Source organism: Acinonyx jubatus, chromosome A2 (genome assembly GCF_027475565.1).
Source record: "Acinonyx jubatus isolate Ajub_Pintada_27869175 chromosome A2, VMU_Ajub_asm_v1.0, whole genome shotgun sequence".
NCBI classification, from domain to species: Eukaryota; Metazoa; Chordata; class Mammalia; order Carnivora; family Felidae; genus Acinonyx; species Acinonyx jubatus.
In genome coordinates, this window is record NC_069383.1 from 95,873,557 (window position 1) to 95,945,645 (window position 72,089).

At 42.4% G+C, this 72,089-nt stretch overlaps 1 pseudogene; it reads right to left on the bottom strand.

Annotated features, from left to right (window-relative positions):
• Positions 1-3,219: 3,219 nt before the first annotated feature.
• Positions 3,220-31,397, bottom strand: LOC106977750 (40S ribosomal protein S6-like; annotated as a pseudogene).
• Between the last annotated feature and the right edge of the window lie 40,692 nt (positions 31,398-72,089).

Genomic DNA, 72,089 nt, shown 5'->3' on the forward strand with positions numbered 1-72,089 from the left:
CAAAAATGAAAACATGTCAGCATGAACTGCATTCCCTAATAGTGGCATTAAAGGCTAAATTCAAAAACAGGTTCGTGATAATAACTAATACAATGTGCTTGTCATGCATTGGGCATTGTTCTAAGAGCCTTGCATGTATTTGATAATATAATCTTCCCTCTGATACAGGTGCTATCATTGTTATCCCTTTATTGATGATGCACTGAGGCCCAAAAAGTTTGAAAAATTAGCCCCAGGTCATAGTTCCTGAGTGTTAGAGCCAGGATAGAATTCACACAGTCTGGCTGCAGAATCAGTGCTCTTAACCTGTGAACCATATAGTCTACACAGCCTACTGTATGCCAGCCTCTCATTTTGAGAGAAGTAACCAATAATGCTCACTTCATCTTTATCAGAAGAAGGCTGAATGAAGAGCTACACATGGAAGTTTCTGAGCTCAGAACATACAGTGACACATGTTTACATCATTCCATGAGAATTGTGTGGATATCCGGGGTGTGACTGCACTAAATAGAAAAATCATCAGACAAAGATTATGTTAGGTTAGGAATTTCCTAAATTTGTGAGCAGCTGTTTTCTCTTATGAAATATGAAACCGTACGAAAAGAAATACTACTCTCAGTTAAAGGCTTCAAAGGTTGAATCCTGTTCTGCACATTACAATGGAAACATAAAATTTGGTATTGCTATCTTACTACAAAATGTGTCCTATTTGTCAGGCTGAAATCAGCATCCCCAAGTGAGAAAAATTTGTAAAATAAAGTTGTTCTGATTTCTCAATTTATATTTTTTCTACTTGAAATTTAAAATGTAATCTTTAGTATTACAAATGTTTACATTGCTCGTTGAAACCAAAATTCAATACAATAAAAAATTTGTACTGCCTTCCTCACAATTTATTTTCTTTCATCCATTTTCATTAGGTGAAAACGCTGCATGCATTTGAACTGTGACCCCAGTTATAGATCAACATGGGTTTATTGATTAACTGGCAATCTTACTAAACTCTCTATAGTTCTAATATTTTTTTTTCAATAAGTTTTTGGGGATTCCAGAGCAAATATGGTAAGAGCTAACAAATACAATATTACTTCTTTCCTTCGAATATTTATAATCCCGATTTCATTTACAACTTATTTTAATACTAGTATTTCCAGATCAATGTTCAATAACAGTATAATAAAAGATGATGGTAATGGATGTCCTGTCATTCCCAGGTATTCTGTTTACACAGTGGGATGTACAGATCTCATGTGTACAGGTCAACAATTTTGACAAATATATATATATCCCATGTGAACCACATTTCAATCAAGATATAGGACATCAAGAGCATTTTATGTTCTTCTGCGGCCTGTCCCATTTAACTGGAGGAAATTGGCAAGTCCTATCTCTGTAGGGTACCCCACATGGGTAGGGAAGTATCAACTTCATAAAAGCTCTGCAGAGATGAGTCAACTAGATGAGGCAACGAGTCCAGGCCTTTGACATCCGGCCCTCCCCGTTCCCCTCCCAAATCCTAGAGCTGGTGGATTTCTGTTTCTTTGGATGAATTTGTAGATGGCTTTGCAGTCCAAGAGTTGACTGGTGGAGTAGCAGTGAAGAGATGAACAGTGGAGCTCTTAGGTTCATCCCCTTGCCTCCCCTAAACTGTTTAGTAGGATGAGAACTGGAGTGTGTGTTTTGACCTTTCCTGTATGCACGTTACAGGATAAGGTAGCTGCTGTTCCCAGGGAGACTTAAAGTCGCAGGCCAAAAGGACACATAAGAGAAGAACATAACTATTTAAAAAAATATCAATGAGTACAAAGAAAACATACTGCAAAAAGAAGAATCTTTAGATCAGATGAACAGTGAATTGAAAGGAAGCATAACAATACCTCCAGGGCATCTGGGAAGGGGGATATTATTAATCTGAATCAGGAAAAAGTCATCAAAAAGAACCAGATGAAATGTAAAATATAAAAAATGTAGGAGTTGATATAACACGATTCAATTCAATCCCGGTCAAAATTCTGGTTTGGCAGTTTTATAACGAACCTGATTTGTTCTAAATGTCTGTTGAAGGATAAGGTCTATGAATAACTAAGTTAACTTTGAGAAAGGGAATTTGCTCTCCTTTCAATGAATGCCTACCACCAGGCCACAGTAATGGCAACAGTATAAGATTGACCTGAAAACAAATAGAATAGAACTGGGAATTTAGATCCATGCATAAATGTAAATTAATGCATAATGAAGATGAAAATTATTTCAAGGAGCAAGGAAGGGGGTCAGTAGCCCAAGAAAAATAAAACTGGATCCTTACCTAAAATGGTATGCACGTGTAGGCTCCAGATAGGTGACAGACCTATAGGTAAAAGATAAAGCTAAACTGTTAATAGAAGTTGTTATAAGAAAATATCTTCAGGGCGCCTGGGTGGCTCAGTCGGTTAAGCCTGCGACTTCAGCTCAGGTCACGATCTCACGGTCCGTGTTCGAGCCCTGCGTCGGGCTCTGGGCTGATGGCTCAGAGCCTGGAGCCTGCTTCCGATTCTGTGTCTCCCTCTCTCTCTGCCCCTCCCCCATTCATGCTCTGTCTCTCTCTGTCTCAAAAATAAATAAACGTTAAAAAAATTTTTTTAAAAATTACATGTGTTCTCAAAAAAAAGAAAAAAAAATATCTTCATGATCTAGGGGAAAAAAAGAGTTTTCCTTTCATACCATGAATTAGCACTTTACTTAAAGTTATCATCAGTAGCCACAATTTTGGGATAGGATCAAGTTTTTTTTTTCTTTTTCTTTCATTGTGTATGCTTCTGCTGAATGGAATTCTATGTGCTTTCCTGATTGTCGTGACTAGGACTTCCAGTACTGTGTTGAATAAAAGTTTTGAGAGTGACATCTTTGTTCTGTTCCTGATCTTAAGGGGTATGTCTCAGTTTTTCACCTGCTTATTCACATTCTTAATGACATCTTTGAATAAACAAAAGTTCATGATTACACTAAAGTCAGAACAATTGTCTTTTCTTTTATGTTTAGTTTTTGTGGGATTCTGTTTATGATATCTTTGTTACTCCCAAAGTCATGAAGATACTATTCTATATTTTCTTTGGGAAGATCTCGATCTACGAGCCACCACGAATTAAGTTTTTAGTATGCTGTGAGGTAGGGAATTAAGGATCATTGTCTTTCTTTTTTTTATGTCTGATCTTATTTATCTGTTACTCTTAGAAAATCTCATTTTTGACTGGACTCAGACTTAAAGGCAGAAGCTTTCAGAGAGGACAGCCTCTGTCTCCTGGCAATCTTTTCCTTGCATGTTATTTTGACCTCTTTCATTCTCTTGGCCAAAACTTTAGTATACTCTGAAGCCTCTTCCTTATTTTCGTTAGTACACTGTTTTTTCAGAGCCACACCCCAATGTTTGTGTTGCAGGACACGTGCAGTAACCAGATGTTGAATCTTGGGGACTTTGGTTCTAGGTTTCTTACCATCTTTGTTTAGGGGCTTTCTCACAACATACTGCTGGACATCATCTTCTCTAGAGAGATCGAAAAGTTTGCACAGATTCTCCTAGCTCTTTTGGGTCCCAGGTGATGAGGCACAGTAGTATCAATGAGTCCAGGAATTTCCTTCTCTTCTTCTTTTTTTTTTTTTTTTTTTACAATGACCAAGTTGAGAACGCTGAGATTGGCATGCAAAATGCAACTCCGAACAGATTTACGCTTTCTTTCTCCAGTCCTCCTTGGTCGGTAGCAGGAATGTCCCTTACTCAGCAGCAGGCAGACACTTCCATGATCAAAACCCCCTGCTTCATGAGGAAGCCTTGTTTGTCATTGCCACCACTGATTGAGGCCATGTAACCTTTCCACTCTTTACCCACAGCATCGGCAGCAACTTCTGGGGCCATACACTTCCCATAAAAGGTGAAAAGTTCGCATTTATTGTCCATTTCAATGAGTTTCTGGCAGCCAGTAGCTGGGAAAGAGATTTCAGCTTCATCCTAAAGCAGCCTACTGCCTCTGAAGCACCATTGAAAGAACAGGATCAATTTCTTCTTTATGTGGACCTACAGTTTCTCCAGCACTACTTTTTGAGAACAGAGTCCTTTTCCTAGAGAATTGTGGTGGTGCCTTTATTATAAATCAAATGATAGTGTGTGTGTGAGTCTATTTCTGGACTAATTTATTCTGTTCCATTGGCATATTTGTCTATCTTTGTGCTAATATCATTTTATCTAAATTACTGTAGGTTTACAGTAAATCCTGCAATCTGGTAGTGAAAATCTCCTAACATTTTTCCTTCAAGATTGCCTTGACTCTGCTAGAAACTGCATTTCTCTATTATTTTAGAATTTTAGGGGTGCCTGGGGGACTCAGTCAGTTGAGCGCCAACTTCAGCTCAGGTCACGATCTTGCAGTCTGTGAGTTCAAGCCCCACACTGGGCTCTGTGCTGACAGTTCAGAGCCTGGAGCCTGCTTCGGATCCTGTCTCTCTCTCTCTCTCTCTCTCTCTCTCTCTCTCTCTCAGTCTCTCTCTCTCTCTGGCCCTCTCCCACTCGCGTTCTGTTTCTCTCTCTCAAAAATAAAATAAACATAAAAAATTAAAAAAAAAGAATTTTAAGATCAGAAATCCGTCAACGTACAAGAAAAACTTTCTGCTGGAATTTTGATTGTTATGATCTGAATGTATAGGTCAATTTTGGCACAATTGCCTATATTAACACTATTGAGTCTTTCAATCCATGGACATAATACATCACCACCGTGATTCTCATGATCCCACATCCTGGGCTTTATTCTTTTCTATAACCTCCTTGTTTTGAGTGTGGCTTGGGACCTAGAATTTACTTCTAACCAAGAGAATATGACACTGGTGACGGGATGTCACTGCTGTGATTACATTATGTTATACAAGAGTCCACCTTGCTATCAAATTTACTATTGTTCTCCTGCTGCCCTTGAAGAAGCAAACTACCACCTTCTAAACTTCCTGCAAAGGGCCACATGGCAAGGACCTGCAGGCAGCTTCTAGGAACTGAGCATCTAGCAGACGGCCAACAAAGAAGCTCACACTTCTACAGCCACAAGGAAATGAATTCTGCCAACAAAATGAGTTAGTCTGGGAGTAGATTCTTCCCCAGTCAAAATCTCCACGTGAGAATCCTGTCCATCAGAACCTTGACTCCAATGTGGTGAGATCTGGAGCTAGAGAACCTAGCTAAGTGTGTCTGAACTTCTGATCCACAGAAACTGAAAGAAGAAATGTTTTAAGTAAAAATGTGTGGTAATATTGGACACAGAAATAGCTAACTATTACACCATTTGTTTAGGTTTTCTTTACCTTTTCAACACTGGTCTGTAGTGATCAGTGTAGAGGTCTTACATACCTTTCAGTAAATTTGTTTCTGGATATTTTATATTTTTCATACTCTTAGACATGCCATTTATTTTCTAATTGCTTGTTACTATTGTTTATAACATATAGAATTAATATCGTTTTCTGCTGATCTTGGATTCAGAAATTCTGAATAAATTCTGAAAATTTCTGAATAAATTCAGAAATTCTGTTAAATTCACTTATTGATTGTAATAGTCAGTTTGTGACTACTTTGGGTTCTCTATGCAGTCATGTTATCCAAGACCAAAGGCTGTTGTAGTACTTCCCAATTTTTATATATTTTGTTTTTTCTTTATTTATTGAACGGAGTAGAATTTCTAATACAATGTTGAATGTGGGAGGTTATATTGGACATCCTTGTTCCATTCCTGAAATCAAGGAGAAAGTGTTCAATCTTTCACCGTTGACTATATCATTATCTTTAACTTTTATATATTTTCTGTATCAAAATTAGGAAATTACTTTTTTAACGTTTATCTATCTAGTTTTTAAAAGTGAGGGGAAGGGCAGAGAGAGAGAGAGAGGGAGACAGAGAATCGCAAGCAAGCTCCACACTGTCAGTACAGACCCTGATTCAGGGCTTGATCAAAGGAACTGTGAGATCACGACCTGAGCAGAAATCAAGAGTCAGACGCTTAACCCATTGAGCCACCCAGGCACCCCTAGAGAGTTATTGTCTGTTCCTAGTTTGCTGAGAGTTTTATGATAATCAATGTTGAATTTTATGAGCTGCTTGGGCTCCATTTTCCTGTGCCATGGTTTGGAAAATGTACTGGAAGAGAAAGCTGAGTTTGGGTGAAGCTCATCTCATATGCTCTCATTTCTTGAGGATTATAGTCCTGTGATGGTTGTTGTCCAACCCTTGTGAATAGTTGTTTTATTTTTTACAGTTTCTGCAGTGTTTGATAGCAGTTCACTCAAGATTTCTGGACTAGGCCTTCTTAGAATGCCAGAAGACTAAACAATAGGGAAAATGCGATATATTTTATCTAAAATTTAAGGATTTATACTTTAGAAAAAGGATGCCTAGAGAGTAAGAATGGTGGCGGGGAAGGAAAGGGGCACGGATACATAAAGGAGTAAAACAAGAGAGGACAGCCAGGTGAGTGTGCCACGAACTCACCCCTCCACATCCACTGTCCGACAACATGTGGAGGGCGATCTCTGCTGCGATGTGGAAAGATGACTGTAAGAGACGAGGTGGCAGTAATAGTGGCCTTTGGCTTCCTTCACAAAGTGGTTCTTGAGCGTTAGCAAGGAATGGTTGCCTGTGGTTTGGTTGAATCTTTCCCTATGTCTTCAAATAAGTAAATAAAGACAAGAGAGATGGAGAAAGAAACAGTAGAGGAGACAGAATGCTGGTCAACTCCCAAATCACCATCTTGGAGGTGGAAGAATGATGATACCATTTCCTTTTTCAGACAAAGCCCTGGGGGTTTGCTTCCTGGGATACTTGGTGAAGGAGATACAAAACGTCCCCTCTCTTTGCTTAGGTGGTTTGGTTTCCTTCAGTAAAACCAAGATATTCCATAAGATAAGCCTTGTCTTTTTTTTTTTTTTTTTTTCAATCTTGTGTCGTCTGCCATATAATTGGTGTCAGTTGCTGTCAGGATCTAACATTAGGTCAACTGCCCATGTCAGTTTTCAGTTTCATTTTGTTTTTAACCTTTCCTGTGTCTTTCTGGATGTTTTGGGGAGACATCAAGGGAGAATACACTGGAAGCTGCTTGTCAGTTGCCCTGTTCTAACAGATACCTCATTGAAATCATTTATTACGTTTTCAAAGGATTACATTTTTGACATCTTTCCAAACTCTTGAGTCATGTTTCCTTCCAAGCCTCATGGCACAGAATTATGTATAACTTTTTCTTTAAAATTTCTCTGAAATGTAAAGCATAATTAAGCAAACTTTTAAAAATGGGTGGATTTGAGTCACTAACCAGTAAATATAAAATATGTAAAAATAGCTCTAGTGAGAGGTATAAAGAAAACTAAATAAGAACATGAGGCTTGAATACAGACTTGTCTAAATAAATTAGCCTTTTCCCTAAAATCAAAAGATGTTGATGATCTGTGTATTAGTGTAAATGATCTGAGTGATACCATTCTAAAATGTTATTTTAAAATTCATCTGAATTAGCACAGTAGAATTTCCTATATCTTTCTTTTTAAAAAGATGAAATGGGAGAGGAAAAACTTACCTTACCAAATTTGAAATAATCAAAATTTTTATAAAAATAGCTGGCTCGCCAGATTACAATGGGTCATGGATAGGCTTTAAATATACTTAAGGATTTTGAATATAATTAAAATGTTATTACAAATTAGTGGGGACAGGAAAAAAATGATTCAATTTAAAAATAGACAATCACTATGAATAGACACTTCATAGAAGACCAAAACCCAAATAATACATCCAATAGACGTGAAAATATTCTCCACCTCCCTCACAGTCAGAGAAATGACAAAGGTAGGTAACAACCAGGTATCATTTATAACCATCAGATTGATAACAATCAATAAGTGATAAATGTGCAGCTGCAAATGCACATTGTTTCAGCACATTTTCAAAAAAGCAATTTATTGAAATCACTTAAAGTTGAAAATAGACATACTCTTGATTCAGATTTGACTGCTGGAAATATATCCCATAGAAATGTAAGCATAAGTATTGAAAACAATAGGAGACAAGTATGCTGATTACAGATCTGTTTATAATGACAAAAATCTTGCAAATAGTATGAACTAATAAAGGGAAGGGCTGAATAAACTTTGGAATGCCACTAAAACAGAATGTTATACAACCAACCAAAGAATAAGTTAGAGCTTCATTAGTTTGCTGGAAGGAGCTGGATGGGGGTGGGAATGGGCAGATAATTCTCTCTCCAAACGGAGAGGCACTGAAAAGTTGCAAATAGAAAAAGTATAGCAAAAAGGGATGGGAATCTATTCCATAATAAACTGTTTATGTATTTACCATGCTTGAGATTGGGGTGGTAATTTAGAACAAGGGAGAAAACAAAGAAGAGATGATTTCAATTTCAATACATTGATTAATATTAACTCAAAACAGGGTTTGGGTGGGAAACTACAGCAGGAACTGACTCATTTGGTGTTGTAAGCATGTTCATTTCTGTGGGGCCAAAGTTGGATCTGGCTGGGAATTTGCTGCTCAAGCAAGTGGTGAGGGGAGAGGGTGTGTAGGGAGAAGCACAGGTGTGAAATGCAGGGAAATCAACGTGTTGATATTTTGCATTTTCTTTACATAGCTTTGAGCTGAGTCTGGTCTTGAAAACTTCACAAGCATACAGAGCACTGGGGATCAGATATCTTTACAACATAGAGATGCTTTGGGGGCACCTGGGTGGCTCAGCGTGTTGAGGATCTGACTTCAGCTCAGGTCATGATCTAGGGTTCATGAATTCCACCCCCCCACCTTGGGCTCAATGAGCGCAGAGCCCACTTAGACTCCTTTGTCTCCCCACCCCCCCACCCCTCCCCTGCTCAGTTCTCTCAAAAATAAATAAACATTAAAAAAACAACAACATAGAGATGCTTTTGTTTTGGGGTCTCAAGAAAGAAAATTCTTAAATGCTTCCCACTCCCACTCCAACCTCACCAGAAAGCCTGAGCCATTGCCACAAAGAGGGTCATTTAATCCATTCAGCTCCCGGCCTCACTGTTGACTGCCATCGCCCACAGCACTTGGGCTCAGATACAAATGTGACTAGTAATTAAAATATCTGTCTCAGGGGCACCTGGGTGGCTCAGTTGGTTAAGTGTCTGACTTTAGCTCATGTCACCATCTCGCAGTCCACGAGTTCAAGTCCCACGTAGGGCTCTGTGCTGACAGCTCAGAGCCTAGAGCCTGCTTTGGATTCTGTGTCTCCCTCTCTCTCTCCCCCTCCCTTGCTTGAGCTCTGTCTGTCTCTCTCTCAAAAATAAATAAAGATTAAAAAAAATGTAAATCTCTTTTTCAGGCAAGGGTCTCCATGTCATTGTTGTTATTACTGTATCTGTGTATTTATTTCAGCAGCAACAGCACCATAAAACAAGGAGCATATGGGTCTGTGTGATAGGTCAATGTCTTTTACCCTGTGTAAGGAGGTTAACCCTAAGGGATTGGTCTAAAGATAAAATGAAATCGTTCATCTGAAACCATGCAAAGACCAATCAAATAGAAGGTGTTGGTATTAAACATTATTCATTTCAACCTTAAAGAAATGTCAGGTCAGTGAGAGGAAAAAGAAAATCAAAGAATGAATCCATCTTTAAATACCAGATTATTACGAGTTTTGGGAGATTTCCAACTGAACCTATTTACTAAGTATATTTTGGATAAATAATGACCCTTAGTTCAAAGTGAGCAGAAGACACTTAGAAAATACTACACATATGTGAATATTACACTTGTGGAAGTGAACATTTGCTCATTTAATCTGCAGCCCCTGGGCAGGTGTTGCCTTCTTTCCCCTACATTCCAAAGCAAAGGGCTGATCATCTAAGCATAACCTTAGGGAAGGGAGGTGGCCAGTGACTAATTTTGTGACGCTTAGCTCAACGTCGTTCTGATGTTTGTATAAGTTTGAGGTTGGAAATTCCAGAGTAGGTTTCTGTACAGAGAGTCCCTTAAGGATGCTGTGATTTCTGGTCCCTCCATGGAGAGAGGTGTTTCCCTTAACCCCATGCCTCGTGAGAGAAGCTGCAAGAAACCCCTCTGGGGAGAATGCAGGGCTGCCTCCAGCAGCATAGGACAGTCGAGGGCTGTGGTTGAGAAATAACTGAGCCATATCTACCAAAAGCACAAGTTTCTTGTAACTAGATGCAGGCCAACCCTGCAAGGGAAAGAGCCAAGCTGGTGCCTGTTTAAAGGGCTGACCCCATCTCTGGAGAGTGACGGGACTTCAAAAGAGAAGGTTGAGTGGGTATGGGCAGTGGAGAGCCTAGAGCCCAAGAGCAGGAGCGGTAGGCCATCACCACATCAGTGACCTGCAGCCCTGAAGAGCTCATGGAAGTTGCCATGTGTCATCTCTGAGAGACAAGAGCCAATTTCAACGTGTAGCGTGGCCAGAAGCCAACACCAAGATGGTGCCACTGAAATACAGCTGAGACATCTCATAGGATCTTGGGTAGGAGGTGCAGAAGGGCCATGGAGGATTACATTCAGGGGCCAAAGAGCCATAGGTAACCTAGGAGCTCAGGCAAGCCTCTCCCTCTCCCCACTCCCTTGCCCTCTGTTTGTCCCTTGCCCCCTTTCTACCTTCTAAGATACTTTCAAATATACTTGAATCTCTGCTTCGTCTTTTCTTCTCTCCAATTTCCACTGGTAATGGTGCAAAGATTCAAATAGCTCTGGCTTATAGGTTTTCTTACATCTAGAAAGAACCCCAAACTGACAGTACAAATAAGGTGCAAATTCCAAGTCCCGGGGAGAGAGATTTTCATCAGCCCAGACTTTGATTTCTACCCTTAATTCCCTCAACTAGGGTCGGTGCTGTACGGTCGTATTGTACAAGTATGGCGGCCAAGGGCTTACCCATCTGGAAGTAGGAGCATTCTCTGGTCAGTAATCATGGCCTGAGAAGATATCCCAATAGTTGTCTGTCAAGTATACTCTCAAAACACTGAATACATAAATGCAAACAAAATATAATCCATATAGAAAAATACTGAAAAAGGAAACCAAAATTCAAAGAGAGAGAGAAAAAAAAGACTACACTTATCAACTGGGTCACTCAATATACATGGTCTGTATTACCCACTAAAAGGCAAAAGCTCTTTGATGAATTTACGGAGAAATAAGAGAAAATCTAACTATGCTGTTTACAGATGTCATTAATGGCTTGAACCATGTTAAGTAGGTGAAACTATGTGATTTCAAATGATATTAACAAAGTCACTTTGGAAGTTTCTAGAGCACCACTCATTATTCTGAATAACTGGTAAATAAAGGATTAACTATCAATCTTTTTTTCAGGGTGTACATTACGTTTCAGAGAGACATTTTAGTAGAATATCAGCTGGTAAAAGAAGTATTGGTAGAATTAGGTAATCATTTTTCAGCCCCTCATGAGAAATTGCCCTTTGGCGACCATTAAAAACTACATGCTAAAACCCTTAGGTGAAGGTGGGTAGGGAACTCTGTAATGGCTGGATGATGCTGGCCACCTGGAACCCAAGACCCAGCCCTGTCATCTAATGTCACTTACAATAGGACACCTAGGATGTATTCTTAGGCAAAAAATTGAACTGGCATCCAATCGAACCTCTTCATCAACTTATCAGCTTAAAGGAAATACAGGGAGTAGAGGAACATGCTAAATGACACCACACAGAAGCAACGAACCGAATCTAGAATATAGGAATGGCAACAGGAGAAATGACCTGTTTATTTTAACAAGCACATTGCATAGAAAGAAAATGGGGAGACTGCAGACTGTTAGAGATGAAGATAAGCCTAAGGACTCATCAGCCAACTGCAGTACATGGAATTTATTTGGATCCAGATTTAAATAAACTAACCATATGATGTTATTTTTCAGACAATCAGGGGAATGTAAACCCAAACTGAGCATTAGATGATTAGAAGAAGAATTGTTCGGTTTGTTAAGTGAATCATTGTAATATGGTTATCTTTTTAAAAACCTTAAATGACACAAAACATTTATGGTCAAAATGATATGAAATATGAGATTTGCTTTAACACCCCAAATTATCCTTCCAAAAAAGCATGTGGGTGGAAGATAAAACAAGATTGTTAAAATACAGGTGATTGTTTAACCTAGTCGATTATGGTTTGTGTGTTTATGTGTTTATTCTTTCTACTTTTGAATATGTCTTGAAAATCTCTAAAATACGTCCAAAATTTTTAAGGCATTGTGTAAGCAAAAGTAAACGCTAACTGTATTAAATCCATTCATTTAATTTCCCTTCCAGTAGGGGAGGTATCTTGACTCCCTCTTTTCTCTCTGAGAACGGCTTTAGATTTCTGGACTTGTCCTTTTGGATGCCTTGACTTCTTCCCCAATGAATATATAAGACACTTTAGTTTTAAACCACCCTCCGAACACCCAACCAGAACATCTACAGTCACATCCTTAAAACTGGCTCACGGATAAAGCTAACAGGAAAATTAGGGATGAAGTCCAATAACAATGAAAGCATTTCTCTGTTCACTGCAATGGCTTCAATGACTCTGAATTCCATTTCTGGAAATGACATCAGTAAGAGCACTAGAGCCAAGGACATAAAAGCAGGGGCACTAGATCCAGAGAGACCGTCTCTCGCCCTGGCTCTGTCACTGACAAAGAAGTTACTGAAATTTCTGACTCACTGTATAAAGGGTAGAAAATCATAGTGCCTGAGGCACAGGGTGATTGTGAAAGCATATTTAGCTTAGATATTGACACAGAATAAGAGAGCAATGCATTACGACACATGCTAATATAATATAAGTAACATAATATTTATATTTTATTAGTGGTGTAATATTTACTAATTTATAGTGTTTCTCAATTCATTTTTTACACTGCTTCCAGACTCATGCCTTCCTTTGTGATCAAATGATTTTGCTGTTTGGAAGTCAAGTTTCTAAATAAAGTTAATTTCTTCGTAACAGAAAACTACCGGCTTAAACTAATTCATCCCCCAATACTTTCAACTCAAGAAGACATAATGGAAGCACACTCATTAATGAATTTAAAATCAAACTTGTATTTTGCATAATGTTAGATTTACAGAAAAATTGCAAAGATAGTATGAAGAATTCCCACATACCTCTCAGCAACTTGTGTTTTTTTATTTATTTTTAATTTATTTTTAGCAGTGAGTTTAAAAAAATTTTTTTTAATTTTTTTTTCAACGTTTTTTATTTATTTTTGGGACAGAGAGAGACAGAGCATGAACGGGGGAGGGGCAGAGAGAGAGGGAGACACAGCATGGGAAACAGGCTCCAGGCCCCGAGCCATCAGCCCAGAGCCTGACGCGGGGCTCGAACTCCCAGACCGCGAGATCGTGACCTGGCTGAAGTCGGACGCTTAACCGACTGCGCCACCCAGGCGCCCCTAAAAATTTTTTTTAATATGAAATTTATTGCCAAATTGGTTTCCATACAACACCCAGCGCTCATCCCAACAGGTGCCCTCCTCCATGCCCATCACCCATCCCCCCTCCCTCCCACCCCCCATCAACCCTCAGTGTGTTCTCAGTTTTTAAGAGTCTCTTATGGTTTGCCTCCTTCCCTCTCTGTAACTTTTTCTTCCCCTCCCCCTCCCCCATGGTCTTCTGTTAAGTTTCTCAGGATCCACATAAAAGTGAAAACATATGGTATCTGTCTTTCTCTGTATGGCTTATTTCACTTACCATAACACTCTCCAGTTCCACCCACGTTGCTACAAAAGGCCATATTTCATTCTTTCTCCTTGCCACGTAGTATTCCATTGTGTCTATAAACCACAATTTCTTTATCCATTCATCAGTTGATGGACACCTAGGCTCTTTCCATAATTTGGCTATTGTTGAGAGTGCTGCTATAAACATTGGGGTACAAGTGCCCCTATGCATCAGCACTCCTGTATCCCTTGGGTAAATTCTTAGCAGTGCTATTGCTGGGTCATAGGGTAGATCTATTTTTAATTTTTTGAGGAACCTCCACACTGTTTTCCAGAGTGGCTGCACCAGTTTGCATTCCCACCAACAGTGCAAGAGGGTTCCCAGTGAATTGAAACCTTAAATAAAATCATGCATGCAAGATACAACCCAGTCATAAGATAGACTTTATGTCCTTTACTATTACAGACTATAGGAAATAACCCAGTGAAGAAATGGGCAGAAAACATGAATAGACACTTCTCTAAAGAAGACATCCAGATGGCCAACAGGCACATGAAAATATGCTCAGCATCGCTCCTGATCAGGGAAATACAAATCAAAACCACACTCAGATATCACCTCACACCAGTCATTTTGGCCAAAATGAACAAATCAGGAGACTATAGATGCTGGAGAGGATATGGAGAAACGGGAACCCTCTTGCACTGTTGGTGGGAATGCAAATTGGTGCAGCCACTCTGGAAAACAGTGTGGAGTTCCTCAGAAAATTAAAAATAGACCTACCCTATGACCCAGCAATAGCACTGCTAGGAATTTACCCAAGGGATACAGGAGTGCTGATGCATAGGGGCACTTGTACACCAATGTTTATAGCAGCACTCTCAACAATAGCCAAATTGTGGAAAGAGCCTAAATGTCCATCAACTGATGAATGGATAAAGAAATTGTGGTTTATAGACACAATGGAGTACTATGTGACAATGAGAAAGAATGAAATATGGCCCTTTGTAGCAACATGGATGGAACTGGAGAGTGTGATGCTAAGTGAAATAAGCCATACAGAGAAAGGCAGATACCATATGGTTTCACTCTTATGTGGATCCTGAGAAACTTAACAGAAACCCATGGGGGAGGGGAAGGAAAAAAAAAAAGAGGTTAGAGTGGGAGAGAGCCAAAGCATAAGAGACTCTTAAAAACTGAGAACACACTGAGGGTTGATGGGGGTGGGAGGGAGGGGAGGGTGGGTGATGGGTATTGAGGAGGGCACCTTTTGGGATGAGCACTTTGTGTTGTATGGAAACCAATTTGACAATAAACTTCATATATTGAAAAAAAAATAAACTATTACAGACTATAGGAACCAAGTTCACTCATGGTTCTGGATTCCACGCTTCAACCAATCTTTAAGAAACTACAATCTTTAAGAAACTACCACTTGAATTTAGGGATAGTATCAAAGAAGAATATCCACAGTTATCTGCAAAAGTTCCTAAAATACGCCTCCCTTGTCCAACCGCTTATCTGTGTGAGGCTGAATTTTCTTCATATGCCTCAACAAAAACAACATATCACAATGGATTAAATGTAGAAACAGAAAGGAGAATCCTGCTGTTTTTCATTAAGCCAGACATTAAAGGGATTTGAAAAAACATAAAGCAATGTCACTCTTTTCACAAGTATGTTTCTTTTGGAAAGCATTAAAACAGACATTATTTGCCATAATCATTTAGTGGAATGATTATTGGTATTTTTAAATGAATTATTAAATAAGCATTTATACTTCTTATGTTTATTCATTTATTTTGAGAGAGAAAAAGCACAAGTGGGGGAGTGGCAGAGAGATAGTGAGGGAGAGAGAGAATCCCAAGCAAGCTCCACACTATCAGCACAGAGCCCCATGTGGGGCTCGATCTCAGGAACCGCGAGATCATGACCTGAACCGAAATCAGGAGTCAGACATTTAACCGACTGAGCCACCCAGGCATCCCTAACTTTTTGTTTTAATCTTCAATCAGTAACTATTAGTAACATAATCCACCTAAATAAAATTCTTTGGAGTTATCAATAAACTTTACAAGTAAAAACGTTTCCTGAAACCAACAAGTTTGAGAACCATCTTAAGTGTGTCTGAAGTGGAGAAAGGCTGACCAGCAGGGCAATGAAGACAGGAGCAGCAAAGTAGCCCTGGGGAGCTAGTGATATAGTAGGACTATGGGTTTGGGCTTAATGCCCCTGTAGAGTTCCTGTTCCTTGTTCCTGTATACAAGGGAGTTGGATGGGCAGTCCTTGAATAAAGCTAAGACTTTAAAAGTTGTGCAGTCTTGGAGAAAGGAGAATAATAAACTCCCTTTATAGGATTGGGAAATGGCAAGGAAGCTCACTTATGTCATGAATTTGATGTGGCAAAACAAATTCTGATGAGAAATTGAATCCCTGGGCCTGCACCTGAATTGGAACCTTGATTCCAAGAGGTGAAAAAGCATAAGCAAGTCATTATTGTAAGTAAGAATTGGTTCACAGTGGTTGATACTTATGGGGCATCTAGAAGAAGCAAAAATGCAGAACCTCTTCAGTGAAGTTCTTTAGTAACTCTGTTTCCATGACATTCAAAATGGCTTTGGGCAAATTAAGTTTTGTTAAACTGAATGTTTATAGGAGATTCCCCTTCTTTTCCAACAACTGTGATGGGGAGGAAATTTCCTTAATTTGATGGAAGTTAAGAAAAAACAAACAAACCACAAACACCTGCAACAAATACACATAAAGATGCAACCATAAAAGCATTTCCTTAAGGGCGCGTGGGTGGTTCAGTCCGGTTAAGGGTTCAATTTCGGCTCAGGTCATGATCTCACAGTTCAAGAGTTCAAGCCCCACGTCGGGCTCTGTGCTGACAGCTCAGAGCCTGGAGCCTGCTTCGGATTCTGTGTATCTTTCTCTTTCTGCCCTTCCCCCCCTTGTGCTCTGTCTCTCTCTCTCTCAAAAATAAATAAACATTAAAAATTTTTTTTAAAAAAGAAGCAATTCCTTAAATGTCCGGAAAAGGACAAGGATACCTAGTATCTCTGCTTCTTCTTCATCATCAAGTTAGGGTTCTAGGCAGTGCACAAGGACCAATTAAAAAAAGGAGGAAAGAAATAAAGTTGCCTTTTCTCACAGATTATTTGAAATAATAAGACAGTTCAGCAATTGTTTTAGATACAAGGTGTACATACAAAAACAACCATAGACTTATATGTCAGCAACAAATAATTAAAAGTGCAAATAAAAATATAATTAATATGGCAACAAAAACTATAAGGTAATAGGAACAAAAAAATCCAAAAAATTCTAAATAAGTGGAACTTATTCATGTTTATTGAATATATAAATTCAATAAATTGATACAGAGAGCTATATCATTTTTTATTCTCAGAGAAGGAAAGGCTCAATGGAAATTCTCCCAAAATAAATATATAAATTTAATGCAATTCCAAATAATGTTCTAACATGATTTTTTACAAGTTGATGTTGAAATTCTTATAAATATCACATGGTCAAGTATATTTACTCTCAGTTTTGAACAAAAATAAAAATTAAAAGGGACACATCTTACTAGATATGAAAACTTATTATAAAGCAATGGTAATTAAGACAGTTGTATGTATCAGGTGACAAACAGGCCAACAGCATAAGATAAAGAGCCTAGAAAAAAATCCACGTATGCATTTTTGAGAAGTATATGCAGGAGGCGGTGTTATAAACCGGCAAGGAAAAAAAAATCGACTAACCCATAAAATATTGGGCTTTCTACTAAAATAAAAATAAAACTAGATTCTTCCTCATTCCATAAGCAAATGTAAATTCTAGATTGAGTAAAACAGTAAAACTTTAAAAATAAAGTGTAAGAGAATATTTGAATGATATTAGAATGATTTATTAATGATGTACAAAGAATAAAAATACAAAGAAAAGATGGAACCATTTTTACTATGTATCAAATAATTCCCAAAACTCAGGGTTTAGAAGACCGAAATATATTTTTGGATCATGCTATGCTTCCCTCAAGTCTTGGCAGAGAGCTCTGCTCACGTGAGGCTGAAAGACTGGGTTTCCAGAACAGTCACCACGTTGAGTTGTCAATGACTAGTGAGCAACAGTGAGTGTAAATTCTGCATGGCTCAGGCAAACAGTCCATTTGCACTGATGATGGGTTCCACAGAACCCATAAAGTGTATGAAGACACAGAAATTCTGGTTTGGCTCTTTGAAATTTTCAGTAATGAGAGCCACCTCCGCAAACTATAGCACATTAATGACGATTGTGCTTTAAAACTTGTGAATATATTCAAATAAGTGTAAGATTATTCTTTCTCCACACTTCATTCGATTAGGATATGGGACTTTAATCACTAACAGCTTCAAAGGATCTCAGAGGGATCAAAGTTTTAGTTTAATTCTGTTCTGAGACTTTGGGCAAGTGATTTTAATCTCCAGACTTCAGTGTTTCATTTTTGTAAGCTGAGAAGTTTGGGTGGATCGCATACGACATTCCTTCTAGGTTGTTGGTATCCCCAACTCCATATTTCTCCAACTCAGCCAAGGAAGCACAATGTTCAAGATTCATTTTAGAATTCCGAGCTGCGGATTCACTGGCTCTCAAGTCTGACAGCCTGATTTCTTTATCTTAAATTCGTTTTCTCTCTTGTCATTCATCAATGAAAATGGTTTTGATTAGCTTAACTTTTCTTCTAGCCAGGCAATGATATCATTCTTTTGAAGGCTGTAATTAGTTGATGGAAGAAACCACCAAGGGAAACCATTGGCTAATTATTGAGTGGAAAACTTGGTTTATGCAATTTTGGCCTACTGATGAGTTAACAATAGCTGGTAATAAGGATTGCCAGCCAAGAATTCTCTGAGCTAATTTAGCCATCCTGTAAGTACCACACAAAAGCCCAAACAGAGCGTTTTCTGAGATTGCCAATTTTTCTTTGATTTCCAAGTTGAAGGGTTAATGAGGAGGTGGGAGTGGATGATGATGGGAAAGAATCCTCTTTCTGAACCTAAGAGGCGAACCATTCAAGGAAACCAAAGTGTAGGCTTTAGCAGAGGTAATGGAAGTGTTCTGTGGGACCAAGAATGAAGTCACCGCTGAGGCCATCTCGATATTATCTGGATCTCTTAAGGTCACCTGCCACTCTTGTTAAGGTACAGCTAGCAATGTATGAATGGTGTCTTGGAACAACCCATCTCTCTGGAATCCACTTTCAATGTCGAGAATTGTTTGGGGAAGGGCATGGAGCCCATACTAACAAAATCTCACTGAACTAGGTTATTCCTGTTCATTACAAATACTCACGTCTCTGTGAAAGATACCTTCAATATTGTACCTCATTTGGAAGGAGGTGTAAGTAGACCCAACGTTGGAGAATGGCACCTTTTCATGATTTTTCCCTGTTTTTAAAAAAGCCCAGATGGAAGAATGTGAACATTTTAATATAAAATATACCAAACCCCCAGACCTCCCAGCCATTAAACCCGAGGCGTGATTACCCTTGTGTTAATGAAGCCTTTATTAGACATAAAATTCCCAGCAGTTACAGGACAGGAGCAGCAGGTCCCCATCTTCAGGGGGTGAATCAAGTCCATATGGTGGCCTGAGAAAGCCAATGGGTATGACTTATTAACATCCCCCCCACCCCCGCACCCCCTACTTGTTTTGCTCCGCTGGTGTCAGTGTCCTCTTAGATCTCTGGGATAGATTAGAATGGCCTGAAGCAGGCATCTCACAGGAAAGCAGAGCAGCCTCTGGGGAGATCCCAGGGTCCACTGGCAAAAGTTTCCCTTGCACAGGTCTTAAATGTTGATAGTACTTTGTGCTCTGAGTGTAGGTTGAATGGAATCAAATGCAGCTTTGCTTTCTCCAGTGTTAAAAAGATGAAAGCCTGAGCAATACTTTTTAATAGACTTAATTTTATTAAGCACTTTTAGGTTCTCAGCAAAATTGAGTGGGAGGTACAAAGATTTCCCATAGACCCCGTGACCCACACATGCACAGCCTTCCCCGTTATCAACATCCCCAACCAGAGGGTGCATTTGTTACAAGGGATGGACCTACGCAGACATGTCATTACTATCCAGGGTCCATAGTCGATGTTAGGGTTCACTTCTGGTATTATACATTCTGTGGCGTTGGACAGATGCATAATGACGATATGTACCCACCATTATAGAATCATACAGAGTCATTGGCCGCCTTAAAAAATCGTCTTTAAAAATCCACTTATTTGTAATATTTTTTTTCCAAAAAAGATCAAACGTGAAACTAACTTCTTTTTTTACAAAGCTGAATATAATTGAAAGGTTGAGGGAAGAAAAGGGCTGAATTCCCCCTTTTTTCAATGGTCAGGTGAAGCATGCTATGTGCATTGGTTTCTGCTTATTCGCACACCCAGCCAGGGAAAGATCACAAACTCCCTCCCTCTTCCTACGTGGCAGTTCCCCTTGGTATCAAAAGTCTTCTAAAGCCAGTCTGAATTCGAAGTGCAGTTTGAATCTTGTGTGTCTGACTCTACAGATCTCTTCTTGGAAGGCTGCCCCTGGAGCAACCTGGCTTTCCTATCCACCTCGTGCCCCACAGGTGTTGATATTCTACTGGAAGTTCTCTCCCACCCCCGTCCTAGTGTAACCGTGGGAACACCTGACAAGTTCATGTGCATACACATGCATTTAGTAGATAGTGCATAACTGGGACTGACTCGCATTGCATTTCTGCAATGGCTGATTTCAGGAGTAGAATAAGCATGCAGAATTCTAAGAAAGTTCCCCCTGAAAAGGAATACTCTGTTTCCCTCTGTCCAAGAGCCTGATTTTAAGTTTCAAATCAAGTGTGAAATAAGAAGCTTTGAAAGATGGCTATCAGCTATGTAGATAGGACTTACTTTTCCCTAAGATAAGCAGAATGAACAGCCATTAAATGCAACCTAGAGCACTTGCCATGAAGGGATTAGAAAAGCAAAGACGAGTTTTCCAGGGGAGCGGGTTTTGTTTTGTTTTGTTTTAAATCTCTAGCAGTCCCTTGTCACTTGCTAAGGCAAAAAAACACAAAACAATAGAACCAACCCAGTCCAACCCAAAGGAAACAAAAATATATCAGAGCACGTTAAGCGGGATCTTCCCTCTTGGTCGGAACTGCAGTGACAGCCCCAAATTATGGGCAAATAGTGCTAAGTGACCGAAATGCTACGTCCAAAGTGCCGCCAGCATTTCGGGCGAGCCATCTCACCAGAGGGCTTCCAGATGCTTGGCAGGAAGGAGGCCAGGCATCAACTCCAGCTGTTAGGGTTGAGTCTGCCTGGTGCAAAAGGAGGTCCTTCCGCAAGATTTGCATGGGAATCCCGGCTCACAATAAAGACAGCCAGAAGGAAAATAGCAAGCACAAAGCAGTTTATTAAAGCAAAAGTACAGTCTCAAGGTGGGAGAGTGGGCAGGTTCTCAAGGTGAAAGGCCCCTAGGTTGTTTGGGATTGGGTATTTGTTGTGTCTCTCTGGGCTGGTGGAACTGTGCCAAGCAGTGGGGTGGTCTTTCATGGAGGCTGCTTCCAATCTTTTGGGAAACTCCTCCCACAAGTTGGGAGGGGGAGTTTTTGACCCCGTAAGTCTGTACCCAGTCGAGGCAGCCTTTCTCCACGGAATGGGTTCTACCTGCAATGCAGATACATTATAAAGAGTCTAGGGGTTACCCTGAGTCAGAGGTGGTAGAAAAGAGCTCCTGTTCCGCCCTATGGCTCTTTGGTCTGTCAGCCCCAAAGAGCTTAGAAGCCATAAGGTCAGGATATTGAGCTCCTGGGCTTTTAATGTATAAATATATCACCGTCCTTGCCTCCAGCTCCTGTTCTCTGTCAGTCCCCTTCAGGGACTTGGGAACTCTGCTTTGGGGTATTCCTTCCACTGCTCAAGTGTAGCTCCTACCTAACAAAACCAGCCCTCTAAGAGGAGGCCTTGGAGAAGGGGCTGCTGGGGGGATGCTGAGCCTGTGAGGGGAGATGGTTTTCCGCTCTCAACCTTGCCTTGGAAATGGCGTTTGAATTGCTGCTAATTCCTTTCCTGTAAGCTTGGGAAGATTAAGGGTGGGAATTGCTCAGAAAGAGTTCCTGCAAGATAAGGAGAAAGGACATGTACCCCGTGGTCGGATCACTTAGCTAGTTCTGACCCTGGGCTACTAAGCCTATGAGAACCTCCAATAAATTGAGGAGAGATGTTCTTTTGATAGACTTCCAGGTGCAGAGAATGCCAGAACTATGCGAGGCCTCACGAATTACAGAAGCTGGATCTAGTGGAAATAAGCGGTGGGTAGTAGAGTAGTCTGGGATTCGGGGATCTGTCCCAGGCATGGTGTGATGCCTCCACTGAGATGCAACCCAGTCACCAGGATGCTCACTGCAATGAATGGGCCCTTTGTCAGTGGGGCCTGTTGGGGCCATGGCCATGTCCTCCAGCACAAATGAGGGACAGATGCCCTCTTTTCTCTCCTTCTTCTGCTGCCTACAATGAGGGGCTTGTGCCCAGAAAGGACCGAGGGAGATCCTGGTGCCCTGCCCACGCCAACCACAGCTCCAGTTCTCATTAAGGCAAGAAGAGAGGAACATTGAATTCCCAAACTGAGCATCGTTCCAGCAACTGACAGTGGCCGGGAGACATAGAGCTGGGCCAAGCTGTCATTAAAAGTGTCAAGAAATGAGGATTTGGTGGGAGAAATAGGAAAGCATGTAGAAGAAATTAGACTTGCAGGCTTTGATTTGTCAATAGACTTGTTGCAAGGACTAGACTTCAAATCCAGTCTATGTCCTCAGAATAGGTACAGACCCTGGCAGCACTCCTGGCTCAGAGTGAGCAACTCGAGTTAATGAGGTTGAATTTGAGGGGAACGCTAACTTCTCAGTGGCACTCCCTCCTAACTTGAGTTGAGACTTGAGAGGGTGGCAGCCCCAAAGAACAGATTTCATTTTTTAGGGTGTGATAGAGAATTGGGCTTCGTTTGCATGTAACTTCGCTTGCTGGAAAGAGCGATAGCATGTTCTTGAAATCAAAGTGTGGATAACCATGGAATCCATTATAATGGGACTAGTTTGGTCATTGGAATACCTAGTCTGTGCCCCTCTAGGACTGAGATGCTCATTACCCCATTGCTGAGAACAGATGACAGCTCTCAGTTGTGTCCCTGTCTGGGACTGGTCCTGGTGCTAAAGACGGGCACCTCCTTCAATGTCATTCCCCTTCCCAGGAATATCCAGCCACCAAGGTCACACTGTAGGGCAATTTTCCGCTGATTCAGGGCAACTCTGCAGGGCCATCCCGGCTCCCGGACCCTACAAAGGACAGGCAGACACCCTGTTGTGACCTCATCTCATTTCAACTTCTGCCTCTGAACCAGGGTCAACGATGACAGCTCACCAGCCAGATGTAGCCTGCTGCTTGTTTCTGTAGGGCCCATGAGCTAAGAATGGTTTTTACATTTTTAGATGGTTGGAAAAAATGAAAAGGAGAAGATACTCTGTGATATGTAAAAATTACATGCAATTGAAATTCTGGTAAATTTAAATTTACTAGTGTCTGTAAGTGAAATTTTAGTGGGCCACCTCCAAGCTCATCTCTTTATATATTTTGTGTGGCTGCTTTTATGCCACAACAGTCAAACTGTATGGCCCAGAAAGCCAAGAGCATTTACTATCTGACCCTTTATACCAAAGTTTGCTGACCCTTGCTGTAAACCAGTCCTGCTCCCCTCACTCACTACCGGTGTTGAGCCTGAGCTCATGTCCTAAGCAGCTTCCAACATGAAAGTCTGCATCTCCAGGTTTCCTTCCTCAGGTCCCCGACTAGCGATGGGCTATCATTCCTGGTTCTCAAAGTCCTCAAAGACAAGACTGCGCTCTAGGGCGTTGGACATCTCGCCACAAGGAATGTCCTACCACAATTACACACATTTTCAATAACAGTGATTTTCTAACTTCTATCAGCTTCCTGGAATCTGTGATTTAAAATTGATAAAACAATACTGGGGCGCCTGGGTGGCTCAGTTAGTTGAGCATTCGACTTTGGCTCAGGTCATGATCTCACAGCTCGTGGGTTCGAGCCCCACATTGGGCTGTGCACTGACAGCATCCTAACCAATGCAGAGATTTCCTTCTGTCCCCAGAGATGTCACACACGGTGCTCCTTGACCTTCATGCGACTCTGACAAATGTGTGTTCACACGTGAGGGCACCGAGGCTCAGGGAGAAGGAACATGCCATGCTGATGAATCAAAAACCCGACTCCCGTCCTACTCCTCCTAAACCCCCGTTCCTTTGGCTGCATGATGTACAGGATTACTCACTTCTCAACTGTACATTATAAAACAACAGAAAATGCTGAAATTCACAATGAAAAAGAAAAAATCTTTATGTTATAGTTGACAATGTATGGTGCTCAAGTTCTTTTACCTCCATTTGTTAATGGAAATGAAAATCCATTTTAAGAAAAATGTTCGGGGGCCCCTGGGTGGCTCAGTTGGTTAAGTGTCCGACTTTGGCTCAGGTCACGATCTCATGGTTCATGGGTTTCAACCCTGTGTCGGGCTCTGTGCTGACAGCTCAGAGCCTGGAGCCTGCTTCGGATTCTGTGTCTCCCTCTCTCTCTGCCCCTCCTCTGCTTGTGCTCTGTTTCTGTCTCTCAAAAATGAATGTGTTAAGAAAAATTAAAAAAGAAGGGGACACCTGGGTGGCTAAGTCAGCTAGGCATCCGACTCTAGGCATCCAACTCTTGATCTCGGCTCAGGTCATGATCTCATGGTTTGTGGGGTTGAGCCCCACATTGGGCTCGATGCTGTCAGTGCAGAGCCTGGTTGGGATTCTGTCTCTCCCTCTCTCTCTACCCCTCTCCCGCTCATGCCCATGTTCTCTCACTCTCTCTCTCTCTCAAAAATAAAATAAACCTAAAAAACATATGACTGTTACTGATACTAATGCATCTATTTAATAAAATAGGTGATGTTGTTTTACACACAAAACTCGTTATCCATGCTGCATATTTTATTGGATTTAAAAAGAGCCAATATGATGCTTGTATGATGTAGATTGGGGTCTCAATTCACTACCTCCCAGATTTTTCAATGGTCCAAGTCCCTGAGGTGGAGAATTACCATTCTGAAGGAATTTTTTGTCAAAATCTCAGCCCTCCCCTTCCACAGTTAGTAACTGAGTTGGGGGAAGGGGGCTACATAAGTGCTATTTAACAGCTAAGTCAGTGACATGACACAGGCTTAGAATTCTCAAATTTTCATGAAATTCTTTGGACATGGCAAACTCTTCATCCTGAGTAGACACTACACCATGTGGAAGAAATGATCCATTTTCCTTTTTTTCTTTTTAAAAATTTTTTGGTGTGTCATGTTTCTTAAACTTTCACACTGTTGTTTTCTCCCCCCGACCCTCTGTAGCAATTAACGAGAAAAACATTCAAACAAATGACTAAAAGGCTCTGTGTGTTTATCTTTGGGAACTGGCGCTCAGTAGGTAATGATCTCAAGTAGAGCTTCTCGCTGTTTGTTCACATGGCACTTGGTTTTTCCTTCACTGTTTGTCATACTGTGTTTTCTCAATTCTCATGTGTCTCTCTCGCGTAAATTCCGTAAGGGCAGCGGACATATCTGTTTTTTCTTTTCTTGTCTTTAGAGTTTTAATTTTTTTTTTTTTTTTTTTTTTTTTTTAGAGACAGAGAGAGAATACAAGTGGGGAGAGGGGGAGAGAGAAAGAGACAGAGAGAGAGAGAGAGAATCTCTGTGCGGAGCCCAACACAAGGTTCAATCCCACGATCGATCCCACGGTCCTTCCGTTTGTCACCATATGACATCGTTATAGGACCACTGACTACATTCCCCAGGCTGTACCTTTCATCCTCATGACTTGGTCATCTGGTTTCCTTGTTTGTGATGCGGTGACAACACAGTTACTCTGATAAGTCTATGCAACTTTTCAATATCAATTTGGAGTCAAAAGTAAAAAGTAGTAGAACCTAAACCAGATACGCTGTTGTCTTCCTGAGGGTGGGGGTGGTTGTCTTGGCCACCCGCGCTCTGCTCTGAGACGCCTGGCGTTCTACAGCACAGGCACTACCATCCTAGAGGTCAAGGCCATCTTGCTCTAGCATGGGGCCTCAGGTTCCCAGCTTCTTGCTCCTGAATCAGCTCATTGTGTGAATCCTATAAAGTAGTTCATACTCGAGTTATAATAATTTTATTGAACAGCCCAAAACTTTGTGGGGGTTTGACTATTATTAAATGGTTTTGTGGTATTTAAACCTTCCGCCACAGTCTATGGAAATTTCCTTTTCTATTCTCTATGTGTATATGCTTCAGGCAAATCCCACGGAATCCAGTCCAGTGCAGACCAATAAAAATGTTTAGTCTAGATTCCTTATCTTTTAGAGATATATACTGAACTATTTATGGCAAAATGAAAGTATGTCTGGGTTTTGGTTAAAATTAATGCTGGGGAGTAATGATGGGGAGATGGGGAGGGTATTGGGTGGGATTCTAAATGAAGCAAGACTGGCATTCGCTGAAAATAGTTGAAGCGGTGTGATGGGTATATGGTTGCTATTTTGCATAGGTTTGGAAATGTCTTTAGTAAAAAGTTTTTAAAATGTTCTTTAATTATTACCCTAGTTATGTATGCACACTAAATTACCATAAATAAAAAATCTATAATAAAGGAAACCACTAGAGAGGGAAAAAGTTCTTCAGGATCTTATTTGACCAGACACATATGCCCTGGCCTCTGAGCATGGTCTTCTGTGAGTGTTGGGAACAGAGGGGGATGTGTTTTGCTATTATTTCTCCTTCCTCCTCCCTTCCAGATCTTTCTATGTCATTTCCAGATCTTCTGGTGGCTGTGTAGGGAAGAGACTTTAGGGTCATATCCTTTCTTGGATGTTTCTGCGTCCGGGTCCCTGTGGGCAGCAGGTGTCCAGCCGCTGGCTCTCCCGGGTACAGCTGTCAGTTCCTGGGGGGCTTGCTGCTGGAGCATTTGTACTGCACATCTGCTTTGCACGGGAGGTGCCCTTGGGCTTCATGCCCACTGTCACCTGTTCAGTCGCTGCCCCTGTGATGAACCCCACAGTATCTACCTGACACTCATGGTCCTGGTGGAGCCATATACAGGGTGGAGGCTCCCATTACCCTTCCTCCCTCTAAGGCTCTCTCTCCACTCTTCCCTGCAGAGTCTGGACAGATCTGCTGCGCAGTGAGGCCTTCCTTAGGGTGCCCTATGCGTTTTATTGCTGGTTGTTATTATTAGCATCACGCCCAGCGGGGACCAGCCTGGACTTCGCACAGAGGGAGGCAAAGGAAGGCGGCCCTGCCCTCCGCTAGGCGGATTCTGACTTCGGGCTGGCAGCACAGACCTTTCTCGCACATTTTCTGTGTCTTCAAGCCTCACCTCTGCTGCTCCCGTCTCCCCTGCAGTTTTGTTCTTGGGACTGCATTTCATTCACCCCTAGGGCGTGCTACCACCCACTGCTAGAAGTATGCCTGCCCTCCCTGCTCAGCACACCCTTTCATTCAGCTACATCCTGGGCAGGGAATGAGGCCTTCCTGTCCACATCCACCTCGCCAAGCAATTGTCCAAAGCCCTCAGCCTCTCTTCAGAATCTTATCCGAAGCTAAAGCGTGGCTGGGCTCCGACTCCTTCTCCTGGCTTCCTGAGCTTTTTGAAATCAGGGTCTCCGTTCCCCCAAACTTCAAGGACTCTGCCCCTTCCCCATCTTCTGCTCTCACCCCTGTGTTTCCTCGTTCCTTCCTGCAGACACAGGCTACTGTAGTTCACAGAGCAAGCGTGCATCTGAGAATCTGGAGGTCCTACCCTTAGGTGAGCTGTTCCTTTGTGTTTGTGTCCTGTTTCCCTGCAGAACGGGAGACGGAGGAGGAGAAGGGAAATGCACAGACAACAAACAGAGAGGCAACTCTGCCATTTCTCTTTCCCTGGTAAAACCATGAATGAATTCATACTCAAATGATAATGGTTGCTATCTAACACATCTTTTAAGTACTTACCCCCAATCTGCTGATTGGCCACAGAGTGGCCACCTGGGGGCTTGAAAAACAGCCCTAGACTGGGTCACAAGAACTGGGTCAGGCCCCACAGGCATGAAAATAAAAGAAAGACCACTAGCTGAAGGGCACCGTGCTGGGTTTGGGAGACTGAATGCTCTGGGTTGAGTCTGCAGAAAGGTTTACCGAGTACCAACATGTCCATGAACATCAGTTTCCTTATCTGTGGAAGGAACAAGTACCCTTCTCCTAGGCTTGCTGTGGGGGGATTAAATTGAGATGATTGATATATTTTAAAGAGCATTAGAAACCAAAATGCACCTATGCAAATAGCAGTTATCAAAACCCCTTGGGGCCTCTGAGAACATAAGATATTCTGACCATAGAGCTGATTTTGCTTAGCTGAACCAAGAGAAGTCTTGAAAATCAGCAAGATAGGTAATTTATGGGCTGTCTTCTATGGCCTGGACCCAACTATGTTATACCTCTCCTAACTCAGACAGCACATTGAAAAGGAATCTATTCCCAGAGGTGGAACGTGGATGGGAGAGGAGTCGGTGAGCTATTATCCTTTCCACATCTGGCTTCTTTCTGCCCAGGGAAGCACAGGGGTGTGGTGAGCTGGCTCCTCCTATGACTCCCCCAAAGCCAGGCCGGCGTTCTTCCTGGGGAGGGCCAGGAAGCCGAATTTGACCTGGTGCTTGCGTAGGACGTACCAAAGGCAGACCGTGTTCTCTTAGCTATGGCAGACTCCAGACCCTTGCCTTACAGTTGACTATCACCTAGTACCTGGGGTCCAGATGGTGCAGAGTCCCTTTCCCTCTTAGTAGACCGGGACCGCTTGCTCCTGTCCTCACATGCCGCTTGCACTTGTGTGGAAGGACAGACACACACAGTGTCACTTTCCTTTATATTTAATACAGAGGCCGCGTAACTATTTCAAATGTACCTCAGCACCCTGTATGTGTAATTGCTAAATCTGGTGACCACAGCCACGAAGGGCACAGGATGCTGTAGACATACAGTTATTGCAGGTTAGGACCTCGTCTGATGGCAGTGGTGACATTGACGGCTCAGGGATTAGGGCACAAAAGAGCCACGATCAGTTAACTTTGGTCTAGCGTTTCAGAAAGAGAAGTAACCTTCAGAAACTGCCAAAGCAAGGCCACGGACAAGCATCGTCTGACCAGCGCTCCTCGGTGGCAAGCCGATTTTTGAAGTTTAATATTGCGACGCAGGGTGATTTATAGATTGCCCTATTGAAAGACTTGACGTGAAGTTTCCATGCAGGGCTACAGAGCTCAGAGCAGGTGCAGGAAGGGCCATGTTCCAAGAAAGTCAGGAAGTGCCCTCCCTGACCAAACACCGCAAATCCTCTGCACACAGAGCAGTGCTTGAGCGAGGCAGAAACGCAGGTGGAAGCATGCCATTTTCTCCAGGCAAGACAGGTAACTTACAAAAATAAAGCCAAACGCGCCCGCGGCGTCAGCTTGCGTGTAGGAATTTCTGTTTCACGGTGCATTTACTTTTCGTTGTGGAGCCAGGTGCCCCTGAATGCAACCCCCTCGGAGGCAGATCTGGAACGCGGGGGAGGTAACGGTACAGGTATGCTCCGCTTTTTTTCTACGTGATCCCCAGACCATTCTCCACTCTTGTCTTGAAGAGCCTGGAACTCTCTCCCTCAAGCCCCCTGTTGGCCTTGCCTTTCTGCTTCTCCACACCTCTCTCCCTGTCTCCAGTGATCTTTGTCTGCTTTTGTGTTTGACGCTCCTGCTTCCTGGGCTTTCCCCATCCCCTCTACCGTGAACATATGAAATTGAAGTATTTAACACAATAAAGCAGCGTTATCCATTCTTACCCCTAAAAAGAAAAAAAAATTGAAATTGTTCTAAATAAAATCCCCGAATGAAATTATTTGGTGTTTTCATATAGCCCTTTATTAGCTGTATTAGCTGTAGTTTAATTATTTCCCTGTGAGTGGTCTTCAGAAGAAAAATGTTCCTTTTTCCCTACTACAGATAACGTCTAAGACCTAATAGAGTCCAACTTACAGGGACTAAAAAGAAGTTGTTCAGATGATATCTCCCGAATTTCACTTTAACTTTTGGCCCCACCTAAACTTTTATTACTTCTTTTTATTCTTAGTATGGCTGTGATCCTGCAGATGAGGAAAGAACTGTATTGACGCAATATTCGACATACATTTCTTTAACAATACCCAAAGGACTTAGGTTAATTTGGATTTCCATAAACACCAGAAAAGGAGTTGGGAAATAGTAAATCTATTCTGTGGGTAGTTTACTGAGACATTTACTTTTGCAATATATATGTCTTTTCCAGCTACAAATAATCAACTCATAAAACAAAGAACAATTCTAGTGTTAATAAGGAGTCAGTTCTCACTAAAGCACGGGTGAAATCATTAGCCTGTTGGGGCTTGGGAAATTCCTCTGTCCCCTGAATCTTCTCTTTCTGTCATTATCAGACTCAGTGTCATTTGATAATCCTCTTCCACTTTCCATATCTGACTATGTCCCATATTGTTCCATTCAAGGAAACAATCCTTTCCTTGTATCATGGTGTCCTGGCCAATTTTTTTTTTTTTTTTTCCAAAGGATGATTGCATTTTCTACCTCTGGATCTGCTCATTTCCCAATCCAAGCTCTTAAGCTTTTGTCAATTCTATCATGGCAAATGTGCCCCCATTTCTTTCTTTTTAAACAAATGTTTACTTATTTGTTTTAGGGGAGCGAGGGTGCAAGCAGGGGAGGGGCAGAGAGAGAGAAAGACAGAGAACCCTAAGCAGACTCCACGCTGTCAACGGAGAGCCTCGTGCAGGGCTCGATCTCATGAACTGTGAGATTACGACCTTAGCCAAAATCAAGTGTTGGATGTTTAACTGACTAAGCCACCCTAGTGTCCCCCCCCCCCCATTTCTTTAAGATGGACAGAGTTTATTTCTGTCTTAGGAGATGAGCCGTTGGTAGCATTTCCCCATTTTCTCTTTACTGATGATTTTATTTTTTATTTACTTGATAAAATGATCAGGTATAAAATCTTAAAAATTTTTTTTTAATGTTCATTTATTTTGGAGGGGGGCAGAGAGAGTGCGAGCAGGTGAGGGGCAGAGAGGAAGGGAGACACAGAATCCAAAGCAGGCTCCAGGCTCTGAGCTATCTGCACAGAGCCCGGCGTGGGGCTCGAACCCACAAACTGAGAGATCATAACCTAAGCTGAAGTTGGATACTCAAGTGACTGAGCCACCCAGGTGGCCCTCAGGTATAAAATCTTGATCTCAGTTCACCCCAGAAATGCACTGGAACCCCTTCTCCCAGCTCCCGGGAGCCAGTGTTAAATTTTCAGGAATTTCTGTGAACCACTTGTTACATTCAGCTGCTGATGGTGGGAGCCTTTATTTTATTTTATTTTATTTTATTTTATTTTATTTATTTTATTTTATTTTTGTCTCAAGGGCTGGGTGTGTATCAAACTGCCCCCATTGTTCCGCACCTTCTCATTCTCAGTTCTCACTTCGCCGACATGCACAGCACCACCTGCCACATTGACACACGGTGCCACTTCCTCTTCAGCTCTGTCACCTGGAACAGCAGTGTTCATTGTGGGGTCTGCAAACCCAGAGCAGCGGCGGAGCACCTGGGACCGCCTGTAAAGTCCTCACTTTTCCAAAGGCATGTCTGTGTGAGGCCGCATTTTCTTCATATACGGCAGGTAAAATGATAGATCACAACAGACTGATGCAGAAGGATGCGTGAGAATCCAGCCGTCTGCTCTCCGTTCAGACCCAGAGAGATCAACACATACGTAGAACAACATCAATCTTCTCACGAAAGATTGTATTTGAGTGGCAGTTTTTTTCCTAGGACTGTGTTATTTACATTAAAATGTAATGTGTTTATTATTGTTACTTATAGATGAATTAATAAATATTTAAAACTCTTCCAGCTTTAATTGTTAATACAGTAAGTAGTGACGCTGTAACCCACACAAAGGAAGCTGTCCAGAGTCTTGGATAATAACGGGGTCCCCAGGCCGAGAACTTTGAAAAGCACTGCCATTCCCATTGGTGTGGTGGGGTTGTCAGAAACGGTACCAGGCTTCACGTCCCTGAGGGCAGTTCTCAGTGGAGTGTCCGGTCCCACAGACTGTAAAGAGTCCACATCACATTGTGGTGACCTGGGATCCCCAAGAGTCTCACTGGAGTGGAAAGGACTTATTGAAGCTTTGCTCTCTGGCCGTTGGGGTGACTGTCTTGCATTAGGACGTCGCAGTCTCTTTGAGAAGGAGCAGCCCCTTGGGTATGCCTGCTGGCACAGCATGAGGGTCCCTGCGAATGCTGAGACCTGGAAAACAATGAGTCATGCCAAATATGAAAGAAAAAGACCAAATCAAAAGAAATATCATCTGAAAATTAAAATAATAAAAATGTGCTCACGTTCAGGGCCTAAGACATATATGGGAAGTGTGTATGTTTCTCTGTGTTCACCGTGATGAAACTCAGGGGTCCTAAGGGTTACCAAGGTTTTCTATTGGCCCAGTTGCAAATTCCAGGCAGAGGGAAATTCTGCAAGATTCTGTTTATGGTCCACTGCTGTGACTTTTTTTTTTTTTTTTTTTTTTTAAGAGAGAGAGTATGAACTGGGGAGGCACAGAAAGAGGGGGACAGAGGATCCAAGCAGGCTCTGAGCTGACATCAGAGATCCTGATGCAAGGCTCGAACCCACGAACTGTGAGATCATGACTCGAGCTGAAGTCGGACGTTCAACCGACTGAGCCACCTAGGCGCCCCTCACTGCTGTGACTTTGGAATGAGGTGGGGTTACTAAACCTAGGTCTCTGTGACAAACACCTAGCCTTGCAGGATTGCCTAAAGGTCTTTTTTAAGACTTTCCCCAAAACACGTGTGAAACTTGGTCCGGAGGACGGGGACGTGTGAGTAGTTTTTAAAGTGATAGTGGAGAGTAGGCCCCTCCACACCTGCGTGGCCCAGGTGTGGATCACATGCAGGTGCTTCAGTCTCCAGACGTCATCTTCCAACACCCATCGTCTTGCTAGTTTCAAATGCCTCCTTGACCATCTCTGCACACTCCAGCCCCCTCCTGCTTGTGACCTTTCCACTTGCTGTTCACTCTGCCTGGGATGTTTTTCCCATCACTCTTCGAGATCTCCACTAAAACGTCTTCTTGTTGAGGCCTGCTTGGCCACATCACCTAAAGCTGCTCCCTGCCCCCCGCCCCGATATCTACTTATCCCCTCTTCCCACCATTTTCTTTTGGTGACTCATCACCTTGTGGGATGGTTTATATTTTTCTCATTTATCTTGCTTATCATCCTCTCCTCCACTAGAAGGTTCACACCAGGAGGGCAGAAATTTCTCCCTTCTTTGTTCAGTGTTGTGTCGCCAGTGTCTAAACGTTGCCTAGCACATAGATGTTGGACAGATTGTTGAATAAATTAATAAAGTCAAACCTTACTCGCAGGATATTATTTCTTCTCGATGGTGTAGTTCTTCTTTTCTCATACAGTCTTAGAGGAAATGGAGACACTAGGGCTGGAGGTGTCTCCTGGAGCATCCTGGTCCCCATACTTGAGATCTCAAGTTCCACAGTAAATAGGTGATGGAAGGGGATAAGGGCCCGAGGATGGGGAGGAGATAAAATCACCTCACCTTAGGGAACACTGGAAATGAGGGCAGAGAAAGTATGGTTCTGGAAAGTGCCTCTGGGGACAAATGCTTGGGAGCCCAGCAGGGCACTGATTTTAATGTCTTCATGTTTCTTGTAAGGAAGGATGGGGAGATACCTTCCACATGTCCTTATTTGAGGCAGCTCCAAATGATGTTTTAGAGAATTTTGACCCTTAAAAGTGCTTTCTAGGATTCAAAAAGATAGGGCATGGCATTCTTGTTAGAGATCTGTTGACCCTGTCCCAAGCTTAGTTGGCTGTTATAGTTGGTAAAATAGGTAAAAGGGGTTAAGAGGCACAAACTTGCAGTTACAAAATACATGAGTCACAGAGCTGAAGAGTACAGGATAGTGAAAAGTCAATAGTATAGTAATAATGTTTGTATGGTGAGCATTGAGTAATGTACAGAACTGTCGAATCACTATGTTGTACATCTGAAACTAATATACTATTGCATGTCAACTATACTTCAATAGTAAATAAAAAAAAAATAATTGTCCTCGAGGCTTAACCTCAAACTCATGGGTTTTCAATAACCGTTACACATTCAGTTGAGATAAATATTTATGGAGAACTGAAATTCATTTCTTTAGACTCATAGTTCTCAGACTTGGCTTGGGTATTGGATTGCCTGGGGATTTATAAATATACAGATGTCTGAGCCTCACCCATTGGGATTCTGATTCAGCAGGTCTAGAGTGGTACCCATATGTCTGTATTGTTAAAAACTTCCATGGGTGTTGTGGCTGCTGAGCTGGTCTTGAGTTACTACACAACAGTGAAAAAATTGAACACAAACTAAAATGCCTAAGGGGGCCAAGCAGGTAACATAAATGAATTAAGCAGACTAGTGAGGACTATGGAAAAATCTATCGCCCATCTCCTGTACAAAAGGGGCAGCTGCTACTCAAAGCCAACTAGTTATAGCAGTGTAAATCTAGGGTTGCCAAATCTTACAATTCTTTAACGAATTCTGAAAAGTCTGAATTTTTATGTGCAATGGCTCAATTTTTATGTTTGCTCAATTAACGCCCCCTCCCCCCAACTGTTGTGGCCAAACCAAATATATTTCAGGCCAAATTTTAGTTCAAGGGTAGCCTGTTTGCAACTGTGGCAAAAATCTTTTCTTGGTTGAAGCCAGTTTGTTAGACAGCCATGTTCCTGGACTGCATTGAATTGGCTCTTCATTTGGTAATTTTTAAAAAATTGTGGCATTTGCTTATATTAAGAGAAGTTATAAAAACAGTCCCACTAACATGATACACTCTGTTTATTATAATGCTGCTATGGGACGCCCCTTGTTGCACTACCTCTAGTCCCGAGGATTTGAAGGAAATTTATTTTGAGCTTCAGTGTAAGGACGGGCTGAGGGTCTCTATGAGAGATTGGTTTATACTTACTCTAAGGGAACTGTGAATGGTGGAACTTCTCACGTGTCCCAACTTCTCATGTGTGTACTAACTTGATCATGAGCAGGCCAGATGTCCTGATCTTAGCAAGGATACAAATTGACACGGGTATGTGTTTTTTCACATTGAATTCCTGTTTGCACTTTATAATTTAATCTTGTTCATCCTCCATGGCATGAGTCTTACTTCTGCCTTACCTTGCTATGTTCCAGTTTCTAGATGAACTATCTCAATTAACATATTCCTGCGGGGAACAAGAGTTGCTGGAAAACAAGGAATCTTGAACTTTGTCTTATTTTGGAAGAATGAAAATATCATTCAGAGTTTTGAGAGAAGACAGTCACGAATCAATACCTGAAACAGAGCTTACGTGATTCCATAGTAAGCCCATAGTGAAACCAAAGGATCTGCTTTATTTGTACATTCTCACACTGTCTCTATTAACTAGAATCTGCGGGATTAATAGGGATTTAGCATGAGATGGGGACCTAAAAATTATTTATAATCAAATTAAAAAAAACCCCACCATTACAGTTTTAATGTGACTAAAGGAATGTGTGTTTAGGTATTTGGATAATACAAAGTTCTCCTCCACAGGCTGTGTCTCCAGCTCTCTGACCTTTACAACAAAGCATGAGGACACTTCTCACACGTCTGTCTTCTCCAACAACCAACAGTGTCAATCTTGTAGATTGTTCCGACAATGCAATAGGTGATAAATCGCTTTAGTTTGTTAGCGATCTTAAATATATTATCATAGCTTGGCTCTTTCTATTTTATCTTCTTAAACTTTTTTCAGATGTTTTCCAATAGGTTGTTTATTCTTTTTCTTATGAAGTTGTATGTGGTGCCCCTAGGCTATGGGGACAATATATAATCTATATATGTTGTAAACGTGTCTTGATAATCACTTATTTTTAATTTTATATGACAAAAGATACCATAACCATTTATTTTCATGTTGCCAAATTTAACAATATTACTTTGATTCTGAATATTTTGCTCAGGAATATCTTCCCCACTAAAGTATTTGTGCAATATGATATTTATTATCTATTTAGAATTTTATTGGAGCGCCTGGGTGGCTCAGTCGGTTAAGTGTCCGACTTCAGCTCAGGCCATGATATCCTGGTCTGTGACTTTGAGCCCTGTGTCAGGCTCTGTGCTGACAGCTCAGAGCCTGGAGTCTTCTTCGGATTCTGTGTCTCCCTCTCTTTCTGCCCCTCCCCTGATTACGTTCTATCTCTCTCTCTCTCAAAAATAAATAAACATTAGAAATTTTATTTACAAATGCAACTGTACATATTTAGGTTCAGTTTCTAAATCTATTTGGAGTTTATTGTTGTGTGCAGCTTTACGTTAGGGAGTTTCATTTTTTCTCAAGTTGAGAGCCAATTGTCCCCAAACAATTTTGTGTCCAACGAACTCTTTATTTTCCCATCATTGGAACTGGTCCAGTTATTTTACTCTAAATTTAGATAAATGTAAAGGACTGTTTCAATGCCTGTCAATATTTTTAGCTTTAGTTCATTCATTTTTAACTTCTGTATAGAGTCCAAAATGTGAGCATGGCATTATTTGTTTATTCGTTTCTCCTAGGTTGTTCATAATTTTTTGCTCTTACAAAAAGCCTAAATTTCCTTGTGCCCACCTCCTTGGGTAATTATGTAAAAAAAATTGTTATGTATAGCTAGAAATATGCAATGTTAGGAAGCAAGGTACCTTAAATAGGCCTTGATAGAGTACTCTCCAAGTAGTAATTAGAGCCAAGTAATGAACAACTACTCATTTTTCTAAATCCCTCCCTTTTTTCAAACATTTTTCCTTTTGTCAACCTAAGCATATAAAGTAACATATCACTGTTGTTTTTGTGTGCTTGTCTTTAATTGCACATGATGCTAAATGTTTATAGACCATTTGGTGTTCTTCCACTAATAAATACCTATCCTTATTCTTTGCATATTTTTCATCTTTATTGGCATTAAATAAAATACAAATGTTTTAAAGTATAAATTCTGTAAGTTTTGTTATATGCACGCACACATGAAACCGTTACCACCCAAGTCAAGGTAGCGAACATATTCATCACCCCATATAAGTATGTATCCATCACCCACACAACATGGTATAATTCAATTTATATAAAATTCTGGAAAACACAAGTGAATCTATAGGGACAAAAAAAAGATCAGTGGTTGCCTAGGAATGGCAGGGGTTGGATGAGTGCAGAAAGGAGACAGGGAGAATACAAATGGGCACAAGGTACTGTCTTTGTTCCAGAATTTCTTTATTCCTTTTGGCTCTTTCTTCTTCCATATACATTTTACAATGTTATTCAAATGTCACAATGCTTTTGGAGTCTTGATTGGAATTGCATTGAATTCATACATGAATTTGGAGATATTGGTATCCATGCAATATTGATTTTCTCTACCCATGAATATTCTTGTCTATGTTTCTCAATGTTTTATAATATTTTCACTAGGATCTTGTATACAATAAAAAATATTTTTTCCCTAGGTATTTTTTATTTTTTGCTACTTTTGTGAGTAGGATTTTTTTCCTTTGCCACATTTTAATTGTTTTTTTTTTCTGATATATAAAATGCTATGCATTTGTAATGTGGCTGTTAAAATCAAAAGCTTTAAAATCTTAATTTTAATGGTTTTAATTTAAATTAAAATATAGTATTATTAATAGTTGGATTTTAATAGATTTGTGTTTGATACATTTTTAACTTTCTAGGTAGACAAGCATGTTATTTGCCAATAATGACAATCTGGTGCCTTCCTTTCAAATCTTATGCCTCTTCTGTCTGTTTCCTGTCTTATCACATTGGCTAGTAGTTGCAGAAGAGTAAGTTTTCCTTAATTTGGAGAGACTGAATCTATGGTCTCACCAGTATCATAAATCATACTGGATCAGACTCTGTTCAAGCTTTCTTTCGCTTTAGTTTCCTTTCAAGCCATAAAATAAACACTGTAAGGAGATAAGTAACCTAATCAAGCGGATGCAGATTATAATGACTTCTTTATTACTCAGTCCAAAATGGTGGTTACTGCACTGCAACGAATGAGGAACCCATATGCCAAAGGAACTCAGAACCATCAGTGCAATATTTTTTTACACGAATGCAATGGGGGAGGAGTCTCATTAGGCCCAAAGCTTCTCTCTTACCATATAAGAAATTTCTCCTCCAAGCCATTTGTTACATTCTTCAGCATTTTATTTTATTTTTTAAGTATTTTTTAGGTTTATTTGTTTATTTGGGAGAGGCAGAGAGAGCACAAGTGGGAGTGGGGCAGAGAGAGAGAATCCTAAGCAAGTTCCACACTGCCAGCACAGAGCCCAAGGTGGGGAGCAAACTCACAAAACCACAAGATCATGACCTGAGCCAAAACCAAGAGTCCAGCACTTAACCAACTGAGCCACCCTGGGGCCACTTCAACATTTTATTTCTATTGTGTCACCAGGCCTGGAGTGTTTTTGGCCATGAATGACCATATTTGGTTAAAAATTTTATTTTACTTATAGTGTTCTAATTTTTAAATTTTTATTAATTAATTAATCAATTAAGTTTTTGCAGGGGGAGAGAGAGAGCAGGGGAGGGGGCAGAGAGAGAGAGAGAGAATCTTAAGCAGGTTCCATGTTCAGTGCAGAGCCTGTCGTGGGGCTCAATCCTATGACCCTGGGATCATGATCTGAGCTGAAATCAAGAGTTGGTTGCTTAACAGACTGAGCCATCCAGGTGCCCAAGGCTTTAAATTCTTAAATTATTGCTTACATTTTAATTTTATTTTAATATGTTTTTTTACATTTTAAATTTTAGAACAAAGTCCAAACTTGTTCGGTATCTGTATTTTCTTCTCAAAGAAATTAACCTGCTTTAACTTTCTTTTAATTTCTACCATTTCTATGAACAATATGTGATATTTTAGTTTTATTTTTTAACTAATGAGAATTACTGGTTATTGTTGCCTTTAACTTCATTTAGATTTATCATCTTTTATTGGTTTCTTTGTTCACCTTTTTTCTTTCGGTTCACCACTTTATTCTTCAGTAGTTTCTTAAGTAAATAATTGTTAAAGTAAAACCTTCATTTTTATGTGCTATTAATATCTTCATTTAACTCTCAATACTAGGTGATAAAATTGCTCGGTATAATATTTTTGAAGATACCATAATTTATTATGCTATTACTGATCACTGGGAGAAGTCTTCTCTTACTCTGTATTCTTTGGCTTATAAACATTTTTCTCCTAGTTACTGAACAACTTTACCTTTGATGCTATACAATTGTATTTTAGAGTTTCTAGATAGGATTTAAGTTGTTTGAAGACTAATAAATTCCTGCAGATTTGGAAAATTCTCTCCTTTGCTACTGCCTTTGTCCTGTTCCACTTGGTCTTTCCTTTTGGAAGGCCTATTCGATCAAGATCGATCCTTCCCTATGCCCTCCGTGTCATTTCACTTCTTTCCTATTTCCCAGTTTCCTCTTTCATTACCTGTATCTGGTGAATCACTCAGTTCTATTTTCACATTCACTACTTCTATCTTAAGCTGTACTTTTACTCTTTAGCTCCTCTGATGTTTGTGCTTTTCACCGAATAATGTTTATTCTGCATTTATAGAATGCATAAAATATCTTTCTGGTCAACGTGTTCCCAGTAGAAATTCTTCTGATTTTTTCATACCTCCCAAAGCATAGTGTATTGGAATACAGAAAACATTTACATTTTCTCCCATAATTCAAATATATTCAACAAAATGACATAATGTAAAATACCCAAGTTATATTTTAAATATACAGGTAGAGTGTCAGAATTTCATGTGGCTATTTCGGGAAGTGACCCAAGGGTCAGCAGAGGGCATCTGCAGTATGTAATTGCATATGAAGCAGCTGTTCACTCATAATCATGTGAATCTTTTGGTCATCCAGAAGTGATGTTTTAACCAGTTCACATTCTAACATGAATGGAGGAAAAAGAGCTCAAGGCATCACGTCTAGAGGGCCATGGGCAGAGTTGGTCTGGGATTGGTATAAACCACCTCATGGAACTTCCGAAGCCACACTGTGAGTGAGGCGTGTTTAGCCTCGTTTTACATATAAAATTCGTTTGTCTTCAGAGTAGTCCAAAGTACTTCACACTTTGCTTCTTGAGGCTTGACCCAGACCTCTCTACCTGGAAATCCCATACAAACAGCAAATGCCATGCATTGCCATATATGAAACCTGAGCATATCCCTTTCCCTAAGACTGCTCCTCTTCCGGTCACACTGGAATCTTCTCTTTTCCTCTGTGACAAATAAATTCGGACATCAAAATTTGTGACTTAACCTTTTAACACATTTTTGGAAGCTATGGTCTGCTCATGCATGCTTACGCTGACCTTGCTGAGGGCCTCGTCTTTGCTCCCAGCCTGTTTCAGCAGCTTCCGAATGAACGTTCCTGATCTGAGTATTTCATCCACATAACTGCCCACGTTATCCAATGGAAGCATAAGTGAGAATAAGTAAATCTCTTTCTTAAAATACCTCCATCTTCCTGGGGCTACTGACCCTCATCATTCATGGCTGAGCAGAGGCCTTACGTCTTCAGGACCTCCTTGGCCACTTCTGGTTGTTAGTCATATCTTCTCTGTATTGCTGGACTATTTAAGACATATTGCTATTATCCTGAGTAAAAATATTGAAGTAAAGAAGAAAGGAAGAATTATCTTAAAGATTCAGAAGGATGGTAGATCCCTAAAAATTATTTAATGTAAGAAACAGAAAAAGGATTCCAAAAGAACAAGATGAGTTAGAAAGGCAACAGTCTGGGGTCCCCTGGGTGACTCAGTCGGTTAAGTGTCCAGCTTCAGCTCAGGCCATGATCTCACAGCTTATAGGTTCGAGCCACTCGTCAGGCTCTGTGCTGACAGCTCAGAGCCTGGAGCCTGCTTCCGATTCTGTGTCTCCTTCTCTCTCTGCCCCTCCCCCACTCATGCTCTGTCGCTCTTTCTCTCTGTCTCAAAAATAAATAAACATTAAAAAAAATTTTTTTTTAAGAAAGGCAAAAGGCTGAAATTTAAGCCTAAAATGAAAAGGGCAGTGGTGGAGAAGAGGAAAGACTTCTGGGAAACCAAAAATGATGTAGCCAAATGAGAAGTAAGATTGGAAGCAGTATAGCAAAAGTGAACACTGCAAAACAAACAAAACAAAACAAAAGGACAATTTTTGAGGGTGAACTGGAGTTCTTTCAAGCTATAGAAGAAAAAGGAAAGGCAGATGATTTAGTTCTTCTGTCTGTTGCATGTCATATATGAATAATGGTAATTTCTTAACAAACGAGAAAAAATAAGGAAAATGTAGTAACTAATTATATACATAATAGAAGATTTTCTTAGTTGTATAAGGAGCTACATATATAGATTTCAAATATTTTTTCTTATAAGGCAAAACTGATAAAAATAAATAAATAAAGGTACTTGAGGGGTGGGGCACCTGGGTGGCTCAGTCAGTTGGTTAAATGTCTGACTTCAGCTCAGGTCACGATCTCATGGTTCGTGAGTTTGAGCCCCTCATCGGGCTCTGTGCTGACAGCTCAGGGCCTGGAGCATGCTCCAGATTCTGTGTCTCCGTCTCTCTCTGCCTCTACCCTGCTTATATTCTGTCTCTCTCTCTCTCAAAAATAAATATTTTAAAAAAGGTACTTGCATTTGGATGAATATTGGCAAAAATGCTTCAATTACAAGGAAAAAATCAATTTGTTTACTTTGCTCATATAGAAACAATAGTTAAGCTGATCTTAGACTTAGTTGTGACTCTGAATGCCAGCACATAGGAAAGCAATGATTATAGTGTATTAGGGGAAAGTGTGTGTCCCCCCAACTGTATATTCAGTCCAAGTCTTATGTGTGAAGGTAACAAAATAACTCAAGATTAGTAGCTTTAAGAAGTGTAATATACACATAGGGACAAAGAAACAGAAACATGCTACTTGGAAATAATCTCAGTGTAACTGAGAAGCAAAATAATATTAAGAATTCAAAATGTAGAAATCATATATGAATAATATAACAATGAGTGCTAAAATCTGCTAAACATATTATAAATAAGTTTAAGTATTGATTTTAAACACACAAATTACATGTTGGTAAGTGATTGTCATGATGGAAACACCAGAAATGATAATATTTTTGTTTTTGTCTCAGATTATGTTAACAGACACCATAAAGCAGGTGAATGAGGAATTAAAGATGTAATAAATTTAGCCATCATCCTAAGGAGGGAATGAAAATATGTGTTAGTTTTTCCCTTGGCAAATTAGATAAATATAAATCCATATACGTCCTTGAAAAGATTACTACCACCATTAAAATACAGAATCTATACCTATAAATTACAAAAACCTTAATATGTAGAATAAATGCAACAAATACAGAAGGCTAACATATATTTTAAGAAATGACAAAATTTAAGCACAAGAGTTCTGATAGCAAGCCTTATTTGTCTAAATGCCACAATTAAGAACAATAAAATTATACAGTTTCATCGATTTCTATGTCAGAATCAAGACCCTGGTAGGAAGTGAGCAGGACTTGGGGACCTGGGATGGAACATTCGAGTGAATGGGACTGAGAAACTTAAATCCCAAACTTGCTAGTGAACCCTTCCAGCTGGCAGATGTGGCCTCTTTCCCCTTGCTGGAAAAGACCACTTTAGCCTTGTAAAGACCTCAGCTGGGGCAGAGACCTTGCAAAGGGATGTTCAGTCCGTTAAGGAGATCAACCTTCTTCTTAGTGGCGGGTTAGATCCCTTCTACTGGGGAGGTGAGTATGTCTTCTACCCCTGGTGTGGATGTGTCTCCTTTGCCTCTGCCATCACTGCAATCCGACGGCTTACACAATGCCAGAATACACCACAGAATACAGAATATCCACAGGGGATCCAGGCGATGCCCTGGGCTTAGAGATTGCATGACAAAGGAGTTGCCAAGACCATTACAGGACCATAAGGTCCACTCGTTGTATCCCCAGACACAACAAGACTCTCAGAATATTGGAGTCGCCTGTTAATGGTTCAGCTAATGGGGCTGCTTGAGTACAATACCCAGGAGACTGGACACTGTCCTCCAGGCTGCAGTACATGCTACAGTAACCAACGATTGATCTAAGGTGTTATAACCATATTAGTTAGAATGCTAAGTCCAGGAACCAAGTGCAAGTAGAATTGGTCCTATCCACTTGCAGAATTAGATACCCTAGATCCCCTGCTTGGGGGTGGGGTGAGGTGGACACTTTCACCAGGACACAAAGTATGGGGTTCCTTTGAATTGGAAGCCACGACTGCCATTGGGTCGGTCACTCTGGACTGGGAGAAGCTGGCCGTGGCTGCCATGTGGAGTCAAGGTTTCTGCTACAATGGAGCAGGGATATTTACCGGGCTGTCTTTTGTCGCTCTCGTGCCTTGTCACCTGAGTGGACATTCACAGCAACCATGGCCTGGCAAGATCAAGGAAGACTGAGGGCACAGATTTATTAGTGGTCTGGGTCACCCTATCAGATCAGCTTCCTAGATGAGCCCAGCTGCTGGCCAGGGGGGAGAGAGATTAGAATAGGAGGTAGATAAGGCAGAATATGAGCAGCAATTGTGGCCTTGGGACCAGATGCAGCAGAGGAACTGAGAATCGCAGCTTACTTCACCAGCCCCTGGAATCAGATCATGGAATCATGATCCCTGAAGGGGATTCCGTAACTGGAATGAATTTACTGGAAGGCATGAAGAGATCTGAGTAATGCAAGGGGGTGGATATGTTACACCCCTTGTACATTGCTTCATATCCTCCTGCCCCTGTCTGCTAACTGTAGCCACCTCTGCAACAACCAGGCCTCCCTCCTTGGGCTCTACTCAGCCTAACCCAGGAGCAATCTTAACACCGTGCCCTGGGATACCTGCCACAGACCTCTTGCTTCCTGGTCTCTGGGCTTCTCAGTCCGTAGCACGGAAAACTCAAGGACACCGGAGCAGCACACACAGTCTGGCAACCAGGAAATGCAGCAAGGTCAAGTGAGCAGAGACGACTTTGACCAGCAAGGGAAGCAAGCCGGTGAACTGACACTTTCTGCCAGGTGTGGTCTGGACACAGTCCTGAGAAGTATTCCACACAGCTCAACAGGAGCTGCCTTGGGATCCCACAGGAGTGCCTGGCTTGTGAACACACTGGTTTTCTTTCCCTTTCCCTGTTTACTTTCTCTGCATTCCCGAGATCTCATTGTCAAATAAGCTATCTGCACATAAGTCGTTACTCCGGGCTCTGCCTTCAACTAAGCCACAACCTGAACCGTAATAATTTCTTCAGAGGCGGTCACATTGTGCAACATAGCAGTTCTCAAGCTTTTTGGTTTCAGGACCACTTTTTACTCTTAAAAACCAATGACCCTAAAAGGGCTTCTTTTTTTAAAATTTAATTTTTATTTTTGAGAGAGAGAGAGAGAGAGAGAGAGAGCAAGTGGGGGAGGGGGACAAAGAGAGAGGGAGAGAGCGAACCTTAAGGAGGTTCCATGCCCAGCACGGTGCCTGATGCAGGGCTCCAACCCAGGACCCTGGGAACATGACCTGAGCCAAAATCAAAAGTCAGATGCTCAACTGACTGAGCCACCCAGGGGCCCCTAAAAGGGCTTCTTAATGTAGGTTAGATCTATTGATCTATTAAAAATTTGAAATGTTTACTTTTATTTGTAAATTCATGAAAAATAACATTGGTAAATCTATTCCGTGTTAATATAAATAACATTTTTCATAAAAAAGAAACTACATTTTTCAAAGCAAAACAAAATAACTGGTGAGAAGAGTGGCATTGCTTCACAGTTTTTAGTCTCTTTAATGTCTGGCTAAATAAGAGACAACTGGAGTCTCCTGGCTGTTGCTGAGTTCTGTCTCCATGATACATTGTCTTAGTTCAAGTGTTCAAAACACCCAGCCTCACAGAAAAGTGTAATTGGAAAAGGGAGGGGTATTTAGTCATTTTTTCCAGATAAGTGAAAATATTCTTCTTTGATAGGACACCAAAACTTGGCAAGTGCTAGTTACTTAAAGGTTAGTTGTGACATGGCATCTGCTCTTTTATTGATGAAATTTTTGTTTTCTGTTGCATTCAAGTCCATTTGATCTATCGTACGATGTGGATGGACCTTTCACCCATGTGTGATTTTTGTTTTAGACCATGTATTGGTCACTTGGGCAATATTGATTCGCTGAGTTATGTAGATCTCTCAAATATCGGCACACTTCATTACACGGGATCCAAAAAGGATATTGGTTAAAAACCCGCCGATCGCATCAGAAAATCTCTAGTTATTGGGCAGCTTTCACGTGGTGGGTACAAGTTTTCCAAAATTTTAATCTTTTGTTTGAAAACTTCAGTGAAACCGTTGGCCCCCAGGACTGTCAGTGGTTTTCCTCAAAGTGACAGGCTCACTTCATTCACTTTCAAGGCAATGTCACACCAGTCCCCAAATCTGGGTAATTACAGTTTTTTAATTGTTCTTTCAAGCAAAAATGGCGTTTCATGGAAGCAGTGGCTAGTTGAGTTCACAGCTGAAACCACCATTCAAATGTTCTCCTATAAGACGAGCTTCCCTCTGCCGTGGGCCGTAAAAGCACTGTGCGCACACTTCCCGCTTCATCACAGAGACTGCTCCTCCGGGGTTGAAGTTAACAACGTCAGTCATTTCTTCTGCCTCATCAAGGACGTTCTCCTGTGACACTGGCATTTTTTAAACTGTGAGAGTGCAGAGGGAAGGGATGACAGGCTCGTGCCCCTGTGGACCCGGCCTGGCCACTGCCTGTGCACCCAGCAAGTAGAGTAAATGTGAACTCGGTGAAAAGAATAAGTAACCGTGGGAATCATTTTGGCTTCTCAGACCCCCTGAAAGGTTCTTGGGGCATCCCAGAGGCCCAAGGCCTTGTTCTGAGAACCACTGATCTGAAAGAGTATTTTATTTTCTCTTGCCCACGTTTTCTGGAAGCCCAGCAATTAAAACAAAACACACACACACACAAACACACACACACTTATTTAGAAAAAAAAAAATTTTAATGTTTCTTTATGTTTGAGAGACACAGAGCACAAGCAGAGGAAGAGCAGAGAGAGAGAGAGAGAGAGAGGGAGACACAGAATCCGAAGCAGGCTCCAGGCTCTGAGCTGTCAGCACAGAGCCCGTCGCAGAGCTCGAACTCAGGAACCGTGAGATCATGACCTGAGCTGAAGTTGGACACTTAACAGGCTGAGCCACACGGGTGCCCCCACACCCCCCTATATTTAATGCAAGATCGATTTGTTTTGCCCCCAAAGTCTCCAGTCAGCCATACTACCTGAAAAGGAAGCCTCTGAACCATTTTTCACTGTGGTGTGGCCAGAGCTGTGTATCCCCAGAAACACGAGTCTGATCGTATCGCTCCCTCGTGTAAACCTGCGTGAACACTTTTTGGAGTTTCTGTTGCACCAAGGATAAAATTAAAACTCCTTTGCATGGCTTGGAAAGTTCTTTATGGGGCTCCGAGCCCCCTCCAAGTTTATCTCTTGCTTTCTTCCCTTGAGATGTCTGCCGTGGCCATAACTGATAATACTTTGGTTTACATAACTCCTTTCCACCTTACAGGTGCCAACTTCGGTGGCCCCAAAGTGCCCTCTGTGCTGGCATTGTGACACATTTCACAGTGGCTTCTGATTTCGTGTTTAAGCATCCATTTCTTTGCTGCTCTGCGAATTTATGGAGGCAGTGATGTCGCTTGCTTACTAATCTATTCCCACTGCCTTTCAAATGCTTGGCACAGAGGGAAACCTGGCTTCTTTTACCTTCTACCTGGATGAGGAAGTTGGTACTGGGGCCTGGGCTAGGAGCAGGGATGCTCTGTGCCTCACCCAGATTTCTACAATTTCTGGAATGTTTGTCATTCTTAAATAAGTAATACATACTAATTGGAAATACAACAATAGACACATGCATCACATATATATGACAGTCATGTATTTTAAATAATGCAATCATAATGTATGGTGTTCTGAAATCTGCTTTGCACACAATAATATAACTACAAGATTTTTTTTATGCCAGCGACATAGATTCTCTTTTTAAAAAGAACTGTTCAGTATCCCTTTGAGTTTATTTCATTGTATTTATAAGTTAAATAGTTGTCTACCAATGGGTCTGTAGATAATTTCTGAGTAACTATTACCAGTTAAGCATCAATGAACATTTTTATGCACATATGTTTGTACTATGTGAATACTTCTACCCAGGAAATTCCCAGTTGTGAGACTTCCCAAAGAGCACTCGAAAAAGCTAGATTAGGGGCGCCTGGGTGGCTCAGTTAGTAAGTGTTCGACTTTGGCTCAGGTCATGATCTCACTGCTCGTGAGTTCCAGCCCTGCATTGGGCTCTGGGCTAACAGCTCAGAGCCTGGAGCCTGCTTCAGATTCTCCCTCTCTCTTCTCTGCCCCTCCCCTGCTTGTGCTCACTCTCTCAAAAGAATAAATAAAAAATAAACGTTTTTTTTTACAAAAGCTGGATTAATACATATTTCACCAAAAGTATATGATGGTGTCCATTTCTCTACACTGTATTATCAGTTAAAATATTTCAAACATAAGTGAAAATTGTGTTATATCTTTTTTCATTTATTTAGGTATTAGTAGTTTGGCCATATTTTATTTATTTTTAATTTTTATTTTGAGAGAGAGAGGACACGAGTGTGTGGGGGGAGGGGAGGGGCAGAGAGAGAAAGAGAAAAAGTCCTAAGCAGGCTCCATGCATAGCATAGACCCCTACCTGGGGCTCAGTCTCACCACCATGAGATCATGACCTGAGCTGAAACCAAGAGTTGGTCACTTACCTGACTGAGCCACCCAGGGGCCCCAGTTTGGCTCTATTTTAATGTCTTTGTCGCTTACGTTTGTTTCTACCTGAATTGCCTGTTCATACCCTAATGGTATGTTCTTTCCCATGGGCCTACTGGTTTTCTATCATAATTTAAAAATTATTATATATTATGAATAATAACCTACTGTCTGTTATATTTTCAAATATTTTCATTCATCTAAAAAATTGGCTTTTAGCTTAATTTATCATGTCTTTCCTGTTACAGAAATTTAAAATTTTCAAACAGTCAAACTTGTCAACATTTTCCTTTACGATTGTGCCTTTCATGTCGTGCTTAAAAAGGCTCAGCATCCAAGAGTGTAATGCATTCCCTGTTTTCTTCGCAGATAAGACTGTTGAGTGCATCCAGCTCGTGAGGGCAGAACTATAACAAGAACGCAAGGAACCAGAGGTCCATTTTCCCTTCTCCTTGGGCTACCGCCATGTCACAATGCCTTGCTTCCCAGAACAGCCAGACCAAAGGCAATTCTCCAACCTTGTCACAAACACTCTCCACGACTTTCAAAAATCAAGCACAACCTCCTGTCAGGATTGCTCCTGATTTTTTTTTTTTTTTTTTTTTTTGGTCTGGAATTGAACAAAAATATTTTGGTGGGAATTTGGGAGGAAATCACACACACAAGGTTCTAGCAACATGAAAATGTGTGTATCTGTCTATCCCATATCAGGCAAATGAACGTGAGTTAAATCGAGATAAATGTTGAGTTTTTAACTTTCTTTTTAAATATGTATTCTTGAGATTTTTAAGGAAAAAAGCTCATCAAATTTTTTGTTTCCATTTTCTCCCTTAAGTTCTGAAATCCTTCATATACTCAATAGGAAATAGTAATTTGCACCACTGTCATCATAATTAAACATAATGTGATAATGGTTAAGATTATGAATCACTGTCTTAATGAATGGTGATTATATTGCTCTTTATTATGGCAGTTGCTATGATTATTATTTGGGGATTATGGACTATCCAGAAATGGCAAGTTCTTTCTTCTGATGATGATTATAAATAATAATGATGCCGATACCAATATAACAACAGATTTCTGCTTTTGGGGGCAGGTATGACTATGTTATAGGTAAGAATCCTTAAAAATGCACCTAGAGTTTCTCGTATAGAAGACAAGAGAATAAATGATGAATAACCCAATAAAGGAGTGGGGTGCTGCTGCTGAGTACCTAAAGACTCTGTGTACTGAAGCCAAACAGCAGAATGTGTTAAAACGATCACATTAATTTATTAAGTATCTACTTATGAACTCTTCTTCATGAAGAATGATGCAAGGGATTAAAGATAATCAGCAGTGTTCAGTTTCAAATTTCTTATATTACAGTGATGTGATGGAAATGCAAGGAAGGAAGGAGGGAAGGAAGGAAGGAAAGAAGGAAGGAAGGAAAAGAGAGGAAAGAAAGAAAGAAAGAAAGAAGAAAAGAAGAAAGGAAGGAAAGAAAGAAGAAAGGAAGGAAAGAAAGGACAGAAAAAAGAAGGAAGGAAGAGAGAGAAAGGCAGAGAGAGGAAGGAATGAAGGAAGGGAAAGAAAGAAAGAAAGAAAGAAAGAAAGAAAGAAAGAAAGAGAAAGAAAGGATAGACAAAGCTATAAAAGAAGACACAGCATGACAGGTGGAGTGGGGTACACAGTATAAATTCCAGTGGGAACATGTCAGGTGGCACCTAGAAAATGAGACTCTTTATTCCAATAACCCCCCTTCCGTACTGTCCTGGGAAGTCATGCATTTCCTCCATGACCTATGTGGGATAATACAGATTCCTAAATTTTAATTTATTTGAGAAATGTGTAACAGCAATCTAATTTCCTTGAAAATTTTCCTGAGAGTTTGGAAGTATGTTTATAGTTCACAATTTTAGAAGACTGCTGTTATTATCAATAACAATGCACCTGTGTAAAAGATGCTGAGAAAACATACTTTATTAAAAATCTAGCTCAGTGCTCCGGTTTCCAGCTGAAAATATTGCCATGGTTACTCTTATAGGTAGAATTTCAATTCTTGTTCTGATTCACACAATGCAAAACAAACATTAGAAAAATATGGAAAGGGCTCCAGTACAACATGTAAAGTATAAAACTCAAATAAAGTAGGAGCACTTAGAAAGAGCGAATGATATCAGAACACTCTTAAGTTTTTCACACAAGCCAGGTGGAATAAAGAAGCCAAGTGGAAGTCTCCCGTGGGAGAATAAGAATAGTTTGTACCAGTACCGTGTTTACATAATCTCACGGACAACCTTGGGAGTTAGCTATAGCAGGTAATATGCTCCCCAGTGTGTGGATGAGGAAACTGAGCCCTAGTCCCAGCTTCTGATCAAAGGAGAACTAAAGCATAGCTTGGCTCACTCTTGGCCCAGGTTCCAACATAGTCACTGCATTTATTACCAGGGAAACAGAACCAATAGGGTATATCTCCATCCATATATCAGATACAGATATATGGAGAAACACTTCTTTTAAGAATTGGCTCATGTGACTATAAAGCCTGAGAAGTCCATGCAAAGGCACGGTTCCCGTTCTAAACATGAGGGCTGGGGAGCCGATGGTGCAAGTTCCAGGTCAAGTCTGAAGACCAAGAACCAGGAGCACTGATGCCCAAGGATAGAAGAAGGTGGATGTCCCAGCTCAAGGAGAGAGAGCAAATTCACCTTTCCTCCACCTTTCTATTCTCAGGGCTCCAATGGATTGGATAATACCCACCCACACTGGTAAGAGCAGCTTTGTATTTATCTAGTCTATTGATTCAAATGTTAATCTCCTCCTGAAACACCCTCCTAGACACGCCCAGAAAGAATGTTCTTCCTGCTCTCTAGGCATCCCTTAGCCCAGTCAGGCTGACACATAAATGCACCATCACAGGAACTGTATGTAACTACATACAGTGACCTTGTTCCCCAACATTACTGGACACACAGACAGCACATGCCGTGTGCTCACCGCAGTTCTGGTGCCTTTACATATATTAACCCTTTAAAGCCTCACAACAGCCGTAAAAGGCAGATATTACTATCTGTGTTTGCAAGTGAGAAAACGCAGGTAAGGAAGCAAAGTCACATCATTGGCAATTGGCGGAAGCAGAATTTAAAGCCTCAGAGCCCCACTGTGCTGGCTGATGGATTCTCAGTCCCTAGCGCAATATCCAGCATCAAACACGCATGCGATAAAGGCATAATGAATTAACAAATGATCAGAATCATTTAATGATGCTGTTTATTGCTAAGAGCATAATTTAACAGCACATGTAGTACATATCTATTTCACGTGATTCTGTGTGTTCCTTCCTTTATTCATTCATTCAAAAAAAAAAGAGAAATATTATTCCCTCAATATTTATTGAGCACTTCCCATGTTTGAGAACTGTGCTAGACATGAGGAATACTGAAATAAGCAAAAATTGATGTGGTTCTTCTTTTCATGGATTAAACAGTCTAATGGGAACAAAATGCCCTGAATAATCAAACATATATCCAGTGACAAATTCTTAGATGTTTAGTGAAGAAGAAGTTTATGAAAATAATTGGCTATGTAATTGGATGGGAGAAGTGGGCGGTCAAGGAAGGATTTGGATGAGGTGACACTTTATGTGATGCTTGAATGTAGAAGTTAACAAGGCAAATATAGATGAAGAGCACTTGAGAAGATTCCAAAGCAGGGAAAAGTGAGCTTTGGGAGAATTAAAAAAATTCTTTTTTAGTTTTATTTTTTTTGTTTATTTATTTATTTTGAGAGAGAGAGAGAGGAGGAGGGGCAGAGAGAGAGGGAGAGAGAATCCCAAGCAGGCTCCGCACTGTCAGTGCAGAGCAGGTCATGGGGCTTGATCTCACCAAATGTGAGATCATGAGCTGAGCCGAAATCAGAAGTCAGACACTTAACCGACTGAACCCACAGGGGCCCAGGAGAATTTTTCTTTAAAGGTCACTGTGGTGGGAGCCAGGGAACAAGGGGGCTCGGTGGTCCACAGAAGAACACATGGAACCACATAGAATACAAAGTTGATCTGAAACGGAAGAAGGGGCTCCGGAAGTCTTATGCAGGAGAGTTATGTGAGCCAACACGCACTTTAAATCATCACTTTCCAGGGTGCATGGGTGGCTCAGTTGGTTCAGCAACCACCTCTTAATTTTGGCTCAGGTCATGATCTTGGGGTCATGGGATGGAGCCCTGCCTTGGGCCCTGTGCTGAGTGTGGAGCCGGTTTAAAACTCTCCCTCCCTCTTTCACTCTCCTTCTGCCCCCTCCCCAATTCATGCCTGCATTCTCTTTCTCTAAAAAAAAAAAAAAAAGAAAGAAAGAAAGAAAGAAAAAGAAACAAAATCACTTTTCTTTGCTACAGAGGCAGTGAGTAAATCTCCTAGCCTCTGCTTCCATAAATCTGGGAGCACTTCTAGAGATGCAGTCTCAGCAGTTAAATGTTACTTAGGGATTTTACATTACCCATTTGCTTTAACCCCAAAGACCATAATGGCTCTGGGTACAAGGACTAACTTTTATAACTGCTCTGAAACCCTTTCAGTCTCTGATAAGAGAGTGAAAGCCGAGGATAGGTGTTCAGTAACTCTTCACAAATTTTAATCCATTGAAATATATTAAAAACGTGCACATCTGCACACATGACACTCACACAAAACAGGGAGGATGAGGTTCTTGGTTACATTTCTAGAAGGTTCTTTAGAAAGCTAAGCACAGGCCGTGCAGGCACAGGGCTGGGGCGTTTTATGGTCCAGCCTGAATCTGCCCCAGTGAAATTCCCACCCCGGTTTTATAGAGTCGACTTTACTCCATGTTAAGATAAGCATCAGAAAAGAATGGAAACACCTGCCCTTGTCTGAGGCTCACATTCTCACTGGCTGTAACTCTAGCCTTGGCCATAAAGCTTAAAGAATGAGGCTCTCCCCCAACAGACGTGCCTGTTTCAAAGTTCATAAGGCACACTGCTTCTACCTGAAAACTTCCATTTTGTTAAAAAAATAAAAATAGCTGCTTTGCAATTTTGAACTCACAAAAACTCTTTTAGTGAAAGACGTTAAAGAGGACCCGATTAATGCAGACATCCAATTAATTGAGAAATTTTGCTCTACTTCATTACTGAGGAGAAGGAGGCAAATTGCACACCCCAGGCTCGAGGCCACAGCCATGAGCACATTTCCAATACTCTGTAAGGAGAACTGGTGTTTGGACTGATAAAGAGAGTCACAGAAAGACCAATCTTTTGTGAATATTAAATGTCAATCCTCGGTACATTGTTGTTACTAATGTGGACTAATGCATTTGGGGAGGATTTTTCACAAGGGTAAAAAATAAAAGGATTTTCCACTGAAGCCTGAATTTACCAGTAAATTCAATTAACTGGAAAGAACATCCTGCTCCCCAGCATTTTGATTAATTGATGGTCGGCTGTATAGTCATTAGATTCTGGCGTGCTCACACTAAAAGTGGAAATTATAATGACGTAGCATTTACTGAATCCCCCAGCGTGCATATGTGGTAGGTGGAATCCAACATAAGAGGGCTACACAGTCAGAAAGAACTGCCTCTTCAAAACACTGCAAGACAAACTCAAGCCCTCTTGCCACTACTCTTCCAATTATTTTGTAACTAAATGTTTGAATATACATAGTGTTACCCGTATTTAGATTTTTACAAAATATGTTTAATGTTTATTTATTTTTGAGAGTGAGAGAGACAGAGCGCAAGCAGGGGAGGGATAGAGAGATTGGGAAACACAGAGTCTGAAATGGGCCCCGGTCTCTGAGCTGTCAGCACAGAACCTCACGCGGGGCTCCAGCTCCGGAAGGACGAGACCATGACCTGAGCCAAAGTCGGAGGCTTAACCGACTGAGCCATCCAGGCACCCTGCACATATTTAAATTAAACCATGGCATTAAAAGAATTGTTAATGACCTCTAAAATTCTTTACAACACAATTTAATAATAGATTTTGTATGAATCTCAAAGACAAAAATAGCCCCAAACTACATTTCACAAATGAGTGGGACATCAGTGATTTTTTTATGGTTCTAGATATCAAGAGTTTAGCTGCACACCTTATGTCACGTGTGTTTCAGCAAATGCTACTTCTTTCATAAAAACGTATTTCAGCCAATTTCTTTCTTTTTTTTTTAATTTTTTTTTTTAACATGTATTCACCTTTGAGAGACAGAGAGTGAGCAGGGGAGGGGCAGAGAGAGACACACACACACACAGAATCCAAAGCAGGCTCCAGGATCTGAGCTGTCAGCACAGAGCCCAACACGGGGCTTGAACCCACGAACTGCGAGACCATGACCTGAGCTGAAGTCGGACACTTAACCGACTGAGCCACCCAGGCGCCCCTGGGCAATTTCTTTTTGATCTGGAACTTGAGGAATATTGGAAATATCCCAACAACTGGAAGAAATACACCAGAAGAAATCCGGTTTTAGCTGATTGTTACTAATAGGAAGAAATGTGCGGTGTTCACACTAGGTGTGACCAGCAGGAAAACCCTTACATATACACCCTAGACCTCATCAGGACTCAGGGGTTCGATCTATAATCAGGATGATTCGGTGGGTTAAATAAATGGCCTTAAAAAATTATTATTACCAATCATATTTCTCTTGCTGGAAGTTCGCAGCGTTTTTGGTTAGGAGACCCAGTGTACCTGAAGCTCCCTGCCTTATCTTTGTTCTCTGCTTTCCCAAGGGGTGTGGGGGGAGGTGTAGTTCTTGTAGAGATGTTGAATTTCCATCACAACGGAGAACAGAAGGCATTTTGCCATGGCTCTTGTATTTTAACTTGTCCAGTGAACACATAAGCCACCCACATTTCAAAGCCTTGCTTGATTCAGAATAACATAGCGCTTTCCCTCAAGAATATCTGTATCATATTTGGTTTTGTGTTCTCTGTAGAAACCAGCAACACGGTCTTCCATATGAAGGTACTCAGCACACATTTGTTGGAAATTCACTAATTCTCTCTGCTCTCCATGTCCATGCAGCACAGAAAGAGGAGGTCCACCATTTCAGCCGCGGATCAAAATGATAATGACAGATACTTGGCCTAATTGCTAAAGACTCAAATTAAAGCCACACATTTCGCACTGTTTCTGTTGTTAACGGACACATTTCTAGGGCCAGAGGAAGGATGACTCTTTGCCCATCTTTGTGAATTTGTGCTTACATTGATTCACTAAAATCAGAATGTAGCATATCCCTGTGATGGCAATCCTGGGCCACAGGAGCTGTCACCTGACTGTCCCACTCAAGATAGTCACTGCTAAACGACCAAACCCTCTGGAAACTTCCAATCCCTCCATGCAGCACATAGGCAGCTGCAGGTCCATAGGCATCGACACAAGTTGACCATCTATTTTATCACCATGTGCATTCACAGTCAAGTCTTGATGACTGTTAATAAATTAGCTTTTTAGACCTAATTGTTTTAAACTTAGTACAAGTCGGTGACTTGAGTTATCCTTTAGGTAATATTCAGTCTTGATTCTTTTTTTTTTTAATTTTTTAAATGTTTTTTTAAATTTATTTTTGAAGGAGAGAGACAGAGAGACAGAGCATGAGCAGGGGAGGAGCAGAGAGAGAGGGAGACACAGAATCCGAAGCAGGCTCCAGGCTCTGAGCTGTCAGCACAGAGCCCGATGCAGGGCTCAAACCCACAAACTGTGAGATCATGACCTGAGCCGAAGACGGACGCTCAACTGACTGAGCCACTCAGGCACCCCTTCAGTCTTGATTCTTCTGCCACTGCTGATAATGGTCTCCCCTCTGCTTCTGGTGGCTGTGGAACACCAAGTCTCTGTCACATCCCCACCCAGTCCCATGTCCAGCAACCATGGTGTGGTCCCATGCTGGCCCACTGCAGACTGTGGGATGCTCAGAGGTACCAGGTGGGGCTCTATCGGGCCCTGCTGTTTGGCTTTTCTATCTGGACTAGACTCACTATGTTGGCATAGGGCTCTAAGCACTGATCTTCAAGAATTATGAATGGGAAATCTGGGGACACAACTCCTCCGTCTGCCCTCTGAATTACGCCAATTTGTTAACTCTTTCTAGCTTCTCTGGTTTGAACCCGGGAAAGAGGAAGATTGGGACAAATATTTCTGCCCTATCTTTTCTAGCTCTTTCCTTCTTCTTTCTTAAAGCTGCAAGGAAGAGAAATAGTAGGCTTTCCTTTCCTGTGTCAAAATCTCTGGAGTAGGGCTTGGGGATCTGTCATTTAACAAGCTCTCCAGGTGACTCTGATGCAGCTGATGTCTGAGAACAATTGACTTCGGTCACCTCCTTCCCGAATCCATCATGGCTCGGCTTTAATAGAAAAGAGGTAATTCTTTCCCCGTAAAGAGAGATTTATGGTGAATCCCCCATGGTTAGCCCTTGACATGGAAAAGGAGGACAAAAAAACTACCTTGGATAATCTATATTTTGAGGGCCAGAGCTCAAATTTTAAATTAATTCTGTCAAATCCTAACCTTTCCCTTCTCCCTTTTTGCTCATTCCCCCAACCAAAGATGCCCTAGGTCAATGGGTAAGAAAGGCAGGATCTTAGAAAGGAAAAAATAAAAGTACGTTTATTATTTCCCAAGATAAGTAGCCCCAATGGGATTCAACAAACCGTATTAGCACACAATGTGACCCATGTCTTCCCATCACCCTGTCAGAATGTACTTGGTAACAACCTGGCCAGTTACCGCTAAGGTGAACATTTCTATCCATGCAGCCTCCTGTGACTTACACTGTTGGGATTCACATAGTTGGAATCATCTCCTCATTGCTGCCTGATGAGGAGGATTTATTACTAGTTGCAAAGGAGTCTGAGATGTTTCACCTGCAGTGACCCATGTTTCTTCTCCTTGATAGCACAGTAGGGTTTGCCTTCTCCCTCCACACCAGTGGCTGTGGCTCACCTCTTGACTCTGTCCCCTCTGAAGCTTTCTTCTCATTCACTGGCATGGGAAAAGTGGGCTGATGGCCCCTAGCTTTCTGGTGGACAGAGTACAAATTTCAGAAACTAATCGGAAGAAGAATTCCTATCGCTTATGCCTGATGATTCTTTAACATGACTTAATCGTCACAGCCATTCCCTGAGTCCTCTCACCAGGGACCACATGTGAAAACCTGTGTCTTATAAATTAATTGTTTCAAACTCTGTTGAGGTAGATCAGTGGCTCTCAAATATGGATGTGTATTAGAATCACCCGGAGGGCTTGTTAAACCAGAGGGGGCTGGACCCATGTCTGATTCTGTATGTGTAGTAAGCAGAAGAGAGCCCCCTAATGATGTCTGCATCCTAATACATGTAACCTATGGTTATGTTACCTTACATGGCAAGGAGGAATTAAATTTGCAGATAGATAGAATTAAGGTTGCTAAAGGCAACCTACCGAATGGGAGAAGGTACTTGCAAATGACTTAGCTGATAAAAGGTTAGTATCAAAATATATAAAGAACTTATACAAATCAACACCCCAAAAACGAATTATCCAATTTAAAAGTGGGGAGAAGACATGAACACACATTTCTCTTAAGACATCCAAATGGCCAACAGACACCCAAAAGAGATGCTCAACATCACTCAACATCAGGGAAATGGAAAGCAAAAGTATAATGAAATACCACCTCACACCTGTCAGAATGGCTAAATCAGCAACCCAAGAAACAACAAGGGTTGGTGAAAATGTGGAGAAAAATGAACCCTCTTGTTGTTGGTGGGAATGCAAACTGGTGCAGCCACCGTGGAAAACAGTAAGGAGGTTTCTCAGTTAAAGATAGAACTACCTTACAATCTAGCAATCACACTACTGGGTATTTACCTCAAAAATACAAAAACACTAATTCCAAGGGATACATGCACCCCTATGTTTATTGTGGCACTAATTTACAACAGTCAAACTATTGAAGCAGCTCAAATGTCAAACTATTGAAGCAGTCAAACTATTGAAGCAGCTCAATCAATAAATGGATAAAGAAGTGCTTTTATTGGGGCACCTGGGTGGCTCAGTCAGTTAAGCAGCCGACTTCGGCTCAGGTCGTGATTTCGCGGTCCATGAGTTCGAGCCCCACATCGGGCTCTGTGCTGACAGCTCAGAGCCTGGAGCCTGTTTCAGATTCTGTGTCTCCCTCTCTCTGACCCTCCCCTGTTCATGCTCTGTCTCTCTCCGTCTCAAAAATAAATAAACGTTAAAAAAAAATTTTTTTAAAAAGTGCTTTTATGTATATGTATATACATATGTATATATATGTATATATGTATATATGTGTATATATATGTATGTATATATATGTATATATGTATGTATATATATGTATATATGTATATATATATGTATAATATTATTCAGCCATAAAAAAATGAAGTCTGGCCACTCACAACAACATGGATAGAGCTAGAGAATATAATGCTAAGCAAAATAAGTTAGAGAAAAACAAATACCATATGGTCTCACTCATATACGGAACTTAAGAAATAAAACAAATGAGCAAAGTGAAAAGAGAGAGAGAGAGACAAACCAAGAAACAGACTCTTAACTATAAAGAACAAACTGATGGTTACCAGAGGGGAGGTGGGTGGGGGGATGGATGAAGAAGAAGAAGAAGAAGAAGAAAAAAAAGGTCCCTAATGAGCTGATCTTAAAATAAGGAGGTAATTCTGGATTATCCAGGTAGCCCAATGTAATCACAGGATCCTTAAATGTAGGAAGGGAGGCAGAAGAGATCAGAGTGATGTAATGTGAGAAGAACTCAACCACGGTTGCTGGCTTTGAAGATAGAGTGATGTGGCTGGGAGCCAAAGATTGCGGGCAACTTCTAGAAGCCCTAAAGACCAAGAAAACAAATTCTCACCAGGAACTTTCAAAAGGAATGCAGTCCTGCTGACGCTTTGATTTTAGTCTGGTGAGTCCCATTTCAGACTTTCTTAAAGTTTATTTATTTATTTTGAGAGAGAGAAAGAGAGAGAGAGAGAATTCAGAGGAGGGGCAGAGAGGGAGAGAGAGAGGGAGAGACAGAATCCCAAGCAGACTCCACACTGTCAGTGTGGAGCCTGATGTGAGGCTTGAACCCATGAACCATGAGATCATGACTTGAAGTGAAACCAAGAGTCCAGTCAGACTTTTGGCTGACTGAGCCACCCAGGCGCCCATTTCAGGCTTTTTGCCCTCAAAACTGTAAACTAATAAATTTGTGGTGTTTTGATGGAGTAAGTTTGTGGTACTTTGTTACTAATACAGTAGGGCTGGAGTGTGGCCAGTGACGCTGCTGGACATGGGATCAGACTTTGAGAAGCATGTGTGTAGATTCTATTTGTACCTCATACTTTCTGAGGTCTTTTCTAGTTGTAACAGACAGACTTTAGGGCTGCCCACAATATCCCCACGTCTTGGAATCCTCTTGTACAACCCCTTCTCACTGACTATGGATGGGACGTGTCTCTTGTTTCCAACCAAAGACCATGGGCAAGTGATGGGATGTCACTTCTATGATTTTTATATTACATTCTGTCTTCCTAGCAAATTTGCTCTCTTCTCTATTGCTGTCTTTGAAGAAACAAGGTGCCATGTTGTGAGAGGACTCACGCAGAGGGCCACATGGCAAGGAACTGAGGGCAGCCTCTAAGAGCTGAGGGTGGTCTCTAGGAGCTGACATACAGCAGGAAGTCAGAGCCCTCCGTCTTTTAACTGCAAGGAATTGACATCTGCTAATACCTGAGTGAACTTGGAAGTGGATCAGTTTCCAGTTGAGCTTCCAGATGAGAATCCAGCCTACCTAACACTCTGATTGCAGAAGGCAAAACAGAAGACCCAGTAAAGCTGTGCCCAGACTCTTGATGCACATAAACAGTGAGGGAATAAATGCTATTCAGTTTTTGCTCCCTTGTTACACAGCATAGAAAATGAACACAATAATACAGTCCAGAGACTGGACTAAACAGAGATAAGCTTTGGCAAAAAGAAGGGTCAGTGGATCCCAAAGTGGATCTTGCTTGTCGTCCAGTTTGAGCCTATAATAATAAAGCTATCATTTATGGAGCATGTTCTGTGTGCCAGACATCAAAACTGTCCTAAAAGTTTAAACTTACTACCTTAGTGAATCCTTGAAATAGCTATTAGCCCATTGCACATATAAAGAAATGGAGGCCCCAAGAAGTTAGGCAACATTCTGATGTCCCCGAGTTAGTAAGCCAGGACTGAGATACCTAAGGGTCTGGCTCCAGAAGGTACACCCGAGTCACGGGTGCAGAGATACCTCCCTGAAATGAAGGTGGTCAAGGTACTCGGGGTGACCCAGGGGTTCACCAGTAACAGTCGTCTCCCAGTGATGACCGTGCATGAGCCACTGATGGCAAGGCTTGGGAAATGGGAAACGATAACAGCCCCAGTCAGAATTTTGTGCCCATTCAAACTTGCCATCTTTCCTTTGAGTCCTGCTAGCCTCGGGGTATCTGCGATGTATTCTACCATCTCCTAAGGTCTGTGTCTGGGAGTGGGGCTGAGGTGGAGACAGCCCCTTCAGAAGTTTAGGTCGTTGGGGGAGAAATAGGACTTGCCGACTTCAACAATAAAAAGCACTTGTACAAAAACAGTTGAAATCTGGAAAAGGGAGTGTTTGACTAAACCATTTGTCTACATAACATATTTCCCTTAATTTTGCTTGTAATGGATGATTTCTGTACATTCATGAGTACAGGGATGAGATACCGATTTTAAGCAGACCCACGTGGTTGTGACCACATTCATAACTGTCTCATTTATGAATCTCAGCAAACCCATTGAGTGTAATGAAGTAGAAAAATTAGGAGCTCAGAAGGTCATTGAGCGCTACGACTGTGTGCAAATACAATTAATGCACATCTCAGTAATGGTGTTAAGGAAGTATTTGCACCTAATATCCGATTCAAGACAACCAACACGACTAACCCAGCGCTTTGTCTGAAGACACATCTGAAATACATCAAGGAAATAAATTAACTGTCAAAAACTTCATTTATTCTCCTGAGATTATGAAACACGGCCAGGGAATTCGTCTGAAAGATGGCTGCAGGAGCTTGGAGGGAGTTGTGGTTGACACCCACCACGGAAGGCGCCCAGGCAGCCGAGGGCAACCTCCGACGAATGGACAGAGCTCCAAGTGGCCAGTGGCTTGGGGCCCGAACTAGGGCAAGCTCTGGCGGGGCCGAATTAGCAGCGCAACCAGTGTGGTTGTGGTAAATTCCTGTATTCAGTTTTTATTGAGGAAATAAGTCATACTCCACCCAGATTTTTCAAAGTTGTCAACTCTCTCCCCCAATTTTTCCTTCAAGATTATTATTTTGTGGGTGGTGTGTCAGAGGAAGTTGGGGACGGGCAAAGGTTCTCAGCAAATGGATTTCTTTTTCAGACACTGGAATGTTAAATTGCAGTTGCTGAGGGATAAAACCACAAGCTCACTGGGTGAGGTTGTTCATTCCATTAGAAAATGGATGAGCCACATGTGGCAAAAGGGAATCCATGGAGATTGGGTGCCATGATGAAAAAATGGGTGTATCAAAAACAGTGGTCTTTCCACTGTGCACACACTTGTAGTCTTCTAACAAGGGCCCCTTCTTCCACCATTTAAGGGAAAGAAAGTTGTCTTCCCATGACTGTTCAGGACTCAGGACCCTTGTTCCTTCCCCCATGGCCGCAGCCCACGAGGCACACTCTAGGTGGGCAGCTAACACCAACACCTGCCCCTTGCCGGTGCTGGGTTGTCATGTTCCCTAATCCACCTAGGAACGCTGTGAAGACAGCATCGCCATTTTGTGGACAAGGAAACAACAGCTCAGCAGGTTTAAGCAGCTTCCCCAGGGCCACCCAGTTGGGAATGACAGAGCCTAAAGAGCAGACCTATTGGCTTAAATAGCAGACCTATTCAAAAGAATAAGTAAAATGCTAGGATGGCCTATCTGAATGAACTTCAAATATCTTTACAAAGGAGAATGGTCCTGATGTTTAATAATCCTGAAGATTAATATTTGTGGAGTCTGCAGAGAAAAATAAGCCAGAGGAGAGAAATTAAAAGAAGCTTTCAGAAAATATAAGAAAAGCAGCATGAACATGCATGTAGAGATGAATATGGAGGGAAGAAAATATCTCCCAATGAGATCACAGTTTTCAAACACTGACTAGAACTAAGGACAAGGGGTCCGGGCAGAGGACCTGACATCTGAGACAGGAGGAGTCAGGTTGGGTGGGAATTACAGGGAACGCGTAGACAGTGGTCTTCTTCCTTCCTCTGGTTCAGCTCGGCCCTGAAGACAGACATTCCACAAACCATTCTTGAGGTAGCTCTGGTTAGACTAGACGCAGGAAGTGCCAGAAACCTTGCAGGGAAGCCGACTCTCTTGACATTTCCTGCCCTCAAAATTCGAGGAGCTCAGACGCACCTTGAAACCTGAGGAAGCTTGGTGAACTTCACCAAGTTCACCGGACCCGGGGAGAGCCCCGCGGGCTGACAGCAGCTCTCACCAGCAGCGAGGATTTATGTGCCACATTGCAAAGGACATGCATTTTAAGGATTTCGTGCTGTGTGAGAAACCGTTGGGGCAAAATGGAATAGAAAAAAAGTACACCTGATTGTAATTAATGCTGACAGTAATCTCCCGCTTTCCTTCTGCAAACAGCCAGATGGGAAAGCTGGAACTGTTAATAATAGAAAACGTTGCCATCCATGGTTCCTGGAGTCATAACTCTTTAAAGACTGTTTGGATTCCAGATCTCTACAGACCAGCCCAAGCCAGATGCTACTCACACTCTCTGCAGCCATAGGAAAGGAATCAGGAAAGCTATGCTCTCAGACCCCTGGCCCTGATGAGAAATCTTTGCGTGGGAAGCCTGGAGCTGGCGGGAAGAGAGAAAGGCGAGGAAATGGCAAGAAAATGTGGGGTCAGACTGTGGCATTGAAACATCTTACTAATAGCCTCCCATACAAGCCTCGTTGAGGGAGGAGTCCGTGAATTCTGGTGGGGGGGGGGGAGGGAGGGAGGGGTCCAGCCCAAACGAGGTTTAAGAGCGCGGTGGAGAGGTGCCTGGGTGGCTCAGTTGATCAAGCCTCGACTCTTGGTTTCAGCTCATAGTTCATGAGTTCAAGCCCCATGTCAGTCTCTGCCCTGACAATGGGGAGACTGCTTGGGAGTCTCTCTCTCCCTCTCTCTCTCTGGCCCTCCCCTGCTCACTCTCTCTGTCTCTCAAAATAAATACATCAACTTAAAAAAAAAAAAAAAAGAAGTATGTTGGAAAAAGATGTCATTCCTCAAGGGCCCGGTCAAACGTGGGCCAACGGAGGTCTGGTTGTGGGTGTCCGGGAGCAGGTGAGTGGGAGCCAGCAGTGCCGGTTCAGGCAGGGGGCAAAGGCTGGAAGAGGAGAGCTTGTCAGGGAGCAGAGGTATTGAGTCATCTTCTGCCCCCTCCCTGACCCACCAGAGACATCTGCATTCCACCTGACCATGTGCCTTCTGACCCGGGGGGGTAGGGGGGGGCAGCCTGGCACAGTGAGGGAAACTGAGGGGGCAGCGGGGATCGATGCCATGCCCCTGCTGCTCCCTCAAGGCCTCAGAGAAAAGAAGTTAGGTGCCAAAGGATTTACGGCCAGAGGATTCCTAGTCGGAGGTACACTATCTGGGTCCAAGGCGGCCTTTGCCAGCAGAGGGGGAGTCCTTGGTAAAAGCAGGGGGGGGTCTGCCATCAAAGCTCTCTGCTCAGTCCCTTGCCTGTCCTTTTCAAGAGCACCCCAATCAGCATCACCAAAGTCCTGCCGACTGGGAGGGAAGGACACTGGAGAGACACATGCAGAGGGGCTGTGCAGGAGTTCTGACATGCATTCAGGCTGGCAGAGATGAGCGGGCTCCCTGGAGGGAAGGGGGCCGGTGGATCTGAAGGTCTCGTGCTCAGAAAGAAGCAGTTAGAAAGGCACTGGAAGGGGTGGGGGTTTGGCAATGAGAAGGAAAGGAGATGAATTCGAGCCGGAGGATGAACCTCCGGAGAAGCGAGTGCGCCCACGAGGGTGAGCACTGGACGGGGCCCGGTTTCCTCTCCTGCACGACCGCCAGAGAAGGAGGTACAGAGAGGGTGGCTGTGTGTGCAGGGGACCCGTTGAAAAGTGGAAGTCATCAGGAAATGGAACCGTATGCATAGGCTTTAAGAACAGGCACAGAAGGTCTGTGAAGTGATTTCTGCTTGATGCTGGACCAGGTGTCAAAATCCTCGCTGAGCTGGAGGGACTGGCCTGTCGAGGGACAGGGACTGAGGAAAACAATAGATGGGGACAACATTTCAACAAATGCTCCTGACAGCCCACACCATAAAAGATGGGATTCTATTTCCACCAGATAACTGGATTAAAAAATAGAATAATAACCCAGCATGCTTTTATTTTCTTCCCACAAATACATCCTAATAATTTTCACTGAAAGTTGGGCAGGTAAGAGAGAAATATTTGGGCTGAACGTCTGAATGGGAGTGCTTGGAATGGGGATCAGAAGACATTATGGAGCAAAAAGGACACTAAGGACAGAAGAACAGCAAGGTTTTGACTGATCATTTTCAGAGGGAGAAAGCTTTTAGCCCCCCCCCCCCCCGATAAAATCTCATGGGGAACCACAAATGGAAAACAGGAGAGTGGGTCTGAGTTTTCAGTCAGATCCAAGACTCCTCCCCTGGCCGGCTTCCTCCTGGCCTGGGGGCGACCACAAATGTCCCCTCCAGAACCTGATGCCTGGGAGGAGCCGTCTGGAAACCATGGGCTTCAGCAACCCTTTCATTTTGAAAATGAGGAGGCTGAAGCGGCTTTGCCATGGGAAGAGACACCAGTTAGAGGCCAACTTGGAGGACCCCGCCGCGCTGGGGAAAACTCCTTAGGCCCCCCACCCCCATATTCTTCCAGCATCCTGTCCCCGGCCTGGGACAGACCGACGTCTGTTCCCTCTGCACGGGCGCTGGGACCACAAGGGAGGAACGGGCGCAAACTTGCCTCTTGGATTTGTAGATTCTGCTATTAAAGTCGAGTTCCACAGGTCGTCAACCGGGCTCCCCCCCTCCGAGGCAAGGCAGGCCTCACAGCAGCTCGGCCCGCAAAGAGCGTGCAGGGCGCATGTGGTGAAACCCGATTGGGCCGTGTGGCTCCCTGTGCCTGCGGATGCAACGTTCTGAGCAAGCGGCCCGTAACCCGGGTAATTACAGAGCCTGAGCCCACTCAGGGGAATTAGATGAAGCAACAGGTTATTATTTCCCCTGGTTGCCGAAATAATAACATGTAGTCCCTCCGTGGCATCTTTCATCAGGAGACTTCAAGGTACTTCCCAGGCACTGTTTGATTGTAAACTCTTTTACCACTGATTTGCAATAAAGGAAGTGAAGAAGAAAAGGCCTCTGGTCAATGAAGCAGTATTAGCTCAGCCAAGGAGCGGGGCTGCCTCCGGAACCGGGGTCTCCCTCTGCTCCCCCAGACAAAGCGCAAGATCCCACCTGAACCACAGACGGGGGTGGGGGGAGGGAAAGAGCGCAAACGGCAATGCCGGGAATTGCTAGAAAGACTTAGGATTTCCACAGCGCCTCCTCAGGTCAGCGCTGCCAGGCTCTGGGCACACAAAAGGAAGCTGAGGGAAACAGGAGAAGGGCCAGGATGTTTAAGCAATTTCGCTGAGTTCACAAAAGGCCCCAGAGGAGATGGGATGACTAAGGCCAATAAAGCAGTGGTTTGATAAAGGAGCCCGTGGGGACCAACTAGGAAACTGCAGGCCCGTCCATTTGACATGAATTGTGGGCCACTTTGAACTTCTTTTAAGAGGCAAAGAGGAGAACATTTGGAAAGATACAGATTGACTGGGGTGACTGGGGTGTCTTCAGGAAGGAAGGGGCATTGGATTTCAGGAACTCAGAGAATTCTTTATAGATCCGGCAGGTCTGGCTGACAGAGGGAGCGGGCCCCCATGCTTGGAAAACCCACCTCCCCAAGGCAGGCAGGCGGGTCGCGCCCACACAGCAAATGTACTGAGCCAGTGGTGATGAGAAGTGAAGACAGGATAACAAACACGAAGGATTTGAAAGATTTCTCGGCCCCGCACACTCTGTCAACCTTTGCCATCAGTCCACCCGGGGAGCAGAGCCCCATGGCCCTGCCTCCACGGTCGCATTTCCCCAGATGCGTCCCTCAGAGTGGTGTGAGATGGGCCTTGAGAATTGTTCCAGGTTGACGTAAATTTTGAAAATGCCGCAGGATGCTTGAATCCTCCATTGGAGAGGAATAATGCGCATTCATATGAGCTTACTAAAGGCCCTGGGAAGTTTTGTAGGAAACAACTGTTTTAAAATGTCTTTGTCATGGGGGCGCCTGGGTGGCTCAGTCTGTTGAGTGTCCGACTCTTGGTCATGAGCTCTGGTCATGATCTCACGCTTTCCTGAATTCGGCCCCAGGTCAGGCTCCCTGCTGATAGTGCAGAGCCTGCTTGGGATCCTCTGTCCCCCTCTCTTTCTCTCTCTCTGCCCCTCCCCCACTCACACTGTCTCTGTCTCTCTCAAAATAAGTAAATAGACTTTAAAAAATAGATACATAAAATGTCTTTATCCCTGCATTCCCAACACTTAACTGGGACATTTATTCCTTTTAAAAACATTTTTTTTAAGTTGTTATTATTTTTTTTTTTTTAGAGAGAGAGAGAGAATAAGTAGGGAAGGGGCAAAGAGAGGGAGAGAGAGAGAATCCCAAGCAGGCTCCACACTGTCAGCACAGAGCCTGGTTTTGGGCTCAAACTCACAAACCTTGAAATCAGGACCTGAGCTGAAATCAAGAGTTGGCCGCTCAACTGACTGAGCCACCCAGGTGCCCCTGGGACATTTATTCCTCTTGCAGGCACACGTGACTGTCCCACAGAATGGCTAGCCCTCAGAACATGAGTGGCGAACACTGTGTGAGAAGATGATGTCATGGCACATAGTCCTATTTGCTCATCCAGGATGTCACAAGTGCAGAGGCTGCTGCTTGAGGCACACCGGGGACCAAGTGGAACCCCGGGGCAGGCAGAAGACATGCTCAGTAGTACAGGGGGAGGGTTCAAGGCTCCTGCCAGGACAGCTGACCAGTCAATAAAACGCCGTTCAGAGAGTGGAGGAAAGCCAGGCGTGGGTTGACCAGGGGCAAGCACACAGATCCCTTGGGCAGCGGGGCAAGCAGCAGGCAATTGCTGGAAGCCCCGGGCAGAAATATCACTGCCTAGAAGAGTCACGGTAAGAGTCATCAGCTGGTGCTTGTTTACCAGGCACTTGCAAACCGTCTTAAGCCCTTTATATGCCTGAATCTCGCTGACGTCTTATAAGAAGAGCATGGTGTAAACCCCAGTAATACACCTTGCAGAAGTCAAGTAGTTTGCCCAGGGCTGCACAGAGAGCAGACTGTTGGAGCTCAAGTTTGAAACCAACCATCTGTTTTCAAAGCCTCCCCTTTCGACCTCTGTGCTGGGGGTTGGCACACTACAGCCAGCAGGCCAAGTTCAGATCACTGCTTGTTTTCGTAGTGAGCATTTTATTGGCACACATCTGAACCCATTCATTTACCTCTTGCCTGGGTCTCTGCTGGGTGGCGGGGTGAGGTGGTCTATGGCTTGGAATGTCACAATGGCTGCTCCTTAAATGAACTTTGATTGTTTATAATGTGCCTGGCACCATCCATATAATGTGTAGGCCCCGTCCTGGGTGTATCACAGAAGGTATTCATTCTGAGCTGTGCTGGGTTTTGGCTACAGGTAATGTTTGTGATCCTGCCAGGACGGCTGAGAACTGGAGTTGTCCCATCCGGCCTGTGTTTGTTTCCTTACCTGCCCCAAATGCAGCCTGCACTTGGGCCTCTAAGCAGCCTTGGCCCCAGGGAGCTGGGAAAGATGGCTGCAACAGGAGGCCGGCCTTGGCACCGCTTAGAGCTAAGAGCCCCCAGGCTTGTGACCTTCGGGGAGGGGAGGGTGCAGACTAATGATGAGGGCCCCTTAGCACAGCAGGTGGGGTGCTGCGGATTAGCCCAAGGGGTAATGAACCTTGTGTGAAACTGAGCGGGTTCTCAGTTTTGAAGTCATTCTGTCTGTGTCCTCTTGGCCCTGGGGAGATTCTTAGAGGCAGAAGCCTGGGCAGAGGCTGGGAATAGAAGGAAGCTTCTTTCTCTGACTGTCACCCTTCAAGTCAGGCTCGGCTAAACTCTGAAGACTGTGCTCGCAGGCGTAAGTTGGGACACAGGAATTTGTATCTCTAACACGTATCTCAGAAGTTCTTTTTTTCTTATTTTTAATAATTTTTTAATGTTTATTTATTTTGGGCGGGGAGGGGCAGAGAGAGAGGGAGACAGCATTTGAACAGGCTCCACACTGTCAGTGCAGAGACCAATATTGGGCTTGAACTCATGAACTGTGAGATCATGACCTGAGCCAAAGTCGGACACTTAACCGACTGAGCCACCCAGGTGCCCCCAGGCAGTTCTTATTGTGTGGGTTCTCGGACCACAGCCTGAGATTTTCTGAGGCTGGAATTCTGACATGGGCTAGCTGCCATCCCCTCTCTCTGGCACCTACCCCCCCAAGCGGGCTTGTCCTTACCCTCACATCCAGGATTACTACTCCAGCGACCAGCATGCTGGAGAGTTCCCTTTGGCCTCCGACATATTGGCACCCTTTTGAGCCTAGGTGCTTGAAACAGGGGACTCCAGACACCTAAGACTTTATGTGCCATTCTTCTTAGCATCTTCTGTCCCTGCAAGTACAAATTCTTGGCTTTAGATCCTGGCTTTGTGAAATGCTGTTTCCAGCTTTCTCCAGCACTCCCATGTCCTGTAAAAGGCAGTGAGTGGATCTAGGTAAGTACATTAGGGTCTATCATCCTGAACCTCCTTTTTTTCCTCCCACCTGCCACCCATTGGGCAGTGGGTGATATCTTAGCCATTTCTACCCCTTAACCAGAGGAAGACACCACAGCCATCCACCAAGGGTGGATATATATATTTATATATATTACTTCATTTTCAATTCCTATCAATATGTTCAGCAAGATGTTTCCCAAAATGGCGGCTGTGTATGGGCAGGCAGGTGTAGCATGCAGCCTGTCCCTTCCCGGGATTCTGGCCAACGGGAAGTGTCTCCTTCTGTGGGGCTGTGGGAATTCTGGTAGCCCTAGAGCACAGGTGACCCCGCTGGCCAGCATGTCCCCATAGACTTCCACTCGTGCTCCATCTGGAATGTGTTGACTGCAGGCCCATTGCAGGGAAGGGTTGTGAGCATGTGCAAGACAGTGCTTTTCTGTTTACCTAGCCCCTCTTGGAGAGCTTCTAGGACACTCCTAGTGTCACCAGATTGCCTTCAAAATGCAGATATTCATCACTTCACAGAGATGCATAGCAACTAACTCACGGCCATTTTGGAGGTGACAATGGGAGATTAATAATTTAGGATTTATAATGCCTGTTCCATTGCAACATTCAAGTTTCTTTTCCCTTTTAAATATATGATTTTTCATCTGGGATGAAGAAAATCATATCATGATAGCCCCATTCAGGTTTTCTGTCATCACCTTCCTTGCAGTGACCCTGCAATATCCAAATTCATGTTTTTCCTGGTGACTGTCATCGCGATTGCCTCTTTGGATGCTGCAGCAAGCTAATAAAAAGGCAAGGAGAATACTTGAATGTTTTCTTATTTCAGTTCCTATTAAGGGTTTAGATTTAGCAAAAGAGGGTGAGGCCTGGCTTAGCCAGAGTACCTACGTTGTTGCAGCAGAACCTCAAGCTGCCATTCATTCTTTCTTGTGCCTCCAGGACAAACCTCCAGGAGCTGACCCCTCCAATTTCCTCCTCTGCCTCTATTTCAAACACATTCTGAGGTGCCACAAGGCCTGTGGCCTCCATGCGTGCTCTTCCCCGGGCCCAGGGCTCTTTGCTCTCGCCAGGACTCCAGCGTCTTGTGGTCAGCGGAAGGAACGTGGGCCAGCCGGTCCACATCATGGCTGGGACGCAGGCAAGCAGAGAGACTGAACAAGTTCTCCCCTCCTCCATCCTCAGTGTCTTCATTTTGAAAATGAACATATTGATAAGAATTGAAAATGAAGTAACATATATAAGGGGCCTCACCAGGACCGTCGCGGTTGGGGAAGAAATGACCTGAGCTGTTATTTTGGACACTAATGTTGCAACTCTCCACTCAGACTTTGTATCCACTGGCATGCTGCCTCTGGTTTGCTCTGACTGGTCCAGGCTTGTCCCGATCCTACCGCATTCAGTGAACAAATTCATTCCTTTAATAAATTTTTATTAAATGTCTCTTATGTGCAGGCCTCTAGCCTAAATACAGAGAATATACAGAGAATACAAGGAAAAGAAGGCCTCATTCCGGACTTCAGGGAGCATGTGGGCTAGTAACTTCTGACTGCGGGCCTGCTCGCTCTGCACCTCAGCAAACTCCACCCCCCCTCCCCATCGCCTGTCCCCTCCACTAGGACGTTCTGGAACTAATCTCTTTCTCTCATCTCTCAGCCATGTAGCACAAGGGTATGTCTACAGACTCTGCTTTGTCGATATCTGCTCTCTCTCTGTTTAAGAAATGAAAGCAAGGAATAACAATAGTGAACATTAGCAAGCCCTCACCATTGGCCCCGGACTGTCCTAAGTGTCCCGCATGAATAATGCCGTTTTTCTTATAGCCCCCCATTGAGGTGGGTACTATCTTTGCAGTAAAGAACCATGAGTGTAGCCATGTCGCCTCGCCTAAAGATCTACAGCTAATCTGCCGGTAGAACCAGGATTTGAAAACAAGTGGAGGCAGAACCTGCGTCTTAAACTCTGTTCTACTATCTCACGTCAGCACACGGCAGGCACTCCTTCTGAGACAAAGATCTCTCCCAGGAACCCTCTGCTTTGTCCACAGCAGCCTTAATTTGTTAGATCAGTTGCTGCTTTGGTTAATTCTTGTCTGTTGAGAAATGCCATGTAAGATGATCGCTTTCTCTAAGCACCGACCCTTCCCTACTTTGATGGTCAGTGGTAAGATCATAGAAGCAGTGTTCTATTTTGGTCTATCGTTTTTATTTTACTTTCACATAGGATGTCCCTACCGCGGAGCAAGACAAGCGGGCAAACTTTCTTTTCCAATGTCTTCGGGTTGACATTCCTTCTCCTGGCTCCCATTAAAATCCCGACAAAGATGAACTTCCCAGATTAAATGGCAGCTGGTTACAGGCATGTTACTTGCCTTCACAATTTCTCATTGAAATAATTATGGAAATTGAGTGAGAGATAAAACCTTCCACAGGACTGGAAATTAAGAATACAGACTAATGATTTGCTAGATCCTGGGGGGAGGGGGAGGATTTCTCCCAACTAAAGCTTGGATGGTGCCTGAGTTAGACAAGCTGGATCAAGCAGAAAGACATTGAGAAATGTCCACCCCATCTTACTGAATTATGTATCCTAGAATTCTGGAGACTTCGCCAGTTGAATAATGAAGTGACTGTTTTCTGTCTTAGCTAAGGTCATTTTATGCAACCAAACTGTCTCATTGGCTTCTTATTTATTTATTTATTTGTTTACGTATTCATTTATTTTAAGTTTTATTTAAATCCAAGTTAGTTAACATATAATGTAATAAGGGTTTTAGGAGTAGAACCTGGTGATTCACCACTTATATACAACACCCAGCGCTCATCCCAGCAAGTGCCCTCCTTCATTGCCATCACCCATTCAGCCCATCCCCCACCCAACCCCCCTCCAGAAACCCTCAGCTTGTTCTCTGTAGTTAAGAATCTCTTATGGTTTGCCTCCCTCTCTATTTTTATCTTACTTTTCCTTCTCTTCCCCTGTGTTCATCTGTTTTTTTCTTAAGAGTGAAATCATGTATCTATCTTTTTTTGACTGACTTATTTTGCTTAGCATAATATACTCTAGTTCCATCCAAGTTGTTGCAAAATGGCAAGATTTCATTCTTTTTGATATCTGAGTAGTATTCTATTGTGTGTGTGTGTGTGTGTGTGTGTGTAGTGTATTATATATATATTATATATGTAACATATACATAATATATATATATATATATATATATATATATATATATATACACACATGTCTTCTGTATCCATTTGTCAGTCGATGGACATTTGGGCTCTTTCCATAATTTGGCTGTTGTTGATAGTGCTGCTGTAAACATTGGGGTACATGTGCCCCTTCGAATCAGCATATTGTGTCCTTTGGATAAATACCTTGTAGTACAATTGCTGGGTCGTAGGGTGGTTCTATTTTTATTTTTTTTA